This window comes from Odontesthes bonariensis, chromosome 15, assembly GCF_027942865.1.
Source record: "Odontesthes bonariensis isolate fOdoBon6 chromosome 15, fOdoBon6.hap1, whole genome shotgun sequence".
In the NCBI taxonomy this organism is placed as follows: domain Eukaryota; kingdom Metazoa; phylum Chordata; class Actinopteri; order Atheriniformes; family Atherinopsidae; genus Odontesthes; species Odontesthes bonariensis.
The window spans coordinates 3,267,218-3,337,849 of record NC_134520.1 but is presented as its reverse complement, the minus strand read 5'-3'; the positions used below and the strand labels follow the sequence as shown (position 1 = coordinate 3,337,849).

The following is a 70,632-nucleotide window of genomic DNA, read 5'->3' as shown; positions in this document are numbered from 1 at the left end:
GAAGGCACGGCAGTCAGTGGACAGCCTATTGTTCTACTGAGACTACGCACACCCGGACCCACTCCCTCCTTCACCAAGTCTCCCGTTTACATGCAACCTCACTCACCCTCTAAGACAAATTTTGAACTTTTCTACCAGACTCAAAACACACACTCGTAGATCCAAACAATAACTTTGACTCCTACAGCTAATGTGTTGCACTGACTGTCATCTTTCCACTTACCAACAACGGCAACAATGTAGAGAGGGGACTTGAATGTCTCATTTCCAAGGCGAGTCTGGCAGGACACGACACCAGCATAGCTGATCAGATGACTGGGTACAGTGAAACCCATCCTGGCATCCCACAAAGACTCCTTCCCATCAGGATGGAGCTCCCTGATTGGATACTTCTGACAGACACAGAAATTTATTCATTTTGATCCCCCCCAACAAAAAGAAAAAAGAAAAGAAAAGAAAAGCAACAGCACACTTTACATGTTAGCAAGCTTATCTGGGTTTTGCAAAATAAGATAGCATCAAGAAAGCGTTCTGTGTAGTAAAAAAAAAAAAAGCCTTTCTGAACTGATTTGCTGGTGCCAGACATTTCCTGCCAATGTGTTTGTCACCATTTTAGCTTGAAACCACATGAAACAAAAAGGCATTTTGTCACAGTGCCAAAGATTTAGAGGGTCACTCCACCAGTTTTACAAACAAAAGCCCCTCATTCCTGACAATGGTCTTGGAGACTAAAGATGTCTAAGAGAAAGCCTGCGTTACAAACTGGGGCTTGGAATTTGGAAAACATGGGAACTAACCATCAAGAGTCAAATGAAAATATGCTATTCAAATATTCAGGAAATACATCGGGAAATATCCTGATTTTTTTGTCTCTTTTTTGCTCTTTTTTTTAGAGCTTGACCTATACTGAGACTATCAAATTGCTCATCTCCAAATTTGACTTTGCTCGTGAAAAATGTGTCACTGATTATCTCTAAAAATCTTAGAGCCCTTTCATATAACATATGTCTTCAGTTTATATTGGCATACTACATAAGACCTTGCCTTAATAGATATTACCTAAATAGAACCCTTTACCTGTTAAAATCTGATAAAAATCTTTTTTTTTTTTTTATCTTGTAATTTATTAGTAAGATGTTTCCCAGCAAACAGAAAAAGGTCCCTGTGATGTACCCTATATGTCATTGTGTAGGGTTCACTTTTTGTTATGGGAACTTCAAAAAAAAAAATGTGTTCAAAATCAAAAAGTTTAAAGGTTAACCTCTGAACAAATAGCTTAGACCTCGATCCCAAACAAGGATCAAACCCAGTCCTCCCACACTTCAGTCCAATGGATAAATCACTGAAAAATACACCTACACTGACTAGACTGACTGGCTTCTAACTAGTCATTGTGGATAAATAGAGGACAGGGAACGTCCTTTGTTTGCTGGGTTTATTTATGTGTTTCCAGACATACCATCAGCTAAATCACTCTCAGAAAAGTGAAAGAACTCCTCCTTACAGTATTGAGCGTAACATTGAGATTCTCCACTGAACCGCGGCATGGTATCACCACTCGCTCTCCTTCACGAATGAACACCACTTCAAGTTCCTTGCCGGATGGCAAAAATGGCACCTTGTAATCTGAAACGGGTTCAAACACAGGTTCAAACAGCAGCTATTCTTCTCAGCATAAACAAGTAGAAAAAAAGAGTGACAGTACTGACAGGGCTTCTGCGAGGGGACGTCAGGGATAATGTGGCTAATGTGGAAATAATCAAGTCTGTGCCATTAGTGAAACGGATGATGACAGCTTCCCTGGTCTGAATAAAATATCTGAAAAGACTAAAGCAATTGATTTTTAGGCAGAAACATAACTGCAGTGTTATGTGCAGTGACTGTCTATTCATGTTTGACAAAATTACTGAGCTATACAGGGACCATCAAGACAACCGACTATTCTATGTAGCTTTTATCAATGTTTTATTGAATCTCTTAACGCTTTCCTTTATTCTTTGGTTAAACTGACTTTCTGTGAAGGACTACATGAGTTCTAACTGCATTGTACAAAGTCTGCTCCAAGATCATTGGAGCTCAACAAAGGAGCTCATTCTCTCTCTGGGGAAATCAGGTGATTAACTGTTATTAATCAACCCAACCACATCTTATCCAGTAAATTCACTTTGACGCCGTCTGTTCAAGGTCAATCTTTTTGACCTCTGGCAATGTTATAGTTTATCCGAGAAGTTCATTCTGTGTATGCTTAACTTTTGCCTCTGATGTGTGACTAATTGTTAATATTGTTGTGTGTGGACCACCTTTTTGCAAATGTATTGCCCTTTTTTTAGATCAACACTTTATTTCTGAGTCTGAATCTTAGTAGAAACATATAGCTTTATCTTTTAAACCAACCCAGAGAAAGATTAAAAGAAAAGCGTTATACCATTGACAAACACATAAACCGCTGCTGCAGTCTTGCCCTCTTCAACTCTCAGGTCTTTGTAAGAGCACTGATACTGTCCAGTTTCATTGACAGTTGCATTGGTGATCATTAGTGTCGTGCAGAAAAGTCCCGATCCACTGCAGTCACTGGTGGAGAAGTGAGTGCTTGTAGGAGGCGTCGACCACCTCAGGTGCTGCCGACCTCTGCCAGAAAGAACACATGGAGGATTATACGGGAAGCAGTGTATTACTGGGAAGGAAGGCAGTAAAGTCCATTTACTCATACCTGCATATTAGTTCAAGGTTGTCAGACTTGTTCATCCTATAGGTGCCATAGATGTTAATCGTTGGTGGATCAGGCATGAAGCGCAGTTCGATGGCTGGAGGAATCAACAGGATAAGTCAATCACAGCAAAGATTAACAGTCAGCATTGATGACATCGGCCTGTACGCCCCAACAAATAGTTAGTGTTCTGAGATCACACAGGTCAGGAGGTAGAAATTGAAAGTTCAATACAGACAAAGAAAATCTCAAATACAGGGTGTGTTTTCTAAACTGGGCCATTTTTCCACTGCTGCAGAAAATGGCGAAGCAATGTCAAAACAGGAAGCGGGGGAAGATGGGCCGGGTCGGGCTCAATAGACCAGCACAGTGTGGCCTAGGTGGGGTTCCTGTTTCTGAGGATACAGCCTGCCTGCCCACTCCCTGTGAGGCCCTAAAGCACAAATTGTATTGTATGGAGTATAGGAAAGAAAAAAAAATGACCTAATGTTAAACGAACTTCATACAAACTTTTGAACACCTGAATAAACATATCAAACCTTATCTTCATCCAAAAAATAAAAAGAAAGAAAAATAGGCAAAGATTTCCTTCCTTGTCTCAACATAAATTACTTGAGGATAAATAATTTTTAACATAATAAATCTTACAGCATCAAGCAAAGTAACAAAGTTTTGACCAGTTAAAGTGCTAGATTCTCATCCACCCCAAGAAACGTCAGCAAAAGCATCGGGGAGACAATTATTTGGTCCAAATTCTTTTTTTATCTGGACAGGAAGTCTTAAAGTCAAGAAGTCCCGTAACAGCCCAAAATCCGAGTCAGTATTACATTAAAACACAAAAGAAAATTTGACAATATATATCCGGAGAACTGCGAATTTTCTGGGCTGAACGACCAACGTGCCGAGTATGAAAAACTGTAAACTATTGCACCTGAGGAATCCATTAAAGTGACAAAGAAATACATAGTTTCAAATTATATATATCTATTCATTAACTACTGGTATTTCTCAGTTTAGTATTTAGAGAGAAGATCTGGTGAGCATTATGTCATTGTCTTACCAGCAACACAAGTCATTTGGAGAATAATGCCAAGCAGTAGACTGACGGAGACTGCCTGCGCCATCATCCGACAGAAGAAAAGTACGGAGTCTTCATCAAAGTCCAATTAAAAGGTTACAGAAGCAGTAGAAATTCTCCTACTGCCGCATTATTCATCCAGGTTTTATATTCCACTTCAGAGAAAGTTTGAAAGTCATGGAAGCAGCCAGCTGATGGGCATCTGTAGCGCGTAAAGTGCGTCTGTGGGTGTCCCTGTGGAGGTGCGGAGAAGGAGGAGGATGCAGGGACGCGCTCCAGTGAGCAGCCCGCGGGGGTGGAGCGTTTCCCTGTCACTGAAATGGCCGGACAGAGGACCCTTCTGGGGTTGTTTCTGGTTTTTGAAAGGACGAACGCTGAACTTTGACCTGAGGTTTTGAAGTAAACTCCTTGAGTTTCAGAGTTTATCCTGTACAGTATAGCAACAAAAAAAAAAAAAAGGCTAAGCTGGGAAACAAATGTATCCTGAATTCATACTTCATATTGAGCTATTTTGCCTGTTGATGAAATCTGATCAATTTAACGTACTAAAATACTTTATTTTCCTGGTAAGCTTTATGAGCTGTTTTACCTACTTAAACTGCAATAAACACCAAAACAATAGCATTTAGCAAAAAGTTGCTCAGTCTCAGTAGATAGGCTGAGCAACATAAGCCATGGAAAAGATTGTGTTGTGTTCTTTACCAACTACTTAAATGAATATTTTGATGGAATATTTTGTTGAAATGTATGTGCTTTTTGAATAGAGTAGTGGGAGTGAAGTTAAAGGTTGTTGGAAAAGTTTCAGGTCTAATAAAAGAGCCAAAACGAGCAGCTATTAAAGCCCTACAAATATGCAGGGAGCTGCAAGTGTAGTCAAATATAGCACAAGACAAACTATTTTTGATTAACCCCAGGATAAGTGCTTAAGTGAGCATTCCCAAAAGTTTCCATGAAGGTTCATTTGTCAAACATTAAGAAGACATTTAAAAAACATGAGAACATTTTACTAATACTCACAGGATTATTTTGTGAAACCTTCAGGGGTTTCAAAGACCTCTGAAGGTTATGATCGCAGAAAGGTGACACCAAGTTATCTTGTTGAATATATTATCTATACTTGCTGTATCCTGTCCATCCCACCAGCCATATCCCATCCCTATGGTGAGTTTAGAATATTCGATCAAACTAACGTGTTTGTGGATTTGCAAGAAAAGCCCAAGCTGGTGCTGGGAGAGCATGCAAACTCCCCATAGAAAGGTTCCATCTGAGTTTTGAACCAGGAAATTAATTGATGTGTGGCAGCCACTTCACCACTGTTCCAACCGTCCGTAAACCTGAAAATATGAAATAATTAAATGCTTGCTATGTGCCTTGGTTTGATCAACGATTAAAAATGCACTTCAAAACATAATCAAAAATGGTTCACCATGTGCAAAATAAGAAGAAAAGAAAAGAAAAAAGAAAGGTTTTGCTGTGACCGTCTCAGTCTCTGACAAACGATTGTTAGACGGATTGCTGAAATTTTGCAATTCAGAGTAGAGTTCTCATGAAAATCTCAAGAAGAGGGTCGACTGTGTGGTCGAATGTTCTCAGATTGTTTGCCTCGTGGTCACCAAATTCCTCACACGTTATGAGAGATAATAGATGTAGAGCTGTTACCCCAAAAATGGATTTGGGAGGTCATTTTAGCACACGTACTGTTAAGAAAAATACTAGTTCCATGATAAGGTTTGATGATTGTTTCAGTTCAAGGATTCAAGGATTCAAGGATTTTTATTTGTCATTATATTCCTACAACGAAAATTTGCTGGCACTCAAGAAAAACAGACAAAACAACAACAATGAATAAAATAAAGGGTCGTGAATAAAAAAAATAAAGCTTTGAGTAGTAAATAGTTATAAATAAAGTAGAAAAAGAAATATACAGTACTAAAAATAGTGGAATTATAAATATGGTGGAAGTAAACGCAGTATATGTAATATAATATTGCACAATTACGTTACTGGAAAGCCATGACAGTAACACCTGTACTTGATTTTCATGAGTCTGATGACAGCAGTTATCATAGAATTTCAAATGGTCCTCCACAGGAAGACTGTAGCGTTTCACCTGATGAGTAGGGAGGACGACTGTGTTTTGACTTCAGCTTGGATTGTGGGCTGGCGGGGTGGGGGGGTGATGGAGTCGACTGTTAGTTGCTACATCCACATGTTTCCTGGCCTGGTCACTTCTACAGGGACTCTCTACCTACTAAACCACCTACCCTCCCATCCATCACGTCCTGGACGACAGTCCCCACCAAATGGCTCCCTGGAAAAACTGGAAACAGGAAAAAAATTTCCCAATTTTTAAAAAAAAATCTGCTTTTGTTCTCAATAGTCAGCGTGAGGGGATTGCTTTGAACTTTGGCCCATTAAAAAAACAAAGAAAAACACAAGAGATGATTTTTTTTTCTCTTTAAAACCATTTGAGGGATACACAGGAGGCGGAAATAACAGGCAATTAAATGTTTATGGTTACGTGGAACAAAATATACTGACTGGTATGAGTATTTTAAAAAGCACACTACTTAATAGCTCCACCATTGAGAGTAATTTTGCCAAAGAGGCAATCTCAAAAACCATCTTTGCTCTGGAATCATCTTTAACATCTTAAAACAGCTACTTGATTGAAAATTCTGCACATAAAAAGCAGGGAATTGTTTCAGCGTTGTTTGGCTTTGTGTTCTCTGAGCTCACAAGGGGAATTTAAAAGGTCAATGTCCCACAATTCAGTGTAGAAAGAATGGCCACAAAGCATTTGCACGCTGAGTGAAAGAGAATGGCAACAGTTTTTGCGTCAGTCTTACAATGTTGTTACTGAAGAGTAAATGAGGGCACGTTGCAGATGGCATCAGGGAAACTAGAATGACTCAGCTGAAACATGAGGTAAACACATGCACCGCTTGCATCATGAATGTATGAACAAAACAAAAGATTTATGGAGGATGATACATTTTAGCAGCTAAGATAACTTTATAAATAGTTTGTTCACCGTTGCAGTGACAGTGGCTGAAGAAAAAAAGAAAAAACAGGCCAAGATGGTGTTATCATAGCTCAGGAGTCAGATAAGCTATTAAATGATGAACTGACAATAAATATAACCCATAAAAACAGTCCTATCAAACATACAATACAATAAAAGTAAGATAAAAGCTTGGCAAATGCAATAAATAAATACATATGCAAAGTCAGCAATACAATTTAAATGCAGGTCAAAACAGTTCAGCCACAACAGCGCTGCTGGTTTGGTTGGTGTGGCTTCACAGACTCAACGTCTCTTCATATCTTTGTTTCAAATGTTAAAGTGAATGGAAACTCAATTGAATTTGTTTAAAAGCAGTTTAATTAACGGAAAAAGACAAAGAAAGCAAAAACGAGACTAAAGGAAAAATGGATTAACATCACTTTTCTAATTTTTTTTTTTAAACTCCTTAAGAGTCTGTATTGCAAACACCAACAGTTTACCTCACTTCTAAAAGCTTCACCACCAAAGCACCAAAGCAGAGAATTTTGGGGAATTTTATTCCAATCTGCAGCATAATGACGAGCAATCAATTTTAAGTTCTCGTCAACATCACATCTTTGGTCTTCTGGGCTTAGAACTGTGGGATTTTTGTTTCCAGTCTCCCTGTATTTGCAGCACTTTTTGTTCTGGTTTGGTAAGTAAAATTCTTTATTCATTATCCCCTGCCTCCTGCACTGTGAGCCTCGTTTGGGTCCTCCGCTATGACGACACCAACTATGACGGTGAAAGAAACAATAGACACAGGAGTATTTGTTTCTTTTTCATTTGTGCCATATCAAATGTTTCTGGGGGCATTCTGGGTTCTTAAACATTGGATTGTCTGAATCTGTACACAACTTGGATTTTCACAAAACTTGCATAACAAAAAGCGTGATCATAATGAGTGTTATTTCTGCAATCTTTGGGGTCCAGCTCTTGGCACAGCAAAGAAGAAGAGGACACTCAGGACAGAAAGGGGAGGGGGCAGGAAACTGTCCGCACTTCCTCAGACAGGATACTGTGCTCCTCTAAGAGGCATCCTGGAATCTGATGGCTCAAAGGTCTTACCAAGTTTTTCACACAAAAACATCATCTTTCTTTTGACTTATAACAACACTGTGAAGAGTGAGCTGAACTTAATTTGTAGATGGCCTGCAACTGTAGCATGCTTTTTAAGCTTGTTCAACAAATAACTTTAGAATGCGTTTCTATGTTACTGTGGCAGGTTTGTGCCACCGTGGGTTCCCCAACAGATATGCAGACCACTTGGTGTGAGTTAACCTTTTATTTATCTTTCGTCAACTCAGGCTCACGAAGATAATCCAGGGTTTTTCCCACCCTCTGCTCTCCACTCTCTGCTCTCCGCTCTCCTCTCCCCTGTCGTCCCTCCGACAGGTCATCTCCTGGTTCTCTCTCCTCCCGCTCGGACCAGCACGCTACTGATAAAGGGGAGAATGATTAGCTGATGATGTGCAGATGTGCCCATCATCTCCCCTCCCCCTGTCCTCTGAGCCCTTCCCACCTCTCCTCTGCACCTGATGCACCACGCCCCCCTCCACAGTTACCGAGTGAGCAAATGAGGGGAAGTGTGGGGGTTCAGCCTCTTGTGAAATTTTAAACACATGAAGGCACTCGGAACTGAACAGCCACCCCCTTGTCAGGTTGGCGACTGCTATGACACCTGAGACACGGCAACACCTTCACTCTTTTGTAACACTGATGCAAGGGACGTCTTTCTATGGGACAACGAGGCTGAGGAAGTCCTAAGGGACTGTTTTGAGTTGACTGACAGGCAGATGTTTGAGGATGCAGCAGACGGCAACATCCACGAATATACAGACTCTGTCACAGGCTACATAAGTAATTGCATCGACGATGTCATTCCAAAACGTATCGTCCGCACTTACCTAAACCAGAAACCCTGGGAAGGTAGTGGAATTTGCCTTAAACTGAAGGCGAGGACCACTGCCTTCAACTCAGGGGACCCTGACGCCTACAAAGCAGCCAAATACGACCTCCTAAAGTCCATCAAAAGGGCCAAGAAGGACTACAGGGACAGAGTGGAGTCCAACTATCACAGCCCTGACCCCAGGCGCATGTGGAGCGGCCTTCGCTGTATCACAGACTATACGGGGAGGAACACAAACACTGTTCAGCCCTTTATTACCAGACGAGATTAACACCTTCTTTGCTCGGTTTGATGTGGAGAATACAACACATGCTACCAAGGGGGCTGCCACACTGATCCTGGACAGGGACGATGTGAGGCGGTCAATCAAAAAGGTCAACCCCAGGAAAGCACCAGGACCGCATTGGCATCCCAGGCCGGGCTCTCAGGGCGTGTGCTGACCAACTGGCGACAGTGTTCACCAACATCGTCAACCTCTCCCTGCGTCTGTCCGTGGTCCCCACCCCCTTTAAGACTTCCACCATCGTTCCAGTCCCGAAGAAACCGGTGGCTTCCTGTCTAAATGATTACCGCCCTGTCGCACTACCATTGGTCATTCCGAAGTGCTTCGAGCAATTAGTTAAAAAACACATCTGCTCCTTTCTGCCTGACACTCTGGATCCCCTGGAGTTTGCCTACAGAGCAAATAGATCCACAGCATCTCTCTGGCAACACACACTGTATTCACCCACCTGGACCAAGGGAACACATATGTGAGAATGCTGTTTATTGACTACAGCTCAGCGTTCAATATCATCATTCCCTCTAAGCTCGTCACCAAGCTAAAAGATCTGGGGCTGGAATCCCCCATCTGCAGCTGGATCTACAGCTTCCTGATGGGCAGACCCCAGGTGGTGAAAATGGGCAGTTACACCGGTGCTCCACAGGGCTGTGTGCTTAGCCCTCTTCTGTACTCCCTGTTCACTCACGACTGTGCTGCAAGGCACAGCTCAAATATCCTCCTCAACTTCGCTGACGACACAACCATCTTGGGCCTCGTCACCAACAACGATGAGACGGCCTATAGAGAGGAGGTGAAGTCACTGCACAGCTGGTGCCAGGCCAATAACCTCTCTTTCTCAATGTCATCTCTTTGGTTTTAGAAAAACCAAAGAGATGATTGTGGACTTTAGGAGGCAGCGGAGGAGCATACACCTCCCCATCTACATCTGAGACGCTAAGGTAGAAAGGGTCAGCAGCTTCAAGTTATACAACATCCTATAAATAAATTAAATACATCCTAGAATGCGCTGCTGAGGGTGGCAGCACGTTGGAGTAGCTCTGTACCTCACATTGACATTTTTTCTTTTTTCTAAATTTCATTCCTGTTTTTTCTTGGAAGAAATTGCATTTTTTGGACAACTGTTCCTTCCTGCCTTGGATGCTGTGCAGCTGGATTGATTTTTCCCAATACTTTTGTATATTTTGCTCTTTTGTTATGATGCATAACCACAGCAACAGGATGGTTTACAACAGGGAGCAGCTGATTAACATTGGAAAAGCAGAAATAATTCGACAACTGAAGCCAGAAATCCCACTGGAATTGAAAAGGAGGCGTCGTGGATGCAGAGCAGGAGCAAAGAGGAGAGAAAGAAAGAAGAAGTTCAAACCATCTCTGCCATCCGTCATCATGGGCAATGTAAGATCGTTAGCTAACAAGTTGGATGAACTTCTAGCCTTGACAAGGACTCAGCAAGAATATCGGGAATGTAGCATTATGTGTTTTACTGAGACATGGCTGCAGGATCATATCCCCGACTCCAGCGTCTCTCTGCCGGGCTTCCTGACTGTACGAGCAGATCGAGATTTAAAGAGTAGCAGGAAAAGGAAAGGGGGTGGATTGGCAGTGCTTGTCAACAACAGATGGTGTCACCCAGGACATGTTACTGTGAAGAGTCGTATCTGCAGTCCTGACATTGAACTATTGGCAGTAAGTTTTCGTCCATATTATTTGCCAAGAGAGTTCACCAGTGTTGTTTTGGTGGCTGTTTACATTCCACGCTCAGCTGTTGCCGATACTGCATGTGATGTCATCAGTTCCGTTGTTGCTAAGATACAGACACAACACCCCAATTCTTTTGTGGCAATATCTGGTGATTTTAATCATGCCTCACTCTCTACTACACTGCCAACTTTTCAACAGTTTGTCAGCTGCTCTACCAGAGAAAACAAGACATTGGATTTGTTTTACACAAATGTCAAGGATTCATACATTTCCAAATCAAGACCTCCCCTGGGTAAATCAGATCACAACCTTGTTTTTCTCTGTTCAGCATATAAACCCCTTGTCCAGATACTACCTGTCACAAAAAGGACTGTTAGAAAGTGGTCGCATGAAGCTGAAGAAGCCTTACAGGGTTGTTTTGATGCAACTGATTGGATTTCTCTTTGTAAGCCACATGGAGAGGACATTAATGCCATGACTGAGTGTGTGACTGACTATATAAACTTCTGTGTGGACAACACCATCCCCACCAGAACAGTGAGATGCTTCCCTAATGACAAACCCTGGATCACCAGTGAGCTAAAGGAACTATTGAACAAGAAAAAAAGAGCCTTTAGGGAGCGAGACAGGGAGTTACTGAGGAGTATACAAAAGCAGCTCAAAGTCAAGATCAGAGAGAGCAAGGAGGTGTATAGAAAGAAGCTTGAGAGTAAACTGCAGAGGAACAATATCAGAGATGTGTGGTCAGGAATGAAGAAGATCACAGGCCTCAAGCAGAGGGAGGATCAGATGGATGGAAGTCTGGACAGAGCAAATGAGCTGAACACATTCTTCAACAGGTTCAGTTCAGGAACAAGCTCACCATCCTCCCCTCCTGTTCCCAGCCAAAGAGACATCCCACCCTCCTCTGACCCACAGCTTTCCTGTAACATCTCCACCTCCACCTCAGTCATGGATTCTTCTGCTTCCACTAGTTTGTCTTCAACCCAATCAGGAGATGCTGCTGTCCCCTTTGCCTCCCCCTCCCACTTTTCTGTTTCTAGAAGTCAGGTGAAGAGGCAGTTGGAGAGACTGAACCGGAACAAGGCTGCAGGTCCAGATGGTGTCAGCCCCCGAGTCCTGAAGGCCTGTGCAGAGCAGCTCTGTGGGATTCTGCAACACCTTTTCAACCTTAGCTTGACCCAAGAGAAGGTACCACTGTTGTGGAAGACATCCTGTCTGGTTCCGGTACCAAAGAAAACTCACCCTTCAGACATCAATGACTACAGACCTGTTGCCCTGACATCCCACATCATGAAGGTCCTGGAGAGACTCCTGTTGACCCACCTGTGTAAGCAAACCAGCACATATCAGGACCCCCTGCAGTTTGCTTATTGCCATGGAGTTGGAGTTGAAGACGCTATCATACACCTGCTTCAACAAACCCACTGTCATCTGGACAAAGCAGGCAGCACTGTGAGGATCATGTTCTTTGATTTCTCCAGTGCATTTAACACAATCCAGCCTGATCTGCTTCGTCTGAAACTCCAGAAGACTCAGGTGGAGGCCTCAACAATCACCTGGATTAATGACTACCTGACAAACAGACCACAGTTTGTCAGACTGAAGAATTGTGTGTCTAATCAGGTGATCAGCAGCACAGGAGCACCACAGGGGACTGTACTCTCACCATTCCTTTTCACTCTGTACACTTCAGACTTCCAGTACAAGTCAGACTCCTGTCATCTACAGAAATATTCAGATGACTCTGCAGTTGTCGGGTGTATCAGAGATGGACAAGAAGCTGAGTACAGAGAGCTGGTGGACCGCTTTGTGGCATGGTGTGGGAACAATCATCTCATCTTGAATGTTAACAAAACAAAGTTGATGATTGTAGATTTCAGGAGAAACAGGGTCAGATCGAACCCCGTTTCCATCATGGGAGAAGAAGTGGAGGTGGTTGAGGAATATAAATACCTTGGTGTTCATCTGGACAACAGACTGGACTGGAGACACAACAGTGAAGCCATCTACAAGAAAGGACAGAGCAGACTGTACTTCTTGAGGAAGCTAAGGTCCTTCAAGGTTTGCAACAAGATGTTGCAGATATTCTACAAGTCTGTTGTTGAGAGCGTCATTTCCTCTTGCGTCATCTGTTGGGGCAGCAGCATCAGAACCAGGGTCCTAAAAAGACTCAACAACCTGATAAAGAAGGCTGGTTCTGTTCTGGGGACGACTGTGGAACCTCTGGAGACAATAATGCAAAGAAGGATTTTGCATAAAATCAAGAGAATTATGGACAACCCTGAACATCCTCTCCATGAGACTGTTATCGGAAAACAGAGTCTCTTCAGTCAAAGGCTTCTTCAGTTTGGATGCAAAACAGACCGCTACAGGAAATCATTCCTGCCCACAGCCATCAGCATCTATAATAACTCCTTGATTCAATTGAGCTACATCAACATTTAATTTCCCTCTGGGATAAATAAAGTATTTTTGAATTTTGAATTGAATTTGAATTGAAGTTCCTCGGTGTGCACATCTCCGAGGACTTCAAGTGGTCACGCCAAACCGACATGGTGACCAAGAAGGCTCGCCAGCGGCTCTTTTTCCTTTGGAGGCAGAAGAAGTTTGGTATGAACTCAACCATCCTTACCAACTTCTACAGGTGCACCATCGAGAGCCTGCTGACAAGCGTCATCCCGGTCTGGTACAGGAACTGTTCTGCCCACAGCCGGAAATCACTACAGAGAGTGGTGGAGACAGCTGAGTACATCACCGGCAACAGACTCCCTACCATTCAGGACATCTTCCACCGTTGGTGTCTGAGGAAGACGCACAGCATCCTCAAGGACCACAGCCATCCAGCGCGCAGACTGTTCTCGCTGTTACCGTCGGGCAGACGGTACAGGAGCCTGACTGCACGCACAACAAGACTCAAGGACAGTTTCTTCCACCGAGCCATCAGGCTCATCAACAAATAGACTTGTATTTGTATTGTATTTCAAAACTTGCACATTCTTTTATTGTTTTATTTGATATTAATATCGCTCTTTTTTTTAAACTATTGTTGTCATTTCTTATTGACTGCACTGTTGAGTCGCAAGTTGGTACACATTTCATTGCATTGTTGACCCTGTGTTTTCATGCATATGACAAATAAACTTCTAATCTCCACTAATCTGTTGACACACTAAAATGTTGCTCTTATGGGGAGAGTATATCTTGCAGATAAAATACATGTTCAAGTCAGTTTGTGGGAGATTTTAGTTTATTATTAAAGGGGAAATGATTTGCCTGTTAGATGACTTATCAATGGAGAGTAAGCCACCATTTCATCAATACTTTGCCATATTTTTTTACAGATCAAATGAAAAATGAAAGAAGAAATTAAAAAAAATCAACAACACACGACTTTGAAAATGGCAGTGTTTCGTTTATTCTTTCCTCTCGTGATATATGGTCACTCCTTGGAAATGTCCTGGTTTTTAGGGGGGATTTTTTCAAAGAGTGACATACAGGATCTTTTTTTTTTTTTAAAGTAAGTTTCCCAGGTTCTGGAGAAAGAGTGAGATCTAAGTGACATTATCTGACTGCATTTATCACAATAACCTGAGACAATTATATTAAGTTGTTCATTGATATGGATCATTTTATACATCTTTTTATACGATAAATTCTCTGTTTTTTAAATTTGCCCTTTGCTTGACGGCACACCGAGGGAAAGAGGCAGATAGACAAAGACAGAAAGAGAGAGACAAGGAAGGAGTTAACAGAGGAAGACCGCATTATAGACCAAATGGGAAGGTGGACAGAAAAAAGAAAGCTTCTCTTTTAACCTCGTTTACTGCAGTGGAGTCACAAAAATTTGACATGACAAAGCAACCTACCGTGATATTGTCTTTAATAATTGTCGCATTGCATTGCACAGTTAAAAAACATAGCCGGTATTCACAATAAGACTTTGCCCCAGTGGAACTCTAACACCGCCCCTCCCAAGTGGACAGTCTCATGTCGGCTTGGTCTGAGGCAACATGACAGAGGAGACATTTAAATGCTGCCACCTGCTGACCAACCATCCATTCTACTCCCACTTCACCCTGTTCAGATTCAAACCAGGGACCATTTTCTGGAAAGGTGACAGTGTTACTGAAACTCCGAACGGTCATGCCACTGTGCCACTGTGCCACTGTGCCATCCATCCATCCATCCATCCATCCATCCATCCATCCATCAATTTTTTACTCCTGCTTCATCCTCGTCCAGTTCAAGTTACTTCAGCACCGGGTTTCGCCCGGGGCGTAAATCAGTGTCGGACCGCCATTGGTCCCTTTTCCGTCCCGGAACCCTTGCGAAACGTTTCCCGGCGGTCTTATTTTAGCGTTGCACAAAAACAATGTTGCAGACAAAATGATCGTGGCCGTTTCTCAATATACGTTCTTGTCCGTACTTGTGTTCTTGTGTTTATCTGGTTCACGTCTCATCGATATTTTGTGGTTTTTTCTTGCCACGTGCTTCCTTGTCGCTTTTTACGCTCACAAATTCTCGGTTCACGTGCCGAGGGCGTCAAGTGTCCACGTATTATTTCAGGACCTTATTCGATACGGCAAAACCAAACAAACCCTGAAACGAGCCGACTGGCTCCGAGTGTTTGACGTCCCAAAAAGGTTCAAGGGAATTTTACAAATAAGCTCTAAGTATTTAAAACTAGTTTGAATATATGTGACACAAACTAGAGTTTTAGGGTCGCTTATAAATGTTTAAAAGTGTAAACATGTAGCTTGACAAAAATAATCATTACTTGATAGTCATAATAGTCTCTTTTCCACATTTCAGGTGGTTCTGGCACTTTTATGCCATCTCTGTTATCTGGAATGTTTTTCTTCTGGCTTTGTACCTGAACTTCATTTATCAGCACCAGTCATATCCATCATGGCTGACCGGGATGTTAGACATTTTGACAGGGGTACCGAGCTCTGACAGACCAGGTAGGCTGACGGACTCTGTTGAAGTGTCGCCTGGTAAGATTCACGCTGACGTTGGTGCTGTCTGTAGTCCCACAGCTGTCCACTGTCCTGGTGCAGATGCTGCTCTGTGTCCACTCCCTCAGGAGGCTCCTGGAGTGCCTGTTTGTCAGTGTTTTCTCTGATGGGGTCATCCATCTTGTGCAGTATGTCTTCGGCCTCGGCTATTATATCCTACTGGGGTTGACAGTGCTCTGCTCAGACCGTATGGAAAAAGGTTAGATTGATGTTATTCGTCACTGCACCTGTCAACCTGCGGTTTTACGATGTTGTGTAAATGCTTGTTGTTCTTTTTAGAGACTGGCACTCTCCTCGCTCAGCTGGACTGGATTCATATGGCTGGATTTGTACTTTTCACTGGGGCCTCACTGCTGCAGCATCAGTCCTTGGTCCTGCTGGCCTGGCTGCGCACTGGAAAATCAGGTTAAACCCAAGCAATTGTCTCAACTTGTTTGTTTTTTTGGGGTTTTTTTCCCTACAAATAATAATGTCTTGCCACTACATATCTATACTTTCTCTGCAAACTGATTGCAGCGACATTAAGTGTCATTGCGATCAGAATTTAGAAAAGTTGACAAAAGTTGAGACGTTTGAATACAAGGTTAGATAAGTCATGGAAAAACACGTTAATTTACCTTTTTGGCACAGCGAGACAAACTGAAATCAAGCACCAACAATTAACACTTACTGTATAATGTTGTCATGTAAACAGGTCTGCATATCCAGCCAAAACATAGCAACATTCCTGTTGCTTTAATGGCTGTTTTGACCTCAACTGGCTCAAGGGAAACCTGCAGAGCTCTAAAACAGTACAACAAACGTTCCCCTGCAATTACCTGTTCACATATACAGTTCGCAGCAGGAAATGCTGAGAGCGAGATGCTTTCCTACAACAGAAAATACCCCAGGGTGATGCCAAGGAGGGCACAGGAGGACATGATGCAGAGCGAACTCTGTAGAAATCCCAGCGTTTTGTTAACCACACAATCAGAGCAGCGGATAAGGCTCCCTGCCTCTCAGTCAGCATTCCAGTGCAGGTATTTGGACGAGCAAGTGGAGAGCAATAAGCAGGAAAACAGAGAAAAAGCACAAAGTGGCAACTGCCATGAGCATGCGCACTCGCTCTTCATCAGAATCAGAATCAGAATCAGCTTTATTGGCCAGGTTTGACTAAACAAACAAGGAATTTGACTCCGGTAACTTCACTCACAAAGTACAACACTCAACAATAACATGAAATAATAAAAATTAGAAATGCAGAACAGTAAGAGTTGAATTGATTATAAATATAAATAAATAGAAACTATGGGTGGGAATGCTATTCCTGGGTGTTCAACAGAGTGACTGCTTGGGGGAAGAAGCTGTCTTTGTGTCGTCTGGTTTTGGCAAGCAGTGCCCTGTATCGTCTGCCAGAGGGGAGGAGATTGAACAGTTTGTGACCAGGATGTGAGGGGTCTGCAGAGATTTTTACTGCCCTTTTCCTGGCCCTGGACCGGTACAGGTCCTGTATGGAAGGGTCAGTTCCAATAATCCTCTCTGCAGCCCTAATTGTCCGTTGCAGTTCGGCCCTGTCTCGTTTGGTGGCTGACCCAAACCAGACAGTGATGGAGGTGCAGATGACAGACTGGATAATCGCCGAGTAGAAAGTGGTCAGCAGCTCCTTAGGCAGATTAAACTTCCTTAGCTGTCTCAGGAAGTATAACCTCTGCTGGGCCTTTTTCTGGATAGTGACATTAGCCGCTTTCGGACTGTAGGAACCTTTGGCAGTTCTAATAACCTTTTAATCCGCGGGGCCGTTTTCTCCCGTGTTCGGACATACAGGAACTCGGGGCTTTCTCCCTTAGTTCCTATAACTATTTAGCTCCTACTCCGAGGTCGGGTCTTTTCATAGTTCTATAGAACTAATCTAAGGGAGGTGTGTGGTGGTCGGTAACTACGCCCCATGTAATTCTATCACGGCTGAAATGTCTCCTCATATGACACAGACACAACCAGCGGGTGTTTAATAAGTTAAACACTGGTCTCATTTGTCTGCAGCGCTCTGCTCTCCTTTCTTCCTTCATGAAATAAAAAAGTATCTCCTGACTCTCTCTGTGAGCTCTTCCAGCCTCGATATTAGACGCCTGATGTGATTGTCCATGATTAATATCACCATCATGCAGACCATAAACACAGTGGCCTCCCCGCTCTCCATATTAGCTTCTTGGTGGTGTTTTTTCTTCTCTCCTTACTTTTACCGTTTTGTTTTGTGTTTGAATGTAGCGCTAACGGCTAACACGTCACTGAAGCAGACGGCTGCGCGCGGCGTATCAGTCCCTATCAGGTCCCGACTCATGTGCGAATGCAGACTGAAACAGTTCCGCTGGGGAAGGATAGTTATCAGAACGAAATTCGAGGAGGGTAGTTCTGATAACTACTTTCTTAGAACGGTCTGTCCGAAAGCGGCTAATGTGGGGAGACCATTTTAGATCCTGTGAGATGGTTGATCCCAGGAACCTAAAGGAATCCACATTGGACACTGTGTCGTTCTGAATGGTGAGTGGGTGGAGTTGGGGGGGGGCTTCTCCTGAAGTCCATTTTCATCTCCACAGTCTTCTTGGGGTTAAGCTCCAGGTGGTTCTGACTGCACCACTGGACCAGCTGCTCCACCTCCTGTCTGTAGTCAGACTCATCCCCATCCTGGATCAGACCAATGACAGTGGTGTCATCCGCAAACTTCAAGAGTTTTACAGATGGGCTCTTTGAGGTGCAGTCATTAGTGTAGATGGAGAAGAGCAGTGGGGAGAGGACACACCCCTGTGGGGCGCCTGTACTTATAGGAGCTGTTTACACATACCCGGGTATTTTGATAAACGCATATTTTCTAACCTTCGTTTGCAAAAAAAAACTAGGTGCACACAGCCCCGTTTTTTAAAAAAAACACGTCTACATTGATCTGCATAAATACGCTATCAAGAGCTGTTAAATTACGCCAAGCCTGACGGTGGCAGTGTTAGAACAATGAGAATTCCACACAAGCCAATCAGAAGCCTAATAGAGAACCGCTGACAGGAAGAACTTCCGGATCCTTTTCAAGAAGAAAGTATGGCGCCAGGCTCGTGTGTGTGGACTGACAGCGAGACTGAGCTACTTTTAAACGTTGCGCTGGACTATAAAACTGCTAAAGCCCTGAAAATTGTATGACTGTAATTTTCAAAATCACACAAGCGAGTATAGCTCTCAACAACAGAAATGCTGCTAGTACCTCCATGCTTGCCAGATAAACAATGGACGGAGAGAATGGCGTTTTCACGCTAGCATCCTGCCAACATGGCGGATAGGCTCTGTACTATGACGACAACTCCTCATTCTCAATTGCCCAAAACTCCGTTTTTGTCTCTTTCAACCAGTTTATACACAAACGCTAAACGGAGTTTTTAAAAAATCTCCACTCTTGCCGGAGTTTTTTTTTATGCTTCGTTTTCGGAGGAAAAAACTCTGTTTGTGTATAAACGAAAGGCACAAACGAAGGGAAAGGTCTTCGTTTATCAAAATACCCGGGTATGTGTAAACAGCGCCATAGACCAGGTCTTTGATGAGGTACTCCCCAGTCTGACATGCTGCTGCCTGTCTGACAGGAAGCTGATGATCCACTGACAGGTGGAGGCAGGCACTGATAACTGAGTGAGCTTCTGGTGTAGGAGTTCAGGCATGATGGTGTTGAATGCCGAGCTGAAGTCCACAAACAGGATCCTGGCGTACGTCCCTTGGGAGTCAAGATGTTGCAGGATGAATTGCAGTCCCATGTTGACTGCATCATCCGCCGACCTGTTTGCCCTGTAGGCAAACTGCAGAGGGTCCAGCATGGGTCCTGTTATGTCCTTCAGATGGGACAGCATCAGTCTTTCAAAGGATTTCATGACCACAGACGTCAGGGCGACAGGCCTGTAGTCATTCAAACCTGAGATGGAGGATTTTTTTGGGACTGGGATGATGGTGGAGCTTTTGAAGCAAGAGGGCACTTCACATAGTTTCAGGGACCAGTTGAAGGTCTGCGTGAAGATTGGCGCCAGCTGTTCAGCACAGACGCACAGACAAGAGGGTGATACGCCATCAGGTCCTGGAGCCTTCTTGATCTTTTGTTTCTGAAAGAGACTGCGCACATCCTTCTCACAAATCGTCAATGCAGGTGGGAGGAGGGGGTTGGGTGTTGAGGGGAAACCCATTGTACGTGATGGGTGTGATAATGGGTGCTTTTCAAACCTGCAGTAAAAGTCGTTCAGGTCATCAGCCAGTCTGGGATTATCATAGGGTGGGGGGGTGGTTTCTTGTAGTTGGTGACCTGTTGCAGACCTTTCCAAACTGATGCAGGATCATTTGAAGCTAAATTATTTTTTAGCTTCTCACTGTAGGATCTTTTGGCTACATTTATTTCCTTAGACAGTTTGTTCCTGGCCTGCTTATACAGATCCCGGTCCCCACTCCTGTAGGCCTCCTCTTTGGCTTGGCGTAGCTTCCTAAGATTAGGAGTGAACCAAGGTTTGCTGTGTTTGTAAGTGCAGAAGGTCTTGGATTGCACACAGATGTCCTCGCAAAAACTGATATATGATGTTACAGTGTCAGTGAGGTCATTGAGGTCTGTAGCTGCGGCTACAAAAACACTCCAGTTGGTGCAGTCAAAGCAAGCCTGCAGCTCCAGCTTGGATTCCGTTGTCCAGTTCTTAACAGTCTTTACCACGGGTTTAGAAGTTTTCAGTTTCTGCTTATAGGTTGGGATGAGGTGAAGCAGACAGTGGTCTGAGAGTCCTAGAGCTGCTCGTGAAACGGCGCAGTAGGCATCTTTTAAAACGGTGTAACAGTGGTCCAAAGTGTTTTTGTCCCTTGTGGGAATCTTGATATGCTGTCTGTATTTAGGGAGTTCCTTACTGAGATTGGCGCTGTTAAAATCACCAACAATAATGGCGAGAGAGTCCGGATGGTTTTTCTCAATGTCTGTTATCCGATCAGCCAGTTGTTGTAACGCGTCTACTACGCAAGCTTGTGGCGGGATGTAAACACCGACCATAATAAACGACGAGAATTCTCGCGGCGAATAGAAGGGCTTGCAGTTTATGAAGAGAGTCTCTAAGTGTGGGCTGCATGTTTTTCCCAGCACTGTGATATCTGTGCACCAACCTTCGTTTAAATAGAAGCATATTCCTCCACCTTTCGTTTTCCCTGCTAATCCTGTATTCCGATCTGAACGGATGAGTTGAAATCCAGGCAGTGGGAGTGCGTTGTCCGGGATTCTATCACTGAGCCATGTCTCGGTAAAACACAGGGCAGCAGATCTCCTTAAGTCCGAGTTGGTTTGGTTTAGAGCAGCAGCTCATCCATCTTATTTGCTAGAGACCGCACGTTTGCCAGATGAATTGCTGGGAGCGAGGTGCGTAGTCCCCGCTTCCTTAATTTCACTAGCACGCCAGCTCTCTTCCCCCGCTTGCGTCTCCGACAGATTCGGTGGAGAACTGCAGCTCCTCCAATCAGTATTTCGGAAAAAGTTGTTGGGTCGGAAAAAAAAGGAGAAAAAGTTCCAAAAGAGCTTGGCCTGATGCTTAGCAGTTCTTCCCTTGTAAAAGTTACTGATAAATTATCGCAGAAAACGTGATAAACACACAAAAACAGACAAAGTACAAGAGAGTGAAGTCCCGAGGCTGCCATATGCGGCGCCATTCATGAATTCTCACAACATTGCCTGTTGTAATCAGACTTGTTGACACACGTTTACTTCTTTTTAGAGAGCGAGCTGGGTAGACAGCACATTGGGCCTCATGCAAGAACATTTTCGTATTTTTATTCTAAATTTCTCTCACTTTTTTCGTAAGAAGGTCTCATACGAACACGCCACGTCAGATTCAACAAACGCTCTTAACTTCGGAAAAAGTGTGTAAACGACCTGCGTAAACGATGAATCCCACTCGTGCGTATCTAAGTTCACGTGCACGAGGATAGTAGATTTGCATACTCCACGCCCTAAATTGCTGTGCTTCCTCGCTCCTTTGCCAGGAAGTGTTGAGTGTTGAGTCATGAGAATGGCATCAAGGCGCAAAAAGAACAACTTTAGGGGCTCTGAGACTGAAGTTCTGCTTCCAGAGATCCAGAAAGGAAAATCTGTCATTTTTAGCAGTGTCAGCAGTGGAATAACGGGACCTGCTAAAGCCAAGAAATGGGAAGCAATTAGGAGTGCTGTTAATACCATGACACCGAAATAAAAAAAATAAATGGTTTGATATGAAAATGGCTTTAAAAAAATGTCTCGCCATGAGTAGGCGCTCAATGACTGCAACTAAAGCCGTGCAATCAGTTGTTGCCTCATCATGATGGCTCTTTAATGGGGTGGTCCATGAGGGGGGTCTTCTGGCACCACACCTTCTGGTCTGCCTGGGCTGGTTCAGGTGGAGACCCTCGTTCATGGCAATATTGCGCCATGAACGAGGTATCGAGACACACCCACCTGGCCTTCAGCTCAGTGCGCTCCACGACAGCACGGGTGTTTTGATGCGTATATGTGTCTCGTGCTCCAATTATGATTGGCAGTCCAGCTACGATATGAAAGTCCCTCTTAATTTGTACTTGTTGGACAGCGGTGTATGGGAATTTGATGTACCATGGGTGATAAACTGATGAGAGTTTTAATGACCAAGGGGCGTGCACGACTCACAGAGGACTGGGACACCCCCGATCTGTCTCTAATCTCGCTCTGAAAGGTTCAAGTGGCCAAAAATCCAAGGGTGGTGAGGACCTGGACATGTGGTGGCATATTTGTAGCAGCACAGTCCTTGGGAATCTTAGGCTATGTACACACGTAGCCGGGTATTTTTAAAACCGAATGCCCCCCCCCTCCGTTTATAAAATAATTTGTATCCACATTACCTCGTTTTCGAAAAAACCACCTTCCACACATAACCGAACATCTGCGTTTTCACCTGTCTTGACAACCCAAATGCATTTGCTGTTTTGCGCAATCTGCCCTCGTCAGCTAAATAATAAAGTGTGGACGCAACTTTTTTGAGCACACTGACAGGTGATCGCATGACAGTGGACTGCCCCTTGATATGAGGACGTAATAATTCCGACAGCGACAGGAGTGAGGACCGGGACATGCGGAAATTGTCACGCCATTCCTCTGGGAGTACGACTTGGGCGTGTAAAATCAAGGCAGTAAACAGCGCCTGCACAATAATAACCACCACAGTTCTCAAGGCATCCATGCTTCTTCAGTAAACAAAGGTCGCACTTTAGACTTTAGAGCAGTTTTGTTGTTGTTTTGGCGCATATTGTGACGTTCGAAAACGCAAAACTCCGGTTATCTCTGTCTACACGCAGCTGCATAAACGGAGTTTTCAAAAATCTTCACTTTGCCCGGAGTTTTTAAAAACATTCGTTTACGATGCGTTTTTATGCGTTTTCATGTGGATGACAGGTCCAAACGTAGAAAAATATATTCGTTTTAGCAGATACCCGGCTACGTGTGGATGGGGCCTTAATCGCGATGTCAGCCATTCGTCTGTCTCCACACGTTCTCTTCCAAGAGCCTGACGCTCTCCAAAAGTAGCAAGACAGCCGCTGGTTACGCTTCCCATTGACCTTGTTATATACAGATTCAAATTAACCTTCAATTAGTGCACAATTGTCAATTGTCACAAGTGTCAAACAGAATAATGTCAGCATAATTATGGGGTATAATGTATATTTATTTATATTTTCTTCAAAGTAATTAAATATACAATCCATTAGTCAAGCAAACGTGATTTGAATAACAGCGGACTATTTTACGAAACTCCTACGACAGGTCTGGATCACTCGTAAATTCTGTTCGTACCTGAAAGAAAGCGTAAAATACGAAAAGATTGTCTTAAATCACTCGTACGGGCGATTTAAGAACAAATCTGTGCGTACGAACGGTTCTTGCATGAGGCCCATTGAGTCCAGACTGAATGTTGCAGACGCTTGCATTCTTTTATTTTAAAAAACTGTCCTGGATATGTCAGGGCTGCAAGTTCATGGCAAAACTGGCCATAGAAAGTCACTTATTTCTGTTTTCTTTTGTCACATCTTGCAGGAACGGTGGAGACGCTAGCTCACAGAGTGCCAAAGGGGGGCTTGTTCGAGCTGGTTTCTTGCCCACATTACTTTGCTGAGCTGCTGATCTATGTCTCACTTAGCTTATTTTACGGTGGCCTCTCTTTGACCTGGTGGCTTGTGGTTCTTTATGTGTTCTTCAACCAGGCACTGGCAGGGGAGCTCTGTCATGACTTGTACATTAGCAAATATGAGTCATACCCAAAGCACAGAAGAGCATTTATACCGTTTGTGCTCTGAACGCCCTGACCTGGCTGTCTTGGGTCTTTTTGTGGCCATCACTGGGAACTGTAACGTCCCTGAAAAATGCCTAAGATGTCAGAGACGCTGGAATCGTAATTTCGGAGTGATAACTTGCACCTTTCTCTCCTGGTGAGACGTGAACCATTTCTCAAAGACTGATATGTGAAGACATTATGAGGAATGCCACTGGAATTCAGTTTTTGGTTACAGTAAAGCCTTGTTTTTGTTATAACATGACTTGATGTCCCTATAAAAAAAATATTCCTGTGACGACTTGCTGTCTTATTTTCTGTGATGAGCTTTGTTTAAAGATCAAACAAGGGCATATATTCTAATAATTTTACAATATTTGTTTCCCACTCTGTCCTCACACATCATCAAAATAGTAACTGGATATTGGACTTCCTTACTATATGACCTCAAATAGTAGGGACTGGCAGTCCTCCACCCCAAGGTCATGTTCTCATTCTCCTCCTGTTCACTCCTTACACATGACCGATTACCCTGACATGAAGTGAACAGAATATTTGGCTGGATTACAAAAAATTATGAACCTGGCATGAGCTATGCAACCGTCCCCACAACCTATTCACCCTTCTATCAGTCATAAAGTGTTACAGAAGCATCCGCTGCCATACCAGCAGATTTTGGACCATTTTCTCTCCTCAGACTGTGAGACCATTAATTGCACATAACTTTTTCACGTGTCTTGCATCTAGCTCATAACAACACAACTTATTCAATTTTTGAACGTCTTTTTGGCATCGAACTTGTTTTCCATTACATTTTAATTACACTGATACCGACAATGAAACTAGCAAATCACTGAACTGGCTTCTCAAACCGTCAGCCAATACGTGAACGTCATTCCTCTAACTGTCCAATCACCTGTCTCGTATGTTATTCGACGCGGCAGCGACATTCTAACTTCCCCCTTGAGTTGGCCCACTCGGGTTGATCGTGACGTGTAATACCGAAGAGTCTTACAAACTGTAGTTTGTCAATATGAAGTTGGTCGTTTTTATTGCCGGTCATATGGAGTGAATGAGGGGAGAGGAAAAAGTCGCGCAAAACGTGTTAAGTCGGTTTCGATAGCAATAATGCCTCTGTTGGTGGGGAGAAGAGATGGACAGGCTAACAGAAATGTGATGTTTCCGCTCGCAGTTGTGTTGTTGTTGTCAGTCGGAGTTGCTGCCATTCAAGAGGAACACAAACCGGCACAAGAGCAGCTCCCTCAAGAGGTAAACGCTCTTGACTTGGTTATTATCTGTTAAATGTGTTATCGTCGTCTGTGTAAGCGGTATAATGCCGGTGCTGCGGCTAGCTCCTCCGAGCTAGCCAGCACATGCTAACAGAAAGGTATCACGCTGAGTTCCGGGTGTAACGTTTGTTGAAATGGACCCATCTAGTCTCGTTCAAAGTGTCAGTGTTTAAAGTAACGTAACCCAAACGTGTGGGCCAGCATAGGATGGGGGTCACATCGTCATACATTGAACCAGTTTTGTTTATCATTTCAGTAAAAAATAAAAATAAAAATGCTTATAGCCAGCGAGTTCAGACATGCATTATCGACTTCCACCTTAAGCTGAGTCTAAGCTGCTGGTTTGACCTCTTTGCAGAAAGCTACAAGTCCCCATCCAGTGGGTCCTGTCGTTTCTGAAGATGGCTCCGGCAAAGGAAACCTGGGTTTCATTCATGCCTTCGTGGCCTCTGTTTCCGTCATTATTGTCTCCGAGTTGGGGGACAAGACGTTTTTTATCGCAGCCATCATGGCCATGCGTTACAACCGCCTCACCGTGCTAGCCGGGGCCATGCTGGCTTTGGGAATCATGACTTGTCTCTCAGGTTTGTTTAAGTTTACTTTCATTTTTTTAAAATTTTTCAGCTGTAACGTGGAATCATTCAATAACAATGAACGCATGCTCTCTTCACTCAACAGTACTGTTTGGCTATGCCACCACAATCATCCCTAGAATCTACACATATTATGTGTCCACTGCTCTGTTTGCCATCTTTGGTGTGCGCATGCTGAGAGAAGGGCTGAAGATGAGTCCAGATGAAGGCCAAGAAGAGCTGGAGGAGGTGCAAGCAGAGATCAAGAAGAAGGATGAAGAAGTATGTTCGATATAAGGTTTAAACTCTTAGAAAGGTACCGTTATTGCTTGGCACAATCAGCCACCAGCTTTGCGGTTTTCTATGCGGTGAGAATAAGGTTGTTTTGTGTTTTTGTTTTTTTGTGAAGAATGAGATGAAACCACAAATGGCTCTCATGGCCTTAGCACAGGGACATTTCTGCCACACCTGTTGTGGTTGTAGAAGCCAGTCATGCAGAACAAAAGGCTGAAGAGCTCCGTTTAAATGCATGAATAAGAATTTATGACAACTGTTTGCTTTGATTCCTTTTTGCCGTCTGCCGGTGCAGCTCCAGCGGTCTAAGCTTGCCAACCTTACTCCAGATGTGGAGGCTGGAATAGGGACTACCTCACCTCAGACCAAGTGGCACAGCTTCATCTCACCCATCTTCATCCAGGCCCTCACCCTCACCTTCCTTGCTGAGTGGGGAGACCGCTCACAGCTGACCACCATTATTCTAGCTGCTCAGGAGGTTGGTTCCAGTTATTCTGATGCACACAAGTGTGCATTTGTTTAACACCTTCTGGTATATCTTGCAGTATCCACTGTACCTGAATGTTTACCTATGATTCTACTACGCAGCAAAACCTTTGAGATGGATAACTACAGGGTTCCCGCGGGGTCTTAAAAAGTCTTAAAAGCATTGAATTTATGAATTTGGAAATAATACCTTAAAAAGACTTGAAAAAGTCTTGAATTTTGATATCTGGGTCTTAAAATTTGTGCAGTAACTTCTCCGTATCGCATTCTCCTCAAACGTTTCATTTGTCAACAAGGCTACTATTATTTTGAAAAGCCTAAATAACGTAGCCTAAATGAAGAGTGGCTTAACCAATCATTGAGAACGCAACGCTGCCGCTACCGCTCTGCCCCGGGTCCGATCACATTAGCCGCTTTCGGACAGACAGTTCTAAGAAAGTAGTTATCAGAACTACCCTTCTCGAATTTCGTTCTGATAACTATCCTTCCCCAGCGGAACTGTTTCAGTCTGCATTCGCACATGAGTCGGGACCTGATAGGGACTGATGCGCCGCGCGCAGCCGTCTGCTTCAGTGACGTGTTAGCCGTTTAGCGCTACATTCAAACACAAAACAAAACGGTAAAAGTAAGGAGAGAAGAAAAAACACCACCAAGAAGCTAATATGGAGAGCGGGGAGGCCACTGTGTTTATGGTCTGCATGATGGTGATATTAATCATGGACAATCACATCAGGCGTCTAATATCGAGGCTGGAAGAGCTCACAGAGAGAGTCAGGAGATACTTTTTCATTTCATGAAGGAAGAAAGGAGAGCAGAGCGCTGCAGACAAATGAGACCAGTGTAAGTTAACTTATTAAACACCCGCTGGTTGTGTCTGTGTCATATGAGGAGACATTTCAGCCGTGATAGAATTACATGGGGCGTAGTTACCGACCACCACACACCTCCCTTAGATTAGTTCTATAGAACCATGAAAAGACCCGACCTCGGAGAAGGAGCTAAATAGTTATAGGAACTAAGGGAGAAAGCCCCGAGTTCCTGTATGTCCGAACACGGGAGAAAACGGCCCCGCGGATTAAAAGGTTATTAGAACTGCCAAAGGTTCCTACAGTCCGAAAGCGGCTATTGCTACAGCACTGACACAGACCGCAGCAACAAGCCAAGCAGAAGCGTGAAAAATCAAGGCAAATCTCAGCAGAAAACAAGAAGGTTTAACTTAAAGCTGCAGTCTGCAACTCTTTTTCAAGCATAATGCCTGGAACTGTCTGGGGATTCTGAAAGTAGTACATTAAATACCCCAATACAAAAAAAAAAGAGTTCTCTAGGTCCCCTATATGTCCCGCTAGGTCCCTCCAAAGCCAGCAAGTTTGTTTACAAAATTGCAGGCCGGACCGGTAAAAGGTAACCAATCAGGTTACGAGCTGGGCTCTGCTGCCTGTCAATCACCGATTGTGCACGCGCAATACAAGGTAGGCTCGTCCCCACGCTTATTTATCTAGACTATTGAACATCATTACGGGCTAGTCTACTTAAGGCTGATTCATACTCGGCGCAAACGCGCAACTGTTCTGGCTCGAGAACCATTAATGACGTCATCGAAAGCGCCAGCCCCTTCACAGTTCCTTCAGCTCATAAGCGCAGTTTGCGCCGAGTATGCGTCAAATTTGCAGTTCTCTCCAGACCAGCGGGCGTCACTGTTGAGGAACAAGCTGAAGAACCGGACGAAGAAAAGCGTACGAAGAAAGCATACACAATGCCACCTGTGGTGTCACGTCAGCAGAGGCTGGCACATCTGATGGAATGAATTTACTCTGGGTGTAGAACTGTATATGTATCTCAGAGCTAAGCGGCTGTGGCAAAAACAGAAGAGAAGGTGGAATGTTCGTCCTTTGCAACAAGACGAACTTTATCAAACGTTGTCCCAGTGTAACTTCATAGACGTGTCGTACAGATGTTTGCAGAGGCGCACCCTCTCGGTCACCGCGGTCTCTGCAGTGTTCATTTTTTCTTTTTCTTGGTCAGCTGTTTCCGGTTGAGCGCGCGCGAAGTCAGAAAAAAAGTTGTGTGCGCGCCCTTGCGCCGAGCGAGGATTTTCTAGCTTGCGACGGGGGGCGTGGCGGAATTTTGGGACACGTGACCGTTTGCGCCATTTGCGACCAGCTAGTATGAGCGAGGTTGCGCCGAGTATGAATCAGCCTTTACTGTGTCTTCCATGATCGCAAATGACAGGTGAGTTGATGAACGAGGAGTCGTGTACGCGCATCTGGCGTGCACGTAGACGTGCACGAGTTCTTGTGTTTTGATGGGGCGGGACAGGAAGTTGAATAACTTTTTATTTTTCGGTTAAAAAATAAGCATTTCTTGCATTTTGCGACTACGGAGGTCACCGTTTTCAACTTCAAGCGTTCTGATAGATCATGTACTCTGAAAATGCCAAAAATTAGGACTTTACGTATGACAACAACAAATCCTGCAGACTGCAGCTTTAAGCCGTTATGTTGTTTTTTAACATTTGTTTGCGTTTCCTTGCTTCCCATTTCTTGCTGGGATTATGGGGAAATGTAAATGTAATGAAGCGTGGCGCGAGAAAGAATCATTGTGTCACTGGTTAAAACCAGTGGACAATAATGTAGATGAGGCTTTTTGCACAGTGTGCAAAAAGAGGATTCAGCTTGGTACCATGGGCTTGAAGGCTTTAGTCTCACACCAAGTCCTCCAAGCAAATGAATAATATCGAAGCAAAGGATCAAACTCCTGCCATCGCCGGAGTGTTTCAACCGGCCAACGCTAGCCAGTTAGCTATTAATGTATCTGAGCTAGCAGATAACGTTAACCAGCCAACTGCTAGTACAGCCCCTCCAGTTACGACCGTCACCGCAACTAGAGTAGATCTGCGAACAGCTTTTGGGTCCACACCAACCATGAAAGCAGAGGTGTTGTGGACTCCTAACACAATGGCCAAACACCATTCATATAATGGAAACGAGGGTATTTCAGAGTTGTTTAAATGCATGCAAGTTGATTTTCATTATTTATAGTTCTCCCTACTCCCCATATTCCCAGCATGGAATAAGTAGCTAGCTAACATAACCAATGTTAAAAAACAACTTAACTGTGTCAGTTAAACTTTTTTGTGGTCTGCTGAAATTTTCTTTGATTTTTCACACCTCTGTTTGGCTTGGTGTCTGTGTCTGTGCTGTGGTGTTGTAGCGTTTACTACTGCTATGCTGCAATGTTTCATCAATGCTTTACACAGTCCACACTTTCATTTGTTTGAGAAATAAATGAACAAATTAAAAAAAAAAAAAAAGTTTTTCTTTGCCGGTAGGTCTGTGAAATAGGTATTATTTTTTTTAATAAATGGTCTTAAAAAGGTCTTAAAAAGACTTAAATTTGACTTGAAGAAACCTGTAGGAACCCTGTAACTAATACACAGTTAACGCACTGTTGGATAAACATTTAGGAACTGGATCGTGTGCTTTTTCTGGGGCTTAAAAGTGAAAGACTTTTCTTTATTCCCAGGATCCATTCGGAGTTGCAGTGGGTGGCACTTTCGGACACTGTTTGTGTACAGGACTGGCTGTGGTTGGAGGAAGAATGATCGCCCAGAAAATATCTGTGAGAACAGGTGAGATGTTCTTTATCAGTTTACTCCACCTATATTTGGCTGTTGGGGTAAACGCTGCAGAGTTAAGAGGAAAAATAAGCAATGTAGTTATATACCCACTCTGCTGTCACATAGCTCCGGAAAATTGATTGTAAATAATAATTTAAAAAAAGACCTGTTTAATAGTTTCATTCAACCTTTTTCAACCAGCATGTGCGTGTGTTTCCATGCCAGCGTTTCAACCTGTTTTCCCGTCACTTTAAATGACGGTTGCTCAGTTTGAGGCACAGAAGGTCGTGTCTGATGTTTAGTGCCTTGACAGCAATCATAAGATTACATCAAATTACTATTCAAAGTAATAACATTTCAGCCTCTTTTTTTTTTTTTTTTTTTTCTTTTGTCAAATCATTCAGATTATTCTCGTTTCTGACGCTGTCCACATTCACATAAGTTCTTAGTTCCCATTTTGTGCATTGTACTTTTCCAGTGGAACACCAGTGCATATGTCTTATTCCAGTTTAACAGAAAGTGCAGAGGCTCTCGTTGTTTTTTTTTTTAATCTAAAACTGAATTGACTTTCTTGTTTTGCTTCCATAGTTACAATCATCGGAGGGATTGTTTTCCTGGCGTTTGCCCTCTCTGCCCTGTTCATCAAGCCAGAAGCTGGAATTTAATTGGAAAAAAGACTGAGAATCACTCTGTAAATAAGTGTAAAATACGATTAAGTTACTGAATGGACTGTATTGACCCATCCAACAGGAAAGTGTGATGGGCTAAACTCATTCAAAGTCCGGCCTGCTTTTCCCAGAAAGCCTTCGTTCCTCTACTGTGTCAATCAGAGGGATTCCTCAAAGTTGTGGTTAGCATTGGAGAACAACGAGTTCCTAAGAGTCTTAACTTGTATGCAAAGCCTTGTGAGAGGTGCAGCTGTTGACTGCCGAAAAATGCGTTTCATCTCGGTCGAGGAGTTGGCCGTTGAGTTTAGAACAGAAAGTCCTCACAACATGCGTGTCTGATGGAAACATCTCAAAGAAAAGAAAGCAGAAGGTAGTGGAACAGACGGCAGATTGAAGAGGAAGCTGGACTATTTGTTCCTCCATAAGAGCTGTACACGCCTCACAAGATGAGCGTGTGAAAGAAAGAAAGAAGGAAGACTGGATTGTTCCTCATTGCTGACCCTCAGCTCTGCGGCTCTGAAATTGAAGCCGACGCGCAGTACTTTCCTCATTGTACAGTTTCAGTTAGGCACTTAGTTTGTTCGAAAATCTCGTTTTTTTTCTCTCCTTTAATTATTAAATGTCGGGTGGTTGATTTGCCGTGTTTAATGTGAGCCCTGGTGTCGGTGACTGTTGGCAGAACACTGCTCGTAGACGCAGCTGCCGGGTTCCTGCAGGTGCACAGCAGTCCGAGCTGCTGCGTCCATCCTCTGGGAGCGACTTTTTGTCCACGCATTAAGGATTCATAAGACGTGGGGACACCTTCAAAGAAAAACAGGCAGCAGACCCACCGGCGCATATAGTCTCTCTTGTGTGTTCTGCTTTGAGATTACACGCTTTTTTAACTTTAAGCAAGGAACGTTTAAGTATTTCCAGTAGTTTAACATCGGAGCATCCTGAAGAGATGGACCTGAACCACTACTGAACCTCTACATCCAGGTGTCCACGTACTTATGTTAGAATACTTTTATAGGGACAGCAAACTGTACCACAGTTTATCAAATGCCTGTGTATACTTCTCCTAAACAATTAAAGTACCTTGTATTTCTGTGTGCCACTTTCGAGTGCAGATGTTGACCGAGACATGGATAAAGTTGAAGAAAGTCGCCCCACTCTTCACTCTGGTATAAGTTAGTGGCCTGTGTGCATTTCACTGCCTCAGCTGCAGCTTCTCCTAATCAAAGTCAGTGTGACGGGAGGGTTAACGCAAATACATCGGGTACAAAATAAGTGACTCACTGTCATTTAAGCTATAAACAGTAGGAAGTCGCTCCTTTGAACTGTGGTGCAGGGTAATTCTGATACGTTAACCCTTTTATTTAAAACTGTATTTATTTGGCTTTCGTTTCTATCCTTTTAGGCATATGTACTGTAGACGATAAGAGTGTGAGAGGTCACTGTAAGCAAGGAATTGAAATACTTTTTCCTTTTTCATTAGGTGAACAGGTTAAAGCTGCCTTGTCAATATTTGACAAACTGCGCTCGGCTGTGAATACTTGTATGGGTGGTTAAAATCCCAATAAACCTAAAATGCTCAATAAAACTGCTTCGTGTCTGATTTCTTTACCAGTGGTGGTTTCTGTTTGACCTCGGTAGCAGAGCTCAGTTCTTGGAGAGGCAATTAAAGAGTAAAAGTCAACACCAGTGCCGTTGGGATTCATCACCACACACCACGTCAGTTTTATTTTTGACGATGAGGAGAACAAACGCCAAATATTTGCCATAATAGATTTTGTGGAAATTTATGAAGGGGTTTGCCTCGAGAAATATGAGTAAATGTTTGTGAGTAAAAATTTGAAACATTTTCATGCTTGATGTAAAAACCACAAAGCCCAACAGGGGGCAGTAGTGGACCATGAAGCTGCCTGCCTGTCTCTTGCGGTCTCAATGCACAGTTGAATGAAGTGACGCCAACATGGAGTTTTCAGTTGTGCGTTTCGTCTTAGAGCTAATTAGGCCTATTTGAATGAAAGATTAGTGAATTAAATGGTCCAAGTCCTTGTTATTTAATTCCTGCCTCCCATTTCAAATTGAATGAGAGACTCGGGGTGATAAAATATGACACTGAAAGGCATCACTAAGTCATTTGCTGTTTTACAAGTCTGCAGTTTTAAATGTTCAGGAGTAGTTCATTCTCTAAGCAAAACTGCTGGTCTGGCCTCCCATTGGGGCCGTGCCCTCAACTTATGGGGTCAGCGTGGATTAAATCTTCCACAGCTGGTTGTTTATGCTGTCGAGTTCAGTGCAGCAGTGGATTTTCTGGAGCCAAATCATAAACCACACAAATCTGGAAGCGAGAAGAACAGGAATGAATGGGTTGATATAGTGTGCACATATACCGACACGACACTTCACATAATCCACTGTGCCCTTTGGCTCACCTCCTGGACTTCTCGCATTGTTTTTAGACTTTATTTTGGCCAATGTTGACTCTGTGCGTAATGCGGTTGAAAAGATTGTTTGAACATATTGATTTAAGATTCAAAGTTAAATTTTTTTGGGGGGAGGGAGGGTTAGTGGGTAGTAAACCTCAGTTTAAAGTCTTTGCATAACCTTAAACACACATCTACATAAGCTCAAACTCATTTGGGGTGTCACAGTTAGTTTAGATCCTTCACGTGGAGTGCAAACCTGGATTTTGGGGACATTAACATTTAGACTCGTCTGAAAGCTCAGTGAAGTTCACAGCAGTACAAAAATAATTGACCAAGTTCTCTTAATAGCTATTTCCTGTCATGCATTGTGCAAATTCACCAACAGCCATGAAATACATGCCGAATACTCGTGTTGATGATACTCCGTACATTCCGTTATCAGACCAGAGGAGCTGCAGAGAGGTGCGTTGAACCCCTTTATGTGCACACAGAACAGAACCAGGTCGAGTCTGTGGGACTTTTTGATAGAAGACTTGTACCGATATGCGTTGCAGTGCAAGAACTGACTTCACAGGAGAGAGAGGTAGAGGAGCTGTGTGCGTAATGTGAGGTCGAATTATGGAACAGCACAGCAGAGGAAGCAGATATAAGGGGCTTTCTGAAGTGCAAGATAGGGGTTCTCTCAAGTATCACGTCTTCGATTTCTGTCTTTAATCATCTAAATTGACACCATTAGAGCTGTGTCACTAATGTTTAGGCAGAACGGGAAGTCGAAAACCAGGATCAGGGTCTTGTTTTTTTTTTACTTTTAAATGAGTGTCAAAGGTCTGAAAAAGAGACATATCTCAAAGTCCAGAGCAAGCACTGTTCATGAGGTGTATTGTACTGGCTGATCTTCCCTCACACCACTATGAAATAAAATGCTTAGTTTGGCACACCTCAAACGAAGCCTGAGCCTTGAAGTGGGGACTTTACAGAAACAGGGGGGTAATGGAGACAGAAAGTGACAACATGTGCAGAATGAAAAAAAGAAAGTGCTTTTATTGAAGACTACAACATGTAAACCTCTCGTGACAGACTCCGAAATAGATGGTAAACCTACAAATTTGCTTTATATGGGCTCTTTGAAGTTTTCTAGTTCATTTGAACACAAGCTGTCACTTTTAAGCAAAGGCAATTACTATTGTAGAAACAGCAGAGGCTGCATGTGTTAGTCGATTTCTTTCATGACAAACGAAAACTGAGCTTTTGTTAGAAAGGCCGTCTGCATGAGACAACGCGCGTTGGTCTTAAAGCTAGACTGAACAAAACGTGACCTCCATGGTGCGCCAGTCTGCACGGCGAATGATAACGGTTTCATTCTTCTGTGCTTGAAGGTGAAAGTGTGACATGGGACCGATTTCTGGAGGGAAGAAGACGGGCGCTGCATGTTTACAGATGAAAAACAAAAGTTATTTTCCTAGTTCGACCAAAAACTAACTTCTCAAAACTTCATCAACACACTCGGACAATGCAGTTAGGGATAAAACTCACTCTGCGTATATACACTCAGCTAGACTCCAAAGTCCCGTCTTTTTTTTGCCTCCTTTTGTCAAAACAGTAAAGTGCATATATATAATAATACAGCTGAATTCTCAATAAAGCTGCTCTCATTCGTATTTTCTTTTTTTTTTTCATTTTAACGCGTCAGACATTGTGACTGAAAAATCAGCTCATTATCTGTCAACTTGTGGTCCACTTGTAGCATCTCCAGACGGTCACTCTGCTCTCATAAAATCCTGATTTCCTACAGAGAAAGTTAGAAGTGTTAAGCTGATGCCTCTCCAAGGCAGAGTAATTAAGTCTGGACAGATGACAAAACAAATGAGAAAGTCATTAGATAAGCCCTATGCTGGCACACAGTAATCTCCCTTTGTAAGAGTTTTTACAAGAAGAGAATAAAATTTATATTTCTACATATTTGGAGGGATAAATGTTGTGGATGATAGAGGGATAAAGCATTTTGATGTGTCGTACAGGCAACGTAGACGGCTGTGAAATGGAGGACTCTTCAGGAGTATGAATTCAATAATGATATCAGGGTGGATGTTGGCGTATTGTTGCTTGTGTTTAGCTTAACCCTTTGTCTCCATTTCATAAATGATATCTGGCACAATTTGTGTTTAAAGTTTTTAGTGTTTGGATTTTAAGCACATCGTTTAAAAAGCTTAAAAATACTTAAAAACATTTGTTCAAACATCAGTTTGACACGAATGAAATTATATGAAAAACCACAAGTCAAGGATTAAAAAAAAAAAACTAACTGTGACACAACAAACAGCAAAGGCATCGTCTGCTATGCAGACACACAAACACTTCCCCCCCAGGAGAAAGGAAGCTAGGAAACCTCCGCCACCGAGCATTTGAAGATCTTTTTCTTAGACCACTAGAATACAAACTAACTAAAAAAAAGAAGCTGCAAATAACAGACAATGCATTTCATTTCATGCATCATATAAAATATTAGTTATCTCTTTTTCAGTATATTTACATCATATATTACACATGATATTCTGTACAATAACATTTCCATCTATTCCACATTCTTAAAAATATTTTCTGACCCATAATCATTTTTACACGGGAAAAACAAGAATAGGGGAAAACATCCAAACTGGCCAGTCCTCCGGCCGTTCTGCAGGACGTCCTTGAGGGGAAGATAAAGTCTTCACAGCTTTGGGGAGAAAGCCGCATGAAGGAATGCTGCGTTGTTGACCGAGGCGTGCGTGCACACAAACACGGTGCACAAAGTGACGGGACCAGGGGAGGAGACCACCGCAGACATTGTGGCTCCATGTTTTCTTGGAGGGAAGGCTTCGACCGAGGTTTCAGACCTACTGCCAGAACCACGGGGAGCCCAGGCTTCGTGCTCAGGTGTTCTGCACAAACAGCAGAAGATCCTTGTGAGGGAAGGGAAGCCACGGCCTGCCCATCCAATCACTTCTTTGGCTCCAAGGCATGGTCTCATGGCGGCACACTTTAGACTCCCATCACACAGACACCCATGCTTGAGTTTGGCCGCTTCTGATATGCTTCAGTCAGCTACTGGGGCTGCGCAGCGGAGCGCTCAGACAAACCATCCGATCTGTGAGGGGCCAGTTGCTGTTTCTGCTGTTGTAACTGTTTCTGTTGTTGTAACTGCTGCTGCTGCTGCTGTTGGGCTGCGGCAGTGAACATACTCTGCTGCTGCAAAGGGAACGCTGCCTGCAGGATCAACTGCGTGGACTGGTTTCCATGAAGGAGCCGAGGAGCCTTAAGTCAAACATTTAGATTCGTTAAGACACGGAAACACAAGAGTTTGCAATACCTCCACACAATCTTTACACAAATTCATCCATGAACGTAGAAGTAGTAACCACCGGTAGTACCTGCAGGAACTGCGGTTGCTGTTGGGTCAGAGGAGCCTGTCCTGTCTGCAGGGCGGATACCTGCGACTGCGGCTGCACCTGCGACTGCGGCTGCACCTGCTGCGGCTGCTGGGAGATGCTGATGGTCTGCGTCTGGCCCTGCTGAGGAGCGAAGGCTGTCACCACTTGACCCATGAACATGGTTGTGGGGACCATGACTGCCCCACAAGTCATCTGTCCAGTGACTAGTTTAGTCAGCAGCTGAGAACCTGTAGGAAACCTGGAAGACACAGGAAATGAGCCATTTATACATGTGAAATAAAAAGTGGTCAAAACAAAGGTGGTACAACCAGTTAACTTGAGTAATACAAATTATGTTTGGATGAAGAAACAAAATGACAATTCAAGTAGTACATTAAAATGAAGAGTCATACCTTATCTGAGCTGCATGGTCCTGTGCAAATGTTGCCACAGAAGGAGTGTTGAGGCCAGTATTCTGAGCCAGGCTTGTGGCTATCTGTACCACATTAGCAGGATTTTGCTGTGGGATCATCATTGTATTGTAAAGAGATGCAGAAAGGGGATTTTGTTGAGGCTCCACAGTGAGAGTCGGACGCTGAGACTGAAAAACACAGAAATAGAATCATGCACATGTATTCTGTTTCTGGGGTCTTTGAGAGCTGTTTGAACGTTTCAGTTCATCTGACCTGTGATAGTGCTGAGCTCTGATCCCTCAGGAGTGTTCGCTGCTGGGACTGGGGCTGGATACCATTTTGTTGTTGTTGTTGTTGTTGTTGTATGCTGCTCTGTAGAGGCCCTGCAGACACCACCTGGCCCTGGATGTTCAGTGTCCCCCCCTGCTGCCCAGTGCTTCCCTGGGCCATCTGAACAGAAGTGAGATTTACTTCTCCAGCTCCTTTCTGCAGGAACATCTGAGGCAAACAATATTAAGACCACAACTCAGAAATATAACATCAACGCATGTATTCAAACAGAAAAACAAAACAGAGATATTTAGTTGGTTGTATGTTCAGTCAGTTGCAGCTCTGACGTCCCACCTGCAGACTCTGTCCCTGCACCCTCAGCAGCTCCTGCTGGATCTGCCGCAGCTCGTCCTGCTGCCGGTGAATGTTGGCCTCTATCATCCTGGTCCTCTGCTCCAGCTGCTCTTTCATGTGCTGCATGGCTTCCAACTGGCTAAAGAACTACATTGACTCATTTATTAATAACTCCATAATAGATGTGAACTCGTTGGTGTATAGTCCTAACTTCTTCCATGAACCAGTAAACGACTGAAACTGTGGCTCAGGTAGGGCACCGTCTGGCACCTTCTACACGTTCTGAATGAGGTTTTTAAAAGAATGATATCAGCAGCATACCTGGTTGTTTGGAAGTTGTTGTTGTTGTTGCTGTTGTTGAGACTGCTGCTGCTGTTGAGAAGCTATGGAAGGCGCCATGTTCTGCCCTGTATTTTGGGAGTTCATAGACTGCTGATGAAAACAACACAGATATAAAATAAAGGAGGATGAAGTCCTGATGAAATCCCTCATCACCCACGCAGGATGCAGGCACTTAGATTCATTACAACAGACTCTTTTCTAGCTCCTCTACTGACCTGACTGCTGACCGATGATCTTCGCTGTGAGGTTATCTCCAGGGCAGAGGTGGACTGTCGACCTGGTGTACTTCTATCTCCCTGAAGCTTCATCTGTGATGCTGAAGGAAAAATAGAAACAAAGATCAATAAACAATAACAAAATGAAAACACTTGTGGTCTGCTTGATAGTGAACCGCTGAGTGTTAAAGGTGCTTACAGGCTGGGTCAGACACAGCGCTGTGGGAGGATTTGCGTGAGCTGCGAGACGAGGCCGAGGGGGTCCGGCTACGGTTGAAGCGCTCTAAAGCGTCCTTCAGGCTGGAAGTGTTGAGCTGGGACTCAGAGCCAGAATCCTGGCACTGCGGTTATAAAACAATGTCACAGGTCACATCTCCTCGTCATTAAATTCAGAGTAGCTCGTGTCGAGCAATTGATCACCTTGTCAACTGTGACCTTCGGTGGCAATTCTTCAATTCCAAGCTCTCTGCGCTGCTCTGTTCTTACTTCAGCATAACTGTAGAGCAAACACAGTCAATTAAATGCGTCTGCACATTAATTACAAAGATTATTAAGAAAAACTAAGTGTCACAGGGTTAATTTACCTCACAACAGTGTGTGTGCAGACAATGAACTCCGGCCTAGAGTTCCACTGGTGATAAGTGATGTAGTAATGGGTCTGCAGCCAAATCCACTGCTGCCCTTTGGTGAGGAATCTGTAGTAGCAGGACTTTCCTTTTCCATATTGCATTACTGTACAGAAACAAAGAGGAAAAATGACCCCTACTGTTTAAAAAAAATAAATAAATCAGGAGGATAACAGAAGTACACTCACAGTGTTCGTGGCATTTGGCGAGTGTCTCCAGGTCATCTACATGATAGTAGTCATATCCTGATGTACCCAGGACCTCAAACGGGAGGTAACCAATGATGGGCGAGGCTCTGGACAAACCCAAAAAAAGACAAAAGTATGGCTGGATTAGTGGAAGGGAGGTCTTTCTGTAAACCTTTCCACACAGCTGAAGTGAACATTGACAATATTTGATGACTTAGTCTTGGGGGCAAAGGAAGGTACACAGCACTATACTTTAAGAAAAAGAAAAAACTTCTATCATAAGACCATTTACTACCAAGTCATTTGACTACAGACTTGTTTATAGTCTGGTCCAGAGTTTAACCTTCTAGCAATCCAGATGAGCATCTGGTCACTACTGGGTGGGGGTAGGGGGGTTAAAAACTAAACAGTCCCACTCAGATCTTGAAGTTTTGGCCATAAATGGCTGATCTTACCAGCTGTCCTGCAGAGTTTTGACTAGCTGCTGGTCACTGACTAAAATCATGCTGTGAGTATATACAGAGTAACACAATTTGAATCTGGTCTGTCTCAAAGAAATAACAAAGCAAGATGCATTTCTGCCTTTTAGTTCTGCTCCTGTGGATGGACACATTTGTTTATTGCAAATATGCACGAGGAGACAGCGTGCAGGCAGGCAGGCAGACAGGCAGACAGGTTCCACAGTCTAATCACCCTTTGACTGAACAGTTTTGATGATGTCAACCTGCATTATCAAAGCTGCGTGAATCACTGTTGGAAAATACTGGTGCGTGGTGCCAGGTCAGGCTGCCCTGACTGTTCTTTTAGATGTTAAATCATTTTCTCGGGAGCAACAACATAGTATGAACAGCAACCGTAAGCTCGGCTGAAAACAGTAAGAGAAATGAGAAAAATACAAAAATTAAGATCAACACACATATTATCAACATTCAAAAAGAATGATTTACACAGCTATACCTGTGGTCCAAGAAGAGGAATTTCCACTCTAAACTATGTCTGGAGGTAAATTCCTCATTAGGCTCCTCTACAGTGCACATCTCCTGTGAGGGACGGAGAAGAAGTACAGAATTTATACTAAATCATCTGGATCAACAGAACGCCACAACTTCTAACCTTTACAGCACAGCTTTGCTCCAAGTCATTTTTATTGACGTACAGAAGCATCAAGGGTTACTAAAACATCACTTCTTAATGAAACTTTGGAAATAATATGACATTGAATGTTACAGACACCAAAAAAGGGACTCCTTAAAAGAGTTGCCTTAAATAATGGCTCTTAAGCAGCTTTTGAGTACGGTACTAATTATTATTGATTTTCTCTTTCTTTAAACAGAAAAGGATTTAAAGTTTCAAAGAGCCATTATCAACAGGCAGAACTATGCTTGTGCCTGATTTTCAAACATTCATTAAAAAAAAAAAAAAAATTTAAAAATGGAAAAAGCAACAGTAACTTTCCTATGAAACAATACAGTCTGATATAATTTTGAGACAAGAGGGTTAAACCATTAGTACAGGCTCTCAAAGTGCGTGGCAGGACTTCCCAGGGAGGCTCCAACACTTTCAGGGGATGCTCAGTGAATATAAATGTGGAAATGTCCTCGATCAGAAGAATAACTCATATTTGGGATGTGGTTAAAAAGCTCAGGAACATTAGTTCTGGTGACTTCGACTGCATTTTCCCCATAATCAGAAACTAATAAATACTACTGTTACAAGTCTGACAGACACTTCACTGCTTCTCAACTGACGGCATAACTTAATGACACACATCCAACTGCAGTGTCAGAGGCAACACGGGATGGAACATAATGACCAATGAGTTCGCCTGAGGTGACCGTCACGCCTTGTCATAATAAAAAACACCTTTTTCTAAGCCTGTACCGTCAACTTAAAGTGTGTCAAGCAGACAAAGAGAAATGAAAGAATACGTGATGATTCTCACTTTGATAAATTGCGGTTTGGCTAGCCTGACAGTTGCAATGAGACACATTCTGTCCTCAAAAGCAGAGTGAAGCGATCGCTGAATGATTCCTTCGAAACCGTTTCGGGTACAGTTAGGCACTGGTGAAAAATCAGAGCAAAAGACAAGTCAAACCTTCAGGAACAAGAAAAATAAAAGATAAAAACCTTAGCCCCAGGTTCATTTGTGAGGAGCAACTTACCATTATTCAGGGATTTGAAGTTTCCAATGAACTTAACATATTCATACACAGGAGGCTCCTTGAGGTCAATTGTCCCTCGAAGCATGTGGCAACAAAACTCCAGCTGATTCTTTGCTGATAAAAAATAAATGAAAGGAATAATGTTTAAAAACAGAAACGGAAGAAAAGAACTGCATTTGCAAATAAAATAGTGATAAGAGTAAGGACTACAGGAAAAGCCAAGATACGACTTAAGCCTACTTTTTAAGCCGTCAGGTGTTAGCGTATCTCCCTCCGTGACATGAGAGGACAAAGTCTTGTAGACATCAGAGTGCTCCCCCACTGGCAGGAAGTTTAACAGGTTCTGATCCACGAGATCAGACTGAAACAAGTGACAGGCTTGATGATGACTTGGACTTGTTTCAATGTTGTGATCTTACCATTATTTATGGCAGCTTATACTCACAGGTAAATGTTCTAGGAGGGATGTCACGCTCTCAGAGACATAGATTATATTCCCATCAGTCATAATTGCAAGGAAAAATCCATCCAATGCCTGACAAGCAAAATGTTCTGCTTTAATTTGCTGCTTTTTTTTTCTAAAATGGGGAAAAATACATTAAAGCGCTGAAACTGTCTCACCTCCAACATCAGCTGAGTGAACTCCTCATTATTGAGAAAAGGAGGTTTCCAGTCTTGTCTGATTTCAGTTGATTCGGACTGAGCAGCAATTTCTGGTAAAGTAAAAAGAAAAACATGCAGCAGCTCCAAGAATCTCACGGAAAAACACATTTCTGGTAGCTCGGGCGGTTTTTCACCTTTGTGTTTGTGCAGAAAGTCGATGCTTTTCTGCAAAATAGTGGACTTGTCCATCTTGCGGGTGTTGCCTGGCAACATGGTACCCAGCTCCTTGATGAGGACATTGAACTGGTCTCTGCGTTTCTTTTCAGACTTGTTACGGGACACACTGTAGATTTAGACATGGAAAAAATTACATTGTTTATTCCCGGAGGTCTTCACACATCTCATCTCCTTTTACCAGCACTGATGCCAGTACAGCAGCATGTGACCAAATGACAGACCTAATAGTTACAGATATGCTAGAAATGCATTGGAAAACGTTAAGTGTCGGGATACAATCTATTTTCTAGACAGATTTGTAAAATCTTGTTCATAATTTTCAAATAACAAGATAACCTTTCAGGCAGCTTAGCAGGTATTGCAGCGGTAACCACTGCCAAAAAAGAAAAAAAATACCATAGGATTACCAACATTTGGTTCCAATTGTCATATTTAATAGTACATCCATGGTGTACAATGGTGTTGCCATTTTCTATCTCAGCTAAATGTATCATCTAAAAACAAACCTCAGGGTCTTACCGTTTCGCTTTGTCCTTTTCATCCTCTTCCATTAACCCATCAAAAATACTGTCATCTCTGCACAGTGGACAAACAACAAATTTAAGCAGATTCAACCCACAGAAATCAAATTGGGCAAAAAAAAAAACTTGATCCAACCTAATATATGGGCCATATGGACTGTTGGCTACAAAGTAAAGTAGAATTCTGACACAGTTATTCGAACTGGATAGATTTTAACTCACCGGTCAATGCTTGAGGTCATTTTTTTTTAAATCCTGTTTAGGGTCGCAGCGTTTAAGAGGGGCCTTTTGATCGTGAGGTAGACATTTGAACCTTTAAAGAAAAACACTGCGTTAAAGAACACTTTGACGGTCTCCACGTGAAGAATTATAACCAAGACTAAATCAGTCATTGTAAATCTGAACTTTACCAACAGTATAGCCAGTCCTGAGAGAGGAAAATGCTGCTGGAAGAGTGTCGAGTCTGGGTGGACACTGTGCGGTCAGGGCGGACCCCTGTGAGTCTCAGAGGAGAGTCACTGACAGTTTCTATGACCAAAGGTGCAAAAATGCCTTCAGTGAGCTGGATCTTTGGTCTGCTTTGGATGTAAATGTTGCACATGGCAGTAACAGCTGAGTCTAAGAGAAAGAAGGATAACACATGACAATACATGAGGTCAGATATTAAGTCCAAAGATACAACTTCTCAGTTTGTAGTTTAAACAATTTATACACGTATTGTGCAGGATCGTGATTCAAACATGCGGTACAGACAACTCTTCTGGCACACACTGGATGTCAAATGAGGAGAGGAAACAATCCGGTGGCACTGGCTCTGAGTTCATTCACCTTCCAAGCCGATTTAGTGTCACAGAAATGTTTCCATGAGAAAGTATACAAAAGGTTCTGGACCATCAAACAAAACTTCATCCAAACTATATATAATATAGTTATTTGGAGACTTTTAAAAGTCTATGGTGCCATAAAAATAGAACTGTTAATCGCATTATTCATATATTAAATTCCTAAAATTTCATGATTGTGACAAGCCAATGGCAATGTCAGGTTCAGAATCCTGTCCAGCAATACTTTCACATGCATACTGGGAGACCTGGGGATTAAACCACCAGTCCTCCAATTGGCAAACAACCTCCTGAGAAACTGATTTTGAAGTAAAGTCAACCCAGCTAAAAAAGGACAAATGCACAAAGCTGAGAGGTAAAACTTATTCATAATGCATGCTTTTGTACGACTCCAGATAAACAGCTTACCCCTGGTGTATAGTAGCAGATTTCCACTCAACACAAAAGAATCGTCTCTAAGCTCTATGATCACATGCCACAGGAGGCAGGCTTAAATTTCCTCTAAAGAACTAAGAAAATCAGGAGGAATATTAATAAAAACAGGGATTTACACAGCAGTATGCAGCCAAGTCAGACGCCTCTCAGATGAACAACAAATCACTACTAAAATAAAGGAGGGTTGGGTTTTTTTTAACAGCTGTGCCTTTTTACAGATGCAAAAACCACAAAAGGTATGTTTCTCATTGTTCAGCTCTACTTCCACAGGTAGTCTACAGCGGATGTCAGCTGAAAGTGAGTATACGGTCTATAGCCTAAATATGTGACCCTCTTCATTCTTGAACCATTTACCGTCAAACTTGTGTGGGAGGTTTTTCTCATCATTACCGCTTATTTATTGTAGTGAGAAAATCCCCTCAGAGTCAGTGTTTGTGTGCATTTGGCAATGTGTGAAACACACCTGCAGAACTTATTAAAGAGGACTGGATCCCACTCAACACAATTAAGTGTTGTTAATATTTCTCCAGTTAATTAAATCAAATAGGCCCAACTACTATCCCGACGTAAGAATCAATACAGTATCACAGTACACAGAAAAGTAATACGAACCGTCACACAATCCCAATTAAAACAAATACAAAATGACTTGAAAATTTCATTTGAACTCTTTTTTTGTACTCATGAACAACTGATTAAGACAAACTGTCTACTTACTGACAGCAGACCACATGTGTCTGTCATCAGCACTTATCCTGCCATTGAGATCCTTTTCTTAGTCTAAGTCTTACTGTCAAACTAATCCAAATAAAAACAAGTTGAGAACATCAACATCGCCCAGTTAGGACATCACAGGGGAGAAAAGAGACCAAAAGGAGGGGAGTAGCTTTTATCGTGACTCACTGACTTTCAGCCATGCAGTGCCATTTTATTGCTCACCATATGTGACTCTTGACATAAATACACCACAGAGAATGAGTGTCTTATCTAGGATAATTGTTTTGTCAACACAAATGACCTCGTACACCTGACTGTAACTATAAAAGGGAGTGGAGAGTTGTAGTTAAAAGGCTCTATCTGTAGACTAAACATTTACAGAGAAAGATGCTGGCAGCTTTTTCTCTTTAGGCTCCACAGCATCTCAAACGAGACGAAAATTAGAGATAGGGAATGTTGACACAGTAGCTTAAGTTCGGTGCGAGTGTTTTGCCACTAGGAGAGCAGGGGTTGTATAACCGTGATGTCATCTGTGCTTCACTGACCTGCTGGCCCAATGACCTACTTTCCTCCTCCTCCGATACAACTTAATTAGAACTCCACAGGAAACACCTTCCAGCTCTCAACAATAACCCAGCACACTGTCAAGACAAATACCTTAAAAGCTGAGCACATAACATAGCAAGTACTTCACACAAGGGGTGTGCAGGGAATCAAACTGCCTGTGTAGTGCTTCTTCATTCCTTACTGGTGTTTCCTGAGCCTCATCAGGCACAGACATCAGGCGAAAAAAAAAAAGGGATGTTCTGAAGAAAAAAGATCAGGTCAGACCACATTAGTTCACCTTAGCACACCAAGACCATAAAGTGATTATAGAAACACACCAAATAACAGAATCGTGACAATGGTTTCATCATTTTTCTATTGCTCACACGGCATTATTGTTACATATCTCTGACTGTGCATTTGCATGTGGGCGTGTGTGTGCACTCAGATTTAGGGCAGCAGAGCTCTGAAGATATGACTCACTCTGAAGTGAATCTATGGCGCCTCTCTTCACGCATTCGCCACACCCTGCACTGAGATGCCAGCACAGCAGCTGTGCCAATGGGCAACACCATAGCAACGGGACTCGCCACGCAGAGTAAAAATAGCCTGACCGAATTTCTTCTCAGCGGATTCACTATCAAAACGTAAGAAATTAGAAGACCACAGAGATCAACTCCCATTTAGTCAATAGATATAAAACATTGTGACATGCAGCACGCTGTGCTTTTCCTTCCTGAAGTACAGATCATTCCGTTCTTACTCTTACAAAGCAGACTTCTTTCTGCAAAGGGGGGTGCTGCTGTTTCAAATAAATTATGGTGACCACCATAAAACTATCTTTTGTGAATCTGTAAAAGTAAATCAATCACGTGCCAAGAATCCCAATGTGAATCCAAAGCATTTTTTATATTGTACATGGATACGGCAACTGCCATTTTATGCTCGATTGGACCGGATTATTTCATACTTTATTGAAATACAAAACTTAATCTGGGTGTCTTTCAATTGTGACATAAATCTCGAATTACTGCAAAAAAAATGAAACCATTTCAAGGTAAAAGGTTTTTCAGGGTGTCCTTTGACACCACCAGAAACAGAATCTGAAGAAAGACTCTTGTGTAATAACTTTTGTGTAACACATGGAACACTTATTCTCTATATGCCACAAAAATTAATTTAAAAAATGACCTATTAGGGTTTAACTATAAACCCTAATCAAATCAAAATCAAATCAAATTTATTTGTATAGCAAATTTCATGTACAAAACAATTCAAAGTGCTTTACATAAAATAAAAGCATTGCAGCAGGTAGTGGAAGAAGCATTAAAAATACATAAAATAATATAAAGAGAAACAAATAAAATAATTTAAATGAAGTTAAAAACAAGCAACAGTCCAGATAAATTAAAAAATATCTTGCAGATTTCATGCATAGACACATGAGAAAAGAAATGTTTTTAACCTGGATTTAAAAATGTCTCCATTTGGTGAAAGTTTAATCTCCACTGGCAGTTTGTTCCACTTGTTTGCAGCATAACAGCTAAATGCTGCTTCTCCATGTTTAGTCTGGACTCTGGACTGGACCAGCTGACCTGAGTCCTTGGATCTAAGAGCTCTGCTGGCTTTATATTCTCTGTACATATCACAGATGTATTTTGGGCCTAAACCGTTCTGGGATTTATAAAGAAGCATGGATGGTAACACCTAACTTAGGTAAACTCTGGTTTCGTAGCAACCTTTATGTTTTCTTTGACATCCTCGTCACACCCTGACACCCAAGAACAAGGGATTTGTGAACTCTCAATGACCCCAGGTCGCACACAATAGACTGCAATCAACCATAAAAAATTTGAAAACACACTTATTGCTGGTGAACATCCTACAATAAAAAAAATGTAAAAATCTCGTTGCTCAGATTAGGAGCATATATTAGGAGGATAGATTCTGCCCTTAGCGCTAGGAAATATCTAGGATAATTACATGTAGTCTTAACAACCAGAAGGCAACAGACTTGCTTTCGAGAAGGTCATGCAACACGACAGCAACACTTTAAAGCTGCAGTCGGCAGGTTTTCAAAGTTGCGAGTCTAAAGTCGGAAAATTCGAACTGATACAACTTTCAGGTCCCTCCCCCAACCTCTAACAAGCTCCGAATCGCCCCCCAAACCCCTCCCCCTCTGTGGACGAGGTTGTGCACGTGAGTTCACACCAGTGTGAGCCCACACAAGCTGGGGCAGACTCACGCTCAGCAGCGTGTGCACAAGCTGTGATTGACAGGTAGGATTCCTCCACCCTAACTTGATTGGTTAAAAACAGCCGGGAGCGCTCGGTTTTTGCAAGCATGATTACAGGCTTCAGAGGGAGCTACAGATTTCGTTATTTTTCCTAAACAGCCTATTTATTATTCTACTTCCAGAATCCCATGACAGTTCAAGCTAATATGACTAAAAAAAAGTTGCCGACCGCAGCTTTAACAAGTAAATTACTTGATGACATCCAATGAGAGGCAGCTATAAAGTCTTAACATCCTCGTGGCATCCGCTCAGCAATTACAGATTCCCTCAATTGAAACGCAAAGTTCTACCCTGGAAGATGTGGCTGAGGACAGATTTAATAATGTGAAGTTCATTTGGCTTGTAAGCAGTAAAATTCACAACACAAGATTGTCAGCATTACCCAGTTCCCATCATACTGCTGTGTGGCTGCAATAACCAAACTCAACACCGGGCAGCCAGCTGTGTTTCCACTTTCTGCGCACACGTCCGCAGACCCAGTAGCACAAAAGCAGCCTTTGTTTTACATATTCACTCCACAGCAAACAGACAGGAATGTTTGAGAGGCAAGCAGCAGTGGCTGGCAGACGCCCCTTCAGAGCTGCTGGCTGCCTGTCCCAAAGGAGCAGGACCTCTGCCAGGGGCCTCATCCTGATGCCAAATGGGTCACTGGAGTGCAGAAGGAGGACTGGCAGCACAGGGGAAGCAACCAAGAATGACTGTGGATCTATAGTTCTGTGAGATTATTGACAAAAGGATGACTGACTGTTAACCACCAACACCTATTCACATAGACTGTGTGAACCAGACAACAGTTCGATTGAGAATCAACAGCTGTGTTACTCTGAACACCAGAAAACCTAAAAAGTTCATCTTTTAACGTCGCTTTGGATGTGCATGTGGCCATGTCTTTCTCAGAGGACAGACATAAAAACACCCACATTATATTATTCTACACAGATTTAAAAAAAAAAAAAAGAATTTGGCACGACATGATTTTAAATTCAGCGTGATTCAATATGTGGAACTTAAACCAATCACATGACAAGAATTTCATTGTTCACGCTGCAAAAAACAATCCATGGGTTAGTCAACAGTTGGAAAAGAAAATAAAGTCCAATAACAAATTAGTAATTCATCAAGCAAATCTTTGCTAATTCCATCTAGTCATAAAGCCACTGCTTTAAATGGAAATCATATTGAATCTTCACATAAAAGTCTGTTAACTGATCTTGTGGAGTAATAAAGCATAAATGAAAAAAAACAGTCCTTTTTAAGCCAAGTCAAAGAAATTGTCCACTCATGTAAATGTATTTTTTAAACTTATACATTTTGCAAATGCAGGTTTAAGGCACTGAAAATGGACCTCTTGGAAAATGGCCTCTTTCTTTTGGAAGCCGTGAGAAAGAGTTTCACGTTTGCACTTACAGACTAGCTATAAGCTATTTGATACTTTATTATCCACCACTATGATGAAAAGCACCCGCTTTGAATAGAAGAAGAATGGTAAGAATAAAAAAAGAACACGATCTCTGGTTCTTACACCCACACACACACACACACACACACACACACACACACACGAGTCCTTTCTGAAACTGTCCACTTTGAGTCCAACAGAAGAACAATCTTATCCTTAAGCTAGCATTATACCAAAATACTCCCACTAAAGAAATCCATCACAGGTAATCAAGAGGCACATTCTACATAATATCTGCTTTATAGAGGAATCATAGACATTGCATTAATAAATAAGAAAAACAAATGCTTTCCTACTTGATCTGAAATACCCAGAAGAATGGCTGTGACAATAAGTACGAGACTCACACAGGTGCAATATGAACCTCAGAGATGTAACTTAGGTTGTAAAGAGTGGAAGAACTATAAGTGCGAGGACAAGACATCCTGACAAAAGAGTTGTGAGCAGTCAGCAGAGACTCTGTAGATAGTTCCTCTTTATGATAGTTGCGTAAGTTAATTACATGAGCAAAAAATGAGAAAAAGTAGTAAATGGCTAACATCAGAAAGCACAGCATGTTGTTGTACAGCAGAGTTGCTTTTATCCATCAAGGTTGCAACTTAAGAGGGAGCGATTATAGTGTTCCATTTCCAGGTGTTTTTATTTCTACCACTACAATGTATCTCTGCAGCAAAGAGCTGTCTGGAATAATGTAGATGTTCCCATTCTCCGGAGTTAAGAAGTATCGTCGTTTGGTGACTTCTTGATAAACGAACTGCAGCTTGTGGGTTCTACCAAATCCCGGAGGAATAATACTCTAATGACTCAGTCAACACCATTCTCAGTTCCAGTGATGAGCAGACAGCAAATAAAGAAACAGAACAAAATGAAAACATTGATGAATAGCAGCTCTGTTATAGCTCCTCATGATTTGGAATTCAAACAGCATAATTAGCCCAGACTGTGTGTCTCCAAACATGAAAAAGCTTTAACCGGTTCACTGCTGCGGCCCGCACCACAAATAACAACACTTTCCGAAAGTCTTACCTCTCGTCTTCGAATGATTGTTGGTTGGCCAACTGCTTCACCTCATGACGGAGGAGTCTGGACATAATTCTTCCATCTGTTGAACAGAAAGAGCCCAATTTACAAAAACAGAGCAAAGACACTTCACATCACTGAATCAGAAGTAAAACATCTGGGTCATCGTGAGCCTCCCACACCACTGCAAAACAAGAGTTCAGCTCAGAATTCTCTCTCTCTCTCTCTCTCTCTCTCTCTCTCTCTAACACACACACACACACACACACACACACGTCTCTCCAAAATTCATTGATAGTCGAACCCCCCTTGGCCATCAGCTGAGGTCTGTTTTCAGGTAACTTTCACATAAGCATTTACAATAACATAACTTAGGATATTACATAATTGTCGTCCTTATCTTGGAAATGCTCGTTGAAGTAAGGTTTGACTTAAAGGATCCCTGATATTTCAAAATACTTTAAAATGTCTTCAACTGATGGATCAGATCAAATGGTTTGATCAGGTAGAATGATTAAAAACGGTATAAGTTGCTGCAACAGTCTAACAATTCCTTCCATAGGTTAGTACATCCATTAAGTCCAGTGTTTTCGGAAATACTTTTCACTGAAGTAAATATCCTGATATGGTTAAAATGCATTTAGATGCAGATTCAAAAACAAAAAGATTTACTCATGAGCATTTTGAGAAGTGATGATGCATTTGCAAGACTTCCACCCTCATCACTTTTTATGGAAAACCCAATAGACTTGACCCATTTTTCTTGATCGTGGTACCATCACATAGCATCATTGTAAGATTGCCCAGATTTCCCATGTAGGTCAATCTTTTTGGTCAATCAAACTACCACTTTCTCAAAGGCTTCATTTTGCCTGGTGATTTTAAAAATAGCACATATCTCGATCTTTTACGCATCGCAAAAATGAAAGCCATTCAAATCATTTCAATATTGGAACGAAAATAAGATGCCACATTCAGTGAAAGATTATTTCAAATTCAATTCTACGTTATATGAGGTCGTTATAAACTTTTCTCATTTTGAACCATCCGCGAGTTCTGTATCAAAGAGTCCCACTTCAGCTTATCGTCTTGCACGAGTTATGATACGAAACTTTTGTTGGGTTGAGCTGTGCCAAGAAATAACTGCTGGCGAAGTCCGAGTTTGTGTCGTCGATTAAAGCCAAGAAGCTACTCCAACAATAAGGGCATCACTTTACAGCTAGAACCAGAAAGAGAAAGGCTTTCCGTTGTGTTATGTGACATAAACTGGATCAAAGTGGCTGCTGTCAGTTGGTCTGGTTGTCAAATGTGCAAACTTACAGTATAAGCTGTCTAAAATCTAATCAGCAGATGATACTGTACAACATTTACACTTAAAGTAAAAGAGAGCTTCTTGTGTCCAACAGACATAACAAAAAACATTTTTTTCTACATAAGTAATAAGGCTCACGTCAATATGCTGTGACAATGTTTTATGTGATATATCAATGAGCTGATGTTCCCCTGCTGCATGATGTACTGAATTAAAGCTTATCGGGACAAGCTGAGCATCAACGTCTGTATACAGCAACAACCTAAGATGTCACACCTATAAAAAGTCTTCGATGCAGCAACTTTTTTTTTTTTTTTTTTTTCTTTTCCTTTATTTAGCCAGGATTGTCCCATTGAGACTAAGAGTCTCTTCTGCCAGGGAGTCCTGGTCAAAATGGCAGCTTACATACAGTTCCAGACGCAGACAGACACAAAACATATAATAAGGAAAATAAACTTACAAAAAATACATTAAGAGAGAAAATAATAATGATAAACTTAGGCCTACATAAAACATAGCATCAGATCAAGGTTATGTGGTGTATGTTTAAAAACAATGACATTCCTCTGTGTAAACAGCATTCATTTCCCTCTTAAAAGTCTGCAAAGAGGGCAGAGAATCCATACACAATATATTCTGCAACTCATTCCATAGGTGAGGAGCATAAAAAGAAAAGCCTGTCTTTCCTAATTCAGAGGAGTGCAAGACTGAAGTAACAACTTTTGTGAGGAACGTGTACCATAAGATGAAGTGCGAAGAGTCAATAAATTACAGATATAATGGGGAAGTTTACCCAACAATGCCTTAGCAATAAAAAGTATCATATGCAATTTACGCCTTAAATACAGAGATGGCCATTGGACTTTAGAGTATAGATCACAATGGTGAGTTCTTGAGGGGGCACCTGTTACAAATCGCAATGCAGAATGATAAACTGCGTCCAGCTTCTTGAGGAAGCATAAGGGCGCATGCATATAAATTGTATCACCATAATCCAACACTGAGAGAAAAGTACTCTGGACCAGCCTTTTTCTTGCTAAAAATGAAAAACATTTTTTCATACGAAAATAAAAACCAACCTTAGGCCTTAGCTTTCTTAAAAGATTATTGATATGCACTTCAAATGTGAGCTTTTGGTCTAACCAAATACCAAGATATTTGTAAGAAATAACCCGCTCCAGGAAGGTACCATCAAGTGTTGTTAAGTTACCATCAGGACATGCTCTTGATCGTGTGAAAATCATATACTTCGTTTTATTTGTGTTTAGTGCTAATTTTAACTGCAATAATGCATTTTGAATGGATATGAAGGACGTTTGTAAAGAATCCAAGGCATCTTGCACTGAGGTACTAACAGTGTATAGAATGGTATCATCTGCATATAGATGTACCTTAGCTGGATTTAGGCCCTTACCTATATCATTAATATACAGAGAAAACAAGATTGGGCCAAGAACTGATCCTTGCGGGACACCTGCTTTTATGGTAAGTAAGGGTGATTGAAGGTTCTCTAGGGCAACACACTGTGTTCTGCCAACTAAATAATTTGAAAACCATTGTAACACTGGGCTACTAAAACCTATAGCCTTAAGTCTATGCAATAGTATTTTAAAATCAACAGTATCAAACGCCTTGGAGAGGTCAACAAAAAGTGCACAACATGATTTTTTTGTGTCCAAGGCAGAAATAAAATCATTTAAAACAGATGTCACGGCAGTTCCAGTGCTATGACCTTGCCTAAAGCCTGATTGAGTTGAACTTAAAATATTGTTTTCAGCTAAGTAGTGTTTCATTTGCTCACTGACAAGAGATTCAAACACTTTAGCTAGGGTTGACAACCTAGAAATGGGTCGATAATTATCTAAGATAGACGGGTCACCCCCTTTTAGAAGTGGCAATACTTGAGCTGATTTCCAAGATTCTGGGATACATCCACTTGTTAAACTAAGGTTAAAAATAGCAGCAATGGCATCAGAAATTAAAAGTGCAGCAGTTTTATAAAAGAATGGTTCAATTTGATCAGGACCTGCTGATTTTTTACAATCCAAGTTTGCCAACGCCTTTCGTACCTGCGAGGTGGATATATGAGTAAAATTAAAATAACTAGTATTAGATGCAGTACATATGTGGTCAGTATTTGTTATATCAGTTTTAGTCTGAGTCATAACCCCTGCATTTATGAAGTGCTCATTGAAGGCATTTACAATGTTTTGTTTCCCTAAAATTTCCCCTTTACTGCATGAAAGAGAGTTTGGAAGGGTAGGTGGCGCCATTGTACCTTCAGTAGATTTGATCAGTTTCCAAAACTTTTTAGGGTCATTTAGATTTTCATTTATCATTTCAAGGTAATAACCACTTTTTGCGTTCTTCACTAATCTTGTGCACCTGTTTCTGAGAGTCCTGTAGTTCAACCACAGATTGGGGTCATTATGTTTCTTAGCATTTGCCCAGGCTCTGTCCCTTTCTCTAATGGCCACAGCAATATCATCTTTGAACCAAGGATTGTTTTTACCACTTATTCTAAAAGATCTCAATGGAGCATGTTTGTTAATTAAAAAAAGAAAAGTTGCTTTAAAAAAGTCCCAAGCCTCTTCTACAGTAGTCATATTACACACATAGTGCAAATCACTATGAAAAACATCATGCAGGAAGGCCTGCTCATTGAAATGCTTATAGTCCCGTTTGAAGACATATCTTGGACTAGATTTTGGTGGCTTGCAATCTCTAACACAAGCAATTGTGCAGTGGTCACTGATATCATTGCAGAATATACCAACAGCAGTATATTTATGTGGGGTATTTGTGAGGATGACATCCAATAAAGTTGACTTGTTCATGTCTTTTAAATTAATCAGCGTGGGCGCATGCACTAATTGCTCAAGATGCAGCGCATCACAAATGTCCTTAAGCGCGTTTGACGATGCGGACAACCAGTCCCAGTTTAGATCTCCCAACAGTAGGAGCTCGTTGCCCGTGTATTTGTGCAGCACTTCAGATAGCGCAGTTGCAGCCTCAGCTGTTGCAGACGGTGGGCGATAACACCCGATTACTGTAAGGCCGGCACTGTTTGGCATAATAAGTTTTATTGCCAATAATTCAAAAAATCTTGGTCTAGTGACAGACTCGATGATTGAGCACTCAAGTGCTGTTTTGTTGTAGGCTGCCACGCCCCCTCCCCTTTTCATGCGATCTGACCGGAAGATGGTGTAGCCATCAATGTTTATCATTTCATTTGTGATAGAGGAGTTCAGCCAAGTCTCTGTTAAAACCATTATGTCACAGTCAGTTGACTTTGCCCAAATACGCACGGATTCTATTTTGTTAATTAGACTGCGCACGTTTGTATGAATGACACGTAGCCCGTTTGAGCTTTTGAGATCGGATGGAGTCTCAAGCTCAATTTGACCAGGGCCTGGGTTAGGGTGAACATTTCCTGCCAGCAACAGCAGAACAAGCATCCAGGCATTCACACTCCCATCCTGCCGGCGGCGGCCATCTCGGACCGCAGGTGTAGGCCCAGTCAGCCACAGGGGAGAGAGTCCAGACTCCCGCACTCCCGAGATTTTATCCGCACCGTCCGATACAGTCCATCGGAGAGACGAAGGGGGAAATCCAGCCACAATCGGCATCGTAACAGTCCTCGCAGAGGCATTCCAGCAATCCAGGCCATGATCAGCGCTGCCTCCCGAGTTGAAAGTCGGAAAGAACGCCAACAGGTAGATCAAAGTAATCCAAGTCATTTTTTTGCTGGTTTAGGCTACCATCGATTCTTCAAAGTTCTATGCGCCAACTGTATCGGTGTGGTTTAGTAAGCAAACGCGAGTAAACAATAAACACACGTTTTGGAACACATTATAGGCTATATATTGTGGTTACTGAGACAGGGACAAAACAAACAAACACCTATGCCGCCATCTTGATACAATACAATATGGCTTTCTTTTTAAAGAGCACAAGGGACTGATGCAACTGCAAAAGACTAAAGGACATTTCTGAGAAAGACTGACTTCTGCTCCGACAGACTGCAGCAAACACACGGTCAACCGTGCCTAATGTGATCCGAGTCATATATTAGAAGAAACTATTTCAAGGGTTTTGAAGCAAGGAGGTCTTGGTCTCCCTTAGCACTCAAATCAGCAGGAAGTTTCCCCTGAGGTAACAAAGCCAGCCCAACAAGGGGCTGCTAAGTTCTCAGAAAAACTAGAAAGGTTTTGTTGGTCAGAATTGAGATTTTGATTTTAAAGAGGAGAGAGACAAAACGAAGAAAAAAAAAATCTGTTAAAAGTAGGTTTCCTAAAACCATCGATAAGCAGGTTACTTACAGGACTTACTTACAACGTATATCAATCCAATTATGTAGGGCCCTATAATTTCCACGGAATATCGCAGAATTTGACATGATTGACTGAAATGGTGTTTTCGTGTGGAAGAGGAACGCATGTCTGGAGAAAACTGTACAAAGGTAAGCAAATCTGGGTGGCACAACAAGCCCCCTCCACAGACGTAGCCCCTTTCCCTTCAAAACAATGTAAACATGGCAAAGCGGCTGCCCACGGCTCTGTCTTTGTCGTCAAAAAAAACTCTGAAACTCAGCGCTAACCCTTCAGAGCCGAGCAATACCCAAATGACTTTTATGTGACAGGTGAACTGTTGTTCTGCAAATTTTGCTAGCACTCAATTGACAAGGTACTAACTCACAAGGACTAACTAGTGCTACAGCTTTAGTAACTCTTTTTAAGTTAAATTTTAAGAAGTTTAAAATGTTAGGTTGTTGTTTTATGACAAGTCAACAAAAGTTTCATTACTTTCTGCTTGTTTTTGATGTATTGAGGAAATTATTATTTTTTTCATCTCAATAAATTTAAGTTAATTTCTATTTAATTTGGGTACATTTTAGTCATTTACATTAAAAACAAACTAGTTTTGGTAGTAAAATAAGAGTAAAAGGTAAAAGAAAAAAGATTCCCAAAAATTAAAAACGGAAAAAACTGAATTTGGGAAAACAATAAAACGGATTTTATAGGGCCCTAATTATGTTGATGTTATTAAAACCAGTGTGTCCATTTACATACCATGAAGGAGTTGCTCAATTCCACCATTATTTATCATTTAGGTCACAGGGAAGTTTTTGCAGTTCTAATAAAGTGAGTAGGTTGTATCCATTATGATCTTCATCACTGGGAATTATTCTGTAAATGGCAGTTGCACAAACTCCACCCTTTCAACACACGGAATCCACAGTTCTTCCAAACTAAAAGAAAGAAATGCAGTTAACATTGCTGCCTAGACTGACTTTGTGATGACTGACTGATGCACCAGTATGAACAAACGTGCACTCTGGCAGAGTGCATGAGATTCAAAGCAGATGGCAGTTTACTCGGTCCAGCCACCTCTATCATAGGTCTCCATCTGCACCATCAGGCTGCCAGTACATCAGTGTACAAAAACCATGGGACTGACGGTGGCTCCGCACTAAGATTCAGCCGGACAGAAAAAGGACTCCAGCAATTCTCCACATCACAAATTCTTTCCTCTCAGTTTTACTCTCACATCACCTCCTTGTCCTCTCGTGGTCTCTTTGATGCCTCACAGGCATATCATTTTAAAGGCCCTCCTGGCTAAGAATCAACTTTTTCACCTTGTTAACATATTCATGGGGTGTTATTTACCTGTTAAAATACATAACATAAGTAAAATTAGCCTTCAACCCAATGGCTGAGGACTTCTCCTTTGAATCGTCAGAGCATCACCACAGGAGGGGTCAGACAGCCATGTCCTAAACAAACTAGTTGGAGGAAAGAGTCACTCAGGTAATCCTGACTGCTTGCTCGGTGGAGTTCAAGCAAGTTATAAGAGAAGCTAACATCCTCTGCTTAAGTCTGTGATAGCATGACATCAGATACTGTAAGCCTCCGTGTCTTATCCAAGTTGTTTTTGTAAATAAACTAAATAGAAAGTGGGACGCTGTTCCAACCATTTATCCGAGAGACATCAGGAGCACAGGCAGACATGTCCAATGAGCCCATGTCTTTTGATGCGTTTTGTCGCAAGACGCCAGGGCAGACAGTCTTCCCGAGGGCCACGGATCACTGCCACAGCTGGGATTTCTAGCCGACTAAGCAAAAGGCAATGACTCCTCTCTGGCCCGCTCTCAACTTTGACCCAAAAAAAGTGCCGAAATTTCCCACAATCAGGTTGCATGAGGAAAAAGCCCCAAGCAACACCACTAGCAGCCCGGTAGCAAACCAGCTCTATTTCAAGCTCTGTGGCAAACACACTGTGTCTGTGGTACAAAGTTAAAAAAGCCTATAGGAGAGAGGCCAGGTCAGACTTCTCAGACACACCGTCTTCCCTGTGTAGACGGACTCATACAGCTGTACCGTGTCACAGCATCTTATCCGAGAAGCCCTCATAATGCTCAGTGAGTGAGAATTAGCAGCCCTGACCAATATCTTTTTGTCGTTTGTTCTTAACAATATGAAAACTGCATGTGACATAATTATCACGGTAATTTGATTATTGTAATCATTCGGATTTATTATTCAATTCACAACTGAAATTTAAAGCGATACTCCGGAGTAGATTCAACCTGGGGTCATTTGAACCGTGATATCCAGCCAAGTAGCCCACCCGCAGTTTTTTCGATATTGGCTGAACATCAGCTGAGTTACTGAGTTATCCCGAATAGCTTCGTACAAGGGTTAATGGATCCTGGCAGTATCTCCAAAATTACCACACTAAAATCACATGCCATGACACCAAACTTCTACAGTAGTACAAATATGGTCTGTACTCACAAAGCGATGCATTTGGAAGTTTGAAAATAGTCCAGGAGTTTATTATTATCAACACAAGCCTAATAGCTTCTCTGCTGCTAAAGCTGCGTCGACGTCACTTCTGGGAGCTGGGAGCTTCAAAGTAAGATGAGGGTTGATCTACTACTGTAGACAACAAAGCAAGGCTGCTCAATTTCTCCATTGATAAAATAAATTCACAACTGTACAACATAAAAATTCATAAAAAAACATGTAGAATATAGCATATACTTTGTTGTCTACAGTAGTAGATCAACCCTCATCTTACTTTGAAGCTCCCAGCTCCCAGAAGTGACGTCGACGCAGCTTTAGCAGCAGAAAAGCTATCAGGCTTGTGTTGATAATAATCAACTCCTGGACTATTTTCAAACTTCCAAATGCATCGTTTTGTGAGTACAGACCATATTTGTACTACTGTAGAAGTTTGGTGTCATGGCATGTGATTTTAGTGTAGTAATTTTGGAGATACTGCCAGGATCCATTAACCCTTGTACGAAGCTATTCGGGATAACTCAGTAACTCAGCTGATGTTCAGCCAATATCGGAAAAACTGCGGGTGGGCTACTTGGCTGGATATCACGGTTCAAATGACCCCAGGTTGAATCTACTCCAGAGTATCGCTTTAAAATTCAACTTACTGCTCAGCCCAGCAGCAGAGCAGTTCACATCAAAACCAGGAGCACGCCAGTCTGCTGAAAAACACCATCAACAAGGGATACAAGAAACAAGTACCCCTAGTTGATAGTCAACAATTCTTTCAGTCATTAACAGCCATGATAAAGAAGGCTGTTAATGACTGAAAGCTTCCTGAATTCATCCAAAGCCAGAAAACATCACATCTGAATCAACACAGGCTCCTCTGCATCAGAAGAGGCCCATATGACAGGCATAGTGTAATTACATTATTAGGCATGGCACATAATAATGTCATCAGTGAGTGTTCCTCTCCCTCCTCATTGCTGGCGGTTTCATCAGTTCCACCTCCTCTGTCAAGTGCAAACAAATGTGCCGTTCTCTGCTGCCATGTTTGAACACTTTTTATGCACAACAGCTGACAACACAGCGACAATCTATAGGTGCCTGCACAGATAAGGTTTTCTGATACATTCAAAGTTCTAAAACCTTTACAAACATGTTCCAGTGTGTACAAGATGCCAAGCAACACAATAGTCAGGGGATATTGATAAGCTTTTGCCAAAGCAGAGGACAGGTGAGAGAAGGAAACTGTCCTGGTTTCCTCCGCTCACCTGCGGCGCACTGTGGTGCCAGCAAGGGAGTAATAGGTGTCAAAGTATTTTTTCATGCTCCAAAAAAGTTCCATCTGCTCGACATGGAAAAAAATTAAGCACCTCTTCAAAAGCAAAGGTGCAAACTACCACCAGTCTGACCTGGGTTGGATCATTGAAGCCATACCAAATCTGAATTTGATCATTGAAAACATTAATGACCAATGACAGACACTTTCAATTAGTTTTTGCAGAGCAAGGCAATATAAGCTGATATCGAAATACACATCATGTAAACTGAGCAACACATTGGTCAGGCCATTTTACCCATCCATCTCTGTTAATTAACAATGTCAAAGCAGCACACTGCTTTCACCAACTTCTTTGGTTGTGCAATTTAAAGTGTCATGAAAGTGTAAACAAGCCTAATTTAATCATTTTTAAATCACAAGAAGCTGCGAGATAAATGCAGTTGTTTCGCATTCAAGTGATGGTCATTTCTCACAAACTCTTCTTGAAATCAAAAGCAAAGATCTCTGCAGTGACAGTAGATTGATGCTCATTTATAGCACTTCTCTGATGACACAATGAATCATCACAGTGAACTGTACTAATATAAAAAGGAACAAAAACATTTCAGTGTGCCAGACGATATGGTTCTTCTGCGTTTAGATTTTCTGTTGCAACATACTTCACATTAAAAACAGCTAACGCACATCAGCACAAATAAAACGCACCATAGTTTGTTCCAGGTCACCAGACACTTTTTAAACATGCGTTGTGCCCCTGTAAATATTCCCACATACATCCTTCAGACTACGCTAGACTGATGTGTCTCTGTCGGGGACAGAGAAGCAACAAGGGGAACTGAGAATGAAGTGGAGGGAGGTGAGAAGCCTACCTATGGGCCACTGTAATTTCTTACGCCAAATAGACAAAGTTTGCATTTAGGCTTAAACAGTGTCTGGTTCCATGGCATATGAAAAACGCAAGACAATATCCTATTCTGCCTATTATACCCAATTTACTAAACTATCTTGGGCATTATAAATGGATAAAATGTGGGTAGGCTAGTTTAAAAGGCTACTCAATCAGGGGAATAACTTATCAGACCATATCAGGTACTCTTAATTAAAGGTTTTTGACTTTTTATTTTGCAATATTCCCTCTTGTAGAAGTATTTATTGACTGTGTTACAGTAAGATTAAAAAATGTTCAGTACCTGGACTGAAATATTGTTCATTATTTTGTATCTGTTGAAAATTGTAATACTGTACATACTGTGTTTTTTTAGAAATATTGCCTCTTGTGTAAAAGGCTGACTTGATTATGTTTGATGAGCTACAGAAGGAGGAATTGAAAAGCTAAATGGTTGAACTCAAAAGTGTTTTTATTTGCTTAGATAGCCTATAGCTCTGTTAAACCTGTTGAGGTTCATACAAATTTGAATAAATGTTCTTATACATCCAGTAGGCTACAGGCACATTTTCTGTAAGGCAGTGTTGGTGGTGGGGTTCTGGTTGGTGGCCTGTGCCCCTGTACAGCTGTATGCCTAGCAACGTCCCTGGTTTGTTCATTACAAATCAAGCCATAAATAAACAAAATTCCTACGATACTAAGAGCACTTTTATCAATGTAATCTGACTGAGCGAAAGAAAAAATATGAGCTGCAGTCCAAGCTTCGAAACGACAGGACTCTAACTCAGGGATCTCATACGGTCGTTGTTCGTTTGTCTCAATAAATTGCTGCGCAATCACTTAAAAAAACCTCGTCATGGAACGATAGCGAGAAAATCAAAATCTTAAACATGCTCATTGTCACATAAAGCAACCATTCCTCGTGCCCTGCTTATTTCAAAGTCACTTAGTGCGCTTACAAGCGAGTCAATTTCGATACGCGCACAAGACGGCAAAAGTTAGTTTGCTCCCAGTCGCAATTGAGGTGCATTAAAGCGCCTCTCAAACAAGATACAGCTGTGCTGTCAAGCTGGTGGGAAACCTTGACAAGTTGAACACGTAACAGTTTTTCATCATTTCTTTTATAGAGACGAGCAGAATAGATCGGCGCTAAAACAAGACTGGGCTTCTGGAGAGAAGCGCAGCTGCCACGTTCGTTAACAAGGGAGAAGGGGGGAATATCCCTTTGAGGGACAAATAGGCGTAAATATGAGGAAATTATGTTAATTATGTTGAGAGCTACGACTCTAAAGCATGGTCAACTAGACTTAAGTCAGCCTTCCACTTACAAATGTAGGTACAGACATCTACCTGTCCATCTGGTGCTGCCGAGTGATGCCGGTCGGCCGGCCAGCGAACCGGGAAGAGATTTCTAGAAAGCTATCGCCACCTAGCTTACTTGCTAACGTCAATAACAGCAAAAAAAAACAACAACCCAAATAGTTTGCCACAATGCAACGTATGACACGCGCAACCAAGACATATTAGTCCGCGTGAGAAAGAATGATAGCAGTTATTTTTCCGCTGGTAAGCGACTTAATAATGTGAACGAGCAGGCTTTTAACTCGTATTCAATAAGGTGCTGTATGTATTGTATGTCAACCCACTTCGAGCTACAGCTAGCAAGCTAACATGCAGCATTAGATAAGAATGTGGGTCACTGGGCCTTTGGCCAGTCTCTGTCAACAAGCAAACGCAAACCTGCTCTTTTCTCCCTTTCACACCTGGCAACAGTATACACAGAAGCTGCCGATAAACGGCGTTAAAAAATACGAGTGGCTTCACCGGTTAAGTTGTGACACTTACCCCTGTACAGTCTCCTCTTTCATCAGGATATCCCTGCTCCCAGTGGCGCTGCTGACGATTGAATGCGCAGGGCTGAGAAGGAAGACCGACTGGAGTTGGAGCGGGTGCCAAAAAGGCCTACCGCTGTACTCCTGTTAAAACACACGCTCGGTTTGAGAATGCTGATTGATATCTTGACATAGGTGCACTACCCATACTCAAACGGATAGACTCTAGTCTAGTTAATAGGACTTGTACTGATGTAATAATAGTTTGTGTTCCTCTAATGTAGCTTAACCTGTTCAACTGAAACCACTTGTAGACATAACAATCAAAAGCCAGGCCATTTAGGCTTCTTTCTTTCTTTTATAAAGTGTATCTGTCATTCCCAGTCATTTGACAGCAAAAAAGGATCAAGGAATAGAAACAAAGAGATAAGTTCTGTGTAGTACGGTAGGACTTGGCATACATTTTTCCTTTACATCTTTACACGCAAATATGCAGACACAGATATATATATAGATATATATGTATATATATTTGTATATATGTGTGTGTATTTCTGGAAAAATCTGACTTGTTTTAGATGGAAATTATATTGGATGAGTGTCTTCGTGTTTCCCCCATCTGCGGCGTGGTACCCATCACCATGGAAACAGACAAAGTTGCAAACACTGTATTACCATTTTTAGCCACAAGGGTCTATTAGACAAAAGGGTTTTGTCAAAGGGGGAAGAGGACGCATGAATTTCTCTAGTTTATGCACAAAAGAAAAGTTAATATGCAAACTAAAAGTATCTATTTGCTTTACTAAATGTGTTAGAAAATACATCTTCTGTAGACAGATCTTAGGTTAAACAGTTGGAGAAAGGGATTAAGGATAATGTGAATGATAGAATCTAGACCTACCATGTTCCTACCATATAAGACTCTTGGGCAAACTGTCCATATCCATCTTAAACTGTAGAGGAATGGAAAGCAGTGGAGGACTATAGGAAGAGGCTATGTTTAAGAAGTACTCAAAGAACCACTCATCTATTCCGGGTATAGTATTAAAACCTCTCCCCATATATGAGGCTTATATTTGACTCTTATGATATTATACATACATGCTCTCATCATAATGAAGGAAAATGTTTTCTACTGCTCACATAAATGTCTCCAAACTGTTTACAGTACCTGTTTGTATTTTCAGGGGAGTCACATTGTGTGCACACAGAAAACACTCTGGAGGCCGGTCTTACTGTATTGATTAAAGTCCGAACTTGAAATCTTATTGAGAGGGTTTGGTTTATTGAGTTGGCCAGAGTACCTGATATCTAACTCAGTAGCACACGCTGTTTTAGGGCGTGTTGCTTAGCTTTCAAACTAATTAAGCATCTGGGATTGGAAAACGTTCCACCTTTAAATGGCCTACACTCGTTTTCTTAACCTTGCCTCGGTTCTACAAGGCGTTTGAAGTATTCACGCTCAGTGTGGTGGATTCTTGCAGCTAGAATTTTAAAGAACTCCTGCAATGGTGCACAGAGATAAAACTAGACCATTCATTTAGTTTAGCCTTTCTTCATCTGTCTCACACAATGTTTTGATCTGCCGTCTTTTCAAGAGTAACATCTGTGTTTGACATTGGTATCAGCTCGTAAGAATGGTGCCAAAGTCTCATTCTGCAGAATGAACTGACCAAACCTGAAACTTGAATTGAGTGATGACGGTGACATCTGCTGCCGATACAAGTAACTACACATTTAAGCCAGAAGAAAATGTTTGAATCCTGCATATAAAATCCATCAAAATGCACATGAAAACCAAACAATGAGGTAAACAAACAGACTATATATCTATTAAATATATACTGTATCTGCATACAAATTTTTCTGTAAGCACCACAACCTTTTTCCACTGTTGTGATTTTATTTTATTTTTTTACTTTATAGTGACAGGATACAAAAACTGACTATTAATCTCATGTCAGCACTGGAGACTAACAGTTGTACCTTTATTATTCAAAGAGTAAAGAGTACTTTTCCCAAAGTGTTGCGAATCAAATTTACACAACTCCATCTTATCAGTATCAGTTTTAATGCAAATTAACCACACGTAGGGCAGCATAAAATCTGGACAAACGAATGGCATTTTAATTGATAATGTGTACATTCAAGCATCACTATACAGCAGTGGCAGAGGGCAGTGGTTGAAGTCTGGATTAGTCAGGGTTCAGCGACTCGGGTCTCGGGGTCTGTGTCATCTCTATACACTAATCCTCAGAGGTGGAGACTCTAAACCACATTAATATACACAATTAGGAGATGATTACAAGGACATACGAAAATACAAATGTTGTAAACAGCCTGGTGCTATGAAGCACAAATGCTATGAGGATGAAGACTGGATTTCAACAGCAATTACGGACTTTGTGTGAGAATACACACACTATAACTATCTCAAATTATTCAGGATGTCTTTTTCAAAAAAGACTCGGTTAATATGTTTCCCACCTCTGCCCCCCAACTGATAACTTTTGTTGAATCTGTCAAATGTTATCGTGGCATGTCTTTTTAAGACTGTCAAAGACAAGCAATGGACTATTACCTTTCCCTCATTCATATTCTAAGGATCTTCTTCCATTTCGTGGCTGTAAGTGCAAACACAGTTTCATAAGTTCATCATATTATGTAGAGCATTCGGACATTATATGACATTACAAACACGCATACCCGGTAGAGGAAGTGGCCTCTGCTCTCGATTCCCCCGGGTCCCTGGAGTTCAGCCTGCACGGACACAAAAGCCACAGGATTGAACTTTCCACACAGACAAGCTTGTCAGCCCTATTCCCCATTTTCTCAAAGTTGACTACAACGCCACTGCACGGGCGGAGCACACACACACACACACATTCAAACACTCTGGACACATCTGGATTCTCAAAAAAATAATCACCACGTTTGTTTCGCCCACAGTTCCACTGTATCCACTTTGCTGGATAGCAGTGGGGATACGTGCACCAATTTCAGACCATAATTACTCTCAGCTTGGGAAAGAACAACTAATGTAGACTGAGCTGAACAGTATTATCGACATGTGAGCTAAGAACAGGCAAAACACGTTTAGATCAACTGCAACGTGAAGCACTTACATTTCAGAATCATCTCTGGCTGCAAACTAACAACAGTACAGTGCAACATTTCCATTGCCGCTGTTATCATCTTCAGAAGCTCTTTCTATGTTGTTCTTTAGCACCTGAGACATCTGAATGCATGCTTTTAAGCAGCTGCGTATGCATAACTGTGATCAAAAAGTGTGTTAAGAAACCACCAAAACAGGAATTCAAGAAAGTTTTCATCTCTTACGGCATTCAGTTTTTGCATGCAAAAAAAAACCCCAAAAGTATTTCCTTCTTTACAACTTTGTGAAACTAAAGTTTTTGTAACCAAATAAAGAAAGACTAAAAGGAGAACTGATGCGGGTGGTACATACGCGCATAGAGAGTCCTCTCTCTCCTCTGGTATGGAGTTGAGAAACTAGATGCAGCAGAGGGTGCAACTGAGACGTCTAAGTACACACGCATACACACACAGACAGAGGCAGACACACAAACATCAACAACAGTGAAACAATGTGAATTCTACACCAATAAAGAGATGAACAGTGTTGTCCTCCTGTCTACATACGAGAGCATGCAAAACAGAAACGCAAGTGTGTCCGCGCTGCAGTCATTTCAACATTAATGTCAGCGCTGAAATGAACACATCACAGCCTGTTATTTTACACCCTTTAAAATAAAATGAGGCAACTGAATGTGTACCGTTGGATGTTCACATATAGAGATACTCAAATAAATAAAGATGGCAAACTAATCCTAAAATAAATAAACCAATACATTATAATAGCATGTGCAATTAGTTATAGTTTGATAAATAAATGTTTTATATTTTGAAAATGGCTCATTTGATTGACTTCAGGGACATTTTTGTTTCTATTTCCAAATAGGTTATTGATGTGATTATTGTATTTGTTTGTTTCTGATATTGTGTGGCATGTTTTTGATTGAATTGTGTAAATAAATGTTTTGTTAAAAAAAAAGTGTATTTCCAAACTGAATTCCTCACTCTTTTTTTTTATTTCAATTCCTTATATTCTAATGAACGGGTTAGAGTTATGGGATTATGTATCTTAGTTTAACTGTAGCTGCTGCTTTGTCTGATTAACCGCGCCCATTTGTTTGTAAATAAAAAGAGATGTAGCATCAAAGAAAAAAAAAGAGAAAAAGATCAGTTCAGATGAATAAATGTATCATCTGGAATACATAAAAGCATTCCTCATTTTAAATTAAATATTCTTTATTGAACTCTGTCAGTGAATCTGTTTGTTCACGTGTTTAGATGTTTAATATTGTTCAAACTCCATAAATAACATCCCATAATAATATTCCATAAATAACAAGAAGACTGTGATATTTGACTCCACTCCAATACATTATTTCTTTTACTGCTATGCAGAAAATTTAAGGGCTTCGTTCACAATTTGGATTCTTACCCACTTTGGGTTTTTTTTTCACAGAAATTTGGAAAAGACGGGGGGGGGAGGGGGGGGCAAACAATTCATTCATTATCTCATGCAACCAACAAATAAAGCTGGCTGTGCAGCCATGCTGTCGCCTCCCTACGCGACACGTTGCCCCACATGCAGCACACAGTAGATGTGAGACAAGCCCCAGGACAAGATTTCATTCTCTATCTGTGCGTGTCAGGTCTGTGCATCTGTCCAAGCATTTGGTTGCATGCGCACAATCATTCTTTGATCGCCGGCACGTGGATTCATTCAGGTTTGGGGACTGACATGCGGATACCCTTAACTGCTCGTGTTAATAGCGCTGACAGGGTGATGAATCCAGATTCCAACTGCTTTTAAAAGCAGTGCAGCTCACATACAAAGTAGTTACAAAGGACAACGAGGGGTTTTCGTAGCAGTCCAGTTCTATCTTTTCATATACTTACCTCCCCCTGTGACAAGACAGAACCGTGCGGTGTAGAGTAAGGAAATAAAAACTGCACATACAGTGCAGAACGTAAAACAAGGGCAACAACAACAAAAACTCACACGCACGCAAACAAACAAACAAACAAACAAACAAAGCATTACAAATTAGGTTTAATCGTATCACAGGGAAAAGGATTCACACAGTGAGGTCAGACTCACACTCACCCTTTTACTATTTTCTTGCACTCTCAGCTCCTGAAATATGAACAAAATGGCATTCAACCCTTTATCCTTTGGTAGAGCACGGCAAAACTGTGGGAAAAGCTGCTATGTCATCTGTTACAATTTTGCAATCAGGCACTCCGAGAAAAGACGAAAGCGTCAGATTTGGGGTACCTTTGACTTCTGAACGAGCATCAACACACAGAGCTCTCCTAAGACATCAGATGCCTGTAAAAAAAAAAAAAAAACACCGAAGCTGTTAGAAATGATAAGAGCTGGATGAATGTGTAATGTCTATATGTCCACTACCTCACACCTCACTTACCCTGGACTTCAGGTCTGCAGAGAGGTAGGAAGAGCACACCGCGTCTACCTGTGGAGCAGCACAGAGGATGAAGGAGGAATGCGCCAACAGGATAGACAGAGTGAATAAGAAAGAATTTTAAAAAAGTACCTGGCGAAGTAGCTGCCTCTGATCTGTCGTGGCCTGCTTAAGATCTGCTGGAGCACCTTTTGTTTCGCACAGCAAAACACAGAAACGAGCAGTTAATAAATTAAATATACAGCGTTTCCGTCCAACTGTAGCAGTTTACTTTGTTTGAGAGAGCAGCAGTATTGCACGGTGCTACTGTGGAAGCAGTAGTTAGTGGAGTAATGATGAATAACATTTTCTGTACGCTTCAACATGATTGCAGTGGATCATCCATTAGCAGGGTGAGAGCATTTTTCTGAGCGACACGGGCAGAGTTATCGTCCGACATGCTGATGTAAAGTGGGAGAAAAATAAAGGAATTCTTCGACTTTCAAGGATCACATTTCAACAAAGAATAATTTTGCGGTGTTGAGCATGAGATGTTGAAACTTAAAAACTTATGAGGCAAATGCAATGATGGCTTAGACACAAGGGGGTGAAGTGACTGTCAGTCAGCATCCGTGTTCCTGTCAGTCAGCATCCGTGTTCCTGTCAGTCATCTGTGACTTTATGTCAAACACAAAGAGTCAGAGGTTGAAAGACCAATAAGTGTAAGTTTGATTTTTTATTTTTTTTTCTAGCCAAACTGTCTGGTCAAGCTTGGCATCACATCATTTACAAAACATAGATAGATAGATAGATAGATAGATAGATAGATAGATAGATAGATAGATAGATAGATAGATAGATAGATAGATAGATAGATAGATAGTCCTTCTAATCAAGAAGTTAAGCCTTTTGGCTTCTTGAAGGAAAAGAAAAGAAAAACACAATGAGCACATGTGATGAATTCAAATACAACTTGACTCACTCGTACAGGCTGGTATGGTGAGGATGAGCAGGGCTGCGAGAGTGATGCTGGCCGTGTTGAGGGGACTCATGGCGCTGAGGCTGTGCAGGCTGCTGGGGTCTCCGCGCTGCGCAGGCTGGCTTTGGCACTGGAACGTCTTCATCTCCCTCTGTCTGTCCTTTGTCGTCTTTTGTTTATTTGACTTCAAGCTCTTGTGACACTTACTGTCTCACGTCAGAGAAATATGAAGGCTCGCGCCGCACACCCTCCACAGATGCTCGTGGCTGCGTCATGAGAGGCTCTGCGCGCGTGGGAACTTATTAAGATTGGGGATCGACAGGTCAGCGGAATGAAATGTTGCAGGCAGGTATAATGACGAATGTAAAGGGTCCAATCCAGCTGGAAACCTTCAGAAAAGTTTCAAGCAATAAACATATCTGGGTTTTTTTCATAAGCCATCCTTGTCCTCCCTTAATAATTTCTAACATCCGGTAGCTTTTTGTAGCTGCAACACATTAACTGGGCGGTATGTTATTTGAACAAATTTTTTCAGTTGACATCCTAATTGTATGGAAATATGAGGACGCTGAGACGAAACTCCCTGTGTGGTCTAAAAATGAACACTTTTTTTCCTTTGACATATCCTGTCTGCTGTATATCATTTAGCACCGGATTGTAACTAAATGTGCTGCATTCACGGTCGTACTGCCGTTCATTAAAAAAAACAAGCCTAACAGTTTAGCTACTTAACTGTTATACTTCTACTCCCCTATGATCTAGAAGCACATATTGTCAATTTTTCTACAAAACATTTGTCTTACCCTTACTGTTACTTACGGAGCCCCAAAAGGGACATGGAGGGATTTTTTTTGCGAGATCTCGCAAAAGTATTGTGGGTTCTCGCAAAAAGTATTGCGAGATCTCGCAAAAAAAAAATCCCTCCATGTCCCTTTAGGGGCTCCGTAGTTACTACAAACTTTTCACATTGTTATTTTTGTTGCTTCATGAGTAAATCAGCTATATTTTGTCTTGAATTAGCTTGAAAATACAGTAACAATTCAGACAACAGGGGCTGTTTCTACGGAGCCCCTAAAGGGACATGGAGGGATTTTTTTAGTATTGCGGGATCTCGCAAAATTTATTGCGAGATCTCGCAAAAGTTTTTTTCCCACGTCAGTGAACCGGAAGTAAAACAGACACAGCGATGGAGGAGCCTACCCATCATCCGTGGGAGAAGTTTATTGATTTCTATTTTAGTATTGGCCTAACATATAAAGACATCAAATCCATTCTTGCACGTAGACATGGCTTTGACATAACTGAGAGACATCTGAAATCGCTGTGTCTGTTTTACTTCCGGTTCACTGACGAGGGAAAAAAACTTTTGCGAGATCTCGCAAAAAAAAAAAATCCCTCCATGTCCCTTTAGGGGCTCCGTAGTTTTCTGAACGGATGAAAAGCTCTATGTAGATTAAACTACCTAAAGCGACAACGAACATAGTGAACACAGTGAAAACTTTTATTTTTTCCTACATACTTGTGGATAATACTTACGTAGGCCTACATTTTCAACTGCATTTTTATCTACACTGTATGAGACGTAAATAAAAATAGAAGTCTTGGGTTTGAGAAATTGTTCACGTTTTTTCTGCCTTGATTTAAAAGTCATAAAGACTCGTCATTGTAAGATAAAAGTTTATTTTTAATTGTTAAATGTGTGTTTATTTGGAATTTGGTGACCATTACAGGTTTCAGGTATACCGCTGTGTCCTTCTCTAAACAACACTGCTAACTGTTGGGAACTCGTTTTACTTTTCATTTATGTGCCAAATGTGTTCACTGAATTATATTTGGACAGTTTAATATGCACTCCAGCAGCCTACTGTGTGTTGTACTAAGTGGAGAATGTAGTTTTGTACTGCCTTGCCTAAATAAGCAAGCTCTTCCCCAAAACCATGAAATTGTTGCGTTGTGACAACTTTTTTGAATTATTGAACTCCTCAACTTTACTCCTGAAAGATGCTCTGGGATGCTTCTTTTCA

General features: G+C 41.9%; 4 protein-coding genes across 10 annotated transcripts in view; 1 reads left to right on the top strand and 3 right to left on the bottom strand.

Moving 5' to 3' along the window:
• Nucleotides 1-4,041, bottom strand: part of kdr (kinase insert domain receptor (a type III receptor tyrosine kinase)) — a 20,407-nt gene extending 16,366 nt beyond the window's left edge. The window contains exons 1-5 of one of the 2 annotated variants that reach the window (XM_075484694.1): nt 3,768-4,041; nt 2,711-2,804; nt 2,426-2,628; nt 1,505-1,626; nt 224-392 (exon numbers count right to left, since the gene is read on the bottom strand). In XM_075484694.1, coding sequence (XP_075340809.1) covers nt 224-392; nt 1,505-1,626; nt 2,426-2,628; nt 2,711-2,804; nt 3,768-3,834 — 655 coding nt within the window. In that variant the 5' untranslated portion in view covers nt 3,835-4,041. The remainder of the gene's footprint in view (nt 1-223; nt 393-1,504; nt 1,627-2,425; nt 2,629-2,710; nt 2,805-3,767) is intronic. The other variant, XM_075484695.1, reaches the window with a different exon arrangement.
• An 11,038-nt stretch (nt 4,042-15,079) lies between these two features.
• tmem165 (transmembrane protein 165) lies at nt 15,080-32,549 on the top strand. Its single transcript, XM_075484693.1, has 10 exons — nt 15,080-15,370; nt 15,540-15,691; nt 15,759-15,944; nt 16,025-16,150; nt 25,235-25,311; nt 25,690-25,915; nt 26,010-26,185; nt 26,493-26,675; nt 30,206-30,311; nt 30,888-32,549. The coding sequence occupies exons 1-10, from the start codon at nt 15,114-15,116 to the stop codon at nt 30,962-30,964; spliced, it is 1,566 nt and encodes a 521-aa protein (XP_075340808.1). The 5' UTR covers nt 15,080-15,113; the 3' UTR covers nt 30,965-32,549.
• Nucleotides 32,550-34,395: 1,846 nt separating this feature from the next.
• On the bottom strand, nt 34,396-62,313 carry clocka (clock circadian regulator a). 4 transcript variants are annotated; one of them, XM_075484692.1, is made up of 23 exons: nt 62,151-62,313; nt 50,041-50,116; nt 43,130-43,337; nt 42,942-43,032; nt 42,718-42,774; nt 42,156-42,304; nt 41,980-42,071; nt 41,804-41,893; nt 41,599-41,719; nt 41,359-41,472; nt 41,139-41,257; nt 40,154-40,236; nt 39,197-39,303; nt 38,967-39,114; nt 38,803-38,878; nt 38,582-38,723; nt 38,383-38,483; nt 38,147-38,257; nt 37,826-37,972; nt 37,475-37,651; nt 37,202-37,389; nt 36,789-37,047; nt 34,396-36,672 (listed from the first exon to the last, which is right to left on the bottom strand). In XM_075484692.1, the coding sequence occupies exons 4-23, from the start codon at nt 42,959-42,961 to the stop codon at nt 36,463-36,465; spliced, it is 2,511 nt and encodes an 836-aa protein (XP_075340807.1). In that variant the 5' UTR covers nt 42,962-43,032; nt 43,130-43,337; nt 50,041-50,116; nt 62,151-62,313; the 3' UTR covers nt 34,396-36,462. The 4 variants fall into 4 exon arrangements, with proteins under 4 accessions (XP_075340807.1, XP_075340806.1, XP_075340804.1 ...); XM_075484691.1 differs by having other exon boundaries at nt 37,475-37,699; nt 38,147-38,254; XM_075484689.1 differs by having other exon boundaries at nt 37,475-37,699; nt 62,151-62,312.
• Nucleotides 62,314-64,090: 1,777 nt separating this feature from the next.
• On the bottom strand, nt 64,091-69,032 carry nmu (neuromedin U). Of its 3 annotated transcripts, none has more exons than XM_075486193.1 (9): nt 68,618-69,032; nt 67,783-67,838; nt 67,654-67,701; nt 67,503-67,556; nt 67,332-67,361; nt 65,604-65,678; nt 64,844-64,897; nt 64,719-64,761; nt 64,091-64,405 (listed from the first exon to the last, which is right to left on the bottom strand). In XM_075486193.1, exons 1-8 carry the CDS (start codon nt 68,751-68,753, stop codon nt 64,726-64,728), a joined length of 489 nt encoding a protein of 162 aa, XP_075342308.1. In that variant the 5' UTR covers nt 68,754-69,032; the 3' UTR covers nt 64,091-64,405; nt 64,719-64,725. The 3 variants fall into 3 exon arrangements, with proteins under 3 accessions (XP_075342308.1, XP_075342307.1, XP_075342309.1); XM_075486192.1 differs by having other exon boundaries at nt 68,612-69,026; XM_075486194.1 differs by lacking the exon at nt 65,604-65,678 and having other exon boundaries at nt 68,612-69,020.
• Between the last annotated feature and the right edge of the window lie 1,600 nt (nt 69,033-70,632).

What these genes read in the sequence shown, in the direction of transcription:
- nmu (XM_075486192.1), bottom strand. Translation starts at nt 68,753, where the DNA reads ATGAAGACGTTCCAGTGCCAAAGCCAGCCTGCGCAGCGCGGAGACCCC. An exon ending in TGCAAGAAAATAGTAAAAGG is followed by an intron (nt 65,679 to 67,331) that starts GTGAGTGTGAGT and finishes GTGTGTACTTAG; the next exon opens with ACGTCTCAGTTGCACCCTCT. An exon ending in AGAGAGGACTCTCTATGCGC is followed by an intron (nt 64,898 to 65,603) that starts GTATGTACCACC and finishes GTGTCCGTGCAG; the next exon opens with GCTGAACTCCAGGGACCCGG.
- tmem165 (XM_075484693.1), top strand. Translation starts at nt 15,114, where the DNA reads ATGATCGTGGCCGTTTCTCAATATACGTTCTTGTCCGTACTTGTGTTC. An exon ending in ACCGAGCTCTGACAGACCAG is followed by an intron (nt 15,692 to 15,758) that starts GTAGGCTGACGG and finishes TGCTGTCTGTAG; the next exon opens with TCCCACAGCTGTCCACTGTC. An exon ending in TTATTCTAGCTGCTCAGGAG is followed by an intron (nt 26,676 to 30,205) that starts GTTGGTTCCAGT and finishes CTTTATTCCCAG; the next exon opens with GATCCATTCGGAGTTGCAGT.
- clocka (XM_075484689.1), bottom strand. Translation starts at nt 42,961, where the DNA reads ATGACCTCAAGCATTGACCG. An exon ending in CTTTCTGCACAAACACAAAG is followed by an intron (nt 42,072 to 42,155) that starts GTGAAAAACCGC and finishes TTACTTTACCAG; the next exon opens with AAATTGCTGCTCAGTCCGAA. An exon ending in GATCATCGGTCAGCAGTCAG is followed by an intron (nt 38,258 to 38,382) that starts GTCAGTAGAGGA and finishes TGTTTTCATCAG; the next exon opens with CAGTCTATGAACTCCCAAAA.